The 72,089-nt window shown below is 39.3% G+C and overlaps 3 protein-coding genes across 3 annotated transcripts; all 3 read left to right on the top strand.

The window, feature by feature from the left end:
* The first annotated feature begins 32,000 nt into the window (after positions 1-32,000).
* Positions 32,001-37,034, top strand: LOC143419050 (kelch-like protein 10). The gene is made up of 5 exons (XM_076885167.1): positions 32,001-32,256; positions 33,335-33,818; positions 34,387-35,001; positions 35,724-35,873; positions 36,599-37,034. Exons 1-5 carry the CDS (start codon positions 32,108-32,110, stop codon positions 36,950-36,952), a joined length of 1,752 nt encoding a protein of 583 aa, XP_076741282.1. The 5' UTR covers positions 32,001-32,107; the 3' UTR covers positions 36,953-37,034.
* Positions 37,035-39,456: 2,422 nt separating this feature from the next.
* LOC143419049 (kelch-like protein 10) lies at positions 39,457-44,516 on the top strand. The gene is made up of 5 exons (XM_076885166.1): positions 39,457-39,708; positions 40,715-41,198; positions 41,767-42,381; positions 43,105-43,254; positions 43,980-44,516. The coding sequence occupies exons 1-5, from the start codon at positions 39,560-39,562 to the stop codon at positions 44,331-44,333; spliced, it is 1,752 nt and encodes a 583-aa protein (XP_076741281.1). The 5' UTR covers positions 39,457-39,559; the 3' UTR covers positions 44,334-44,516.
* A 3,155-nt stretch (positions 44,517-47,671) lies between these two features.
* Positions 47,672-52,366, top strand: LOC106675172 (kelch-like protein 10). Its single transcript, XM_024802924.2, has 5 exons — positions 47,672-47,912; positions 48,920-49,403; positions 49,743-50,357; positions 51,079-51,228; positions 51,931-52,366. Exons 1-5 carry the CDS (start codon positions 47,764-47,766, stop codon positions 52,282-52,284), a joined length of 1,752 nt encoding a protein of 583 aa, XP_024658692.2. The 5' UTR covers positions 47,672-47,763; the 3' UTR covers positions 52,285-52,366.
* Positions 52,367-72,089: the final 19,723 nt, after the last annotated feature.

The following is a 72,089-nucleotide window of genomic DNA, read 5'->3' as shown; positions in this document are numbered from 1 at the left end:
TATCATTAAATGTTGATGTTTGCACTTGCCTTAAAATGCACTCTCAGTACTCCATATTCCAGCACATTTTACAACAACAAAATGCCTGGGAACTGATCACTAATAGCAAATTCATGCCAAATAGTATATAGCTAACAAAGTGAAAAAAACAAGAAGCTAATGAATGAATTTTGTTTTTCATTTTTTTTCATGTGCCCCTAAATGAAACTGTGCATAAATTAAAAAAGCACTTAAAGGGTATTTTCAGTGCCGTAGCTCCGCAAACGCACATAACGCACACTGCGTAGGGCACCAAATGGCCGGTAGGGCACCAAAAAAATCAGGGTCGTAAAAAAAAAAAGTAAACCATATTAATACTATAAATATCATATGCATTAATATGGTTAAACAATACAAAAGCAACATAAAACAATTTTCCCGAGAAAAGGGGTGAATCTGCTTTGTGCCCTGTCTCCAGTCTCCTCCTGGTGCCCCCCCACTCCCAGTGGTCTGTTCTATAATTGGTAAACACCTGTTTGAACATGGCCTCGAAACGGCAACAGGAGTCGGGAGCGGAGAAAAGAAAGAAGAGGAAGCGTGATGAAACTCAGGCGTCGCTTGCCGGTAAGGCAATGTTTAAATAATAATAATAAAAAAAGTTCATTATTGTAGCCCTTGCTTGCACGCTCATGTCCGTCAACTCTGTGATAGCTCCTGTTAGCAGTGTTCATACTGTGTTAACAAATGTTGCAAATGATTGATGTTGGGTAGTTTGTTTACGTTGTGGATATGAATATAGAATGGACTACTAAAAGCAACTCATCATGGTCACTCAATTGACGGTTTTCAGATAACGTTAGCAATCGTGAGTCACGATTGCTAGCGTTATCGTGATTCGTGAGACTAGCATTTCCCTCCTCAGGTTGCTAGCTGGCTAACGTCATGCATGCTACTGATTAACCTTAACTTTGGGATAGGTCAGTGATGCAGTCAAGTATTATTATCAGATTAGACAAGATTACTTTGTATGTTGCTGCATTTCAGGATATCTATAAAGACGCATATCTTATTTATGCCATTGATGTCTGAACACATAAATAGTTCTCGTTTTTCTTTAGGTTCATAGATCAAGGGCGACATCTGTTGGTGAAACTGTAATATGAAACCTATATCTTCCAGTAATATAGATTTCCTACTTGCGCATTTATATCAAATTATGTACAGCATGTTTATATTGCCATTTGCCATTATGAAAATCTATACATGTAAAATATAGTTAGTAATTTTTAAATGTACCAGTGACTTACTTAATTTATTAGTCTTATAATGCAATCTTTCGTAGGCCTACTGTAGATTCAAAATTGTATTTCTGTAAAATCCCTGAATATTTTCTCTTGTATGCAGGGTCAATGCTTAAATATGTTCAAGGAGGATCTCAAGGACAGGATGAACCATCCAGTAGTAGTGCCATCCCTGGACATCAACCACCAGCCATTGTAGACCCTGCAACAATCCCTAGCCAAGAAGAACAAGAACCATCAACCACCAGTTCAGGTACAGTTCCATACACAAGTACCACTGAGAGTCCTGTCACTGAGAGACTATCAGAAAGTGACACTGTGGAGACATGTGTGCCCCCTTCAACCGATCCTGCTCTTTGGCCAGCTCACATTGTAGATGCTGATCGTGTCACACCACGCCTGCATTTTCTGGTTGTCAGAGTATGCCCTAGAGTCTAGGGCATACTCTGACAACGAATTGTAAAAATGTTTAACATAGTTACTTAAGGAATGTGGCTTTTGTGTTCAAATTCTTATTTTTCTTATTTAAGTTTCTTATTTAAATTCTATTGTGAAACTATTTGTAAATATATTAATAATAATACTATTATATTATATATATTATTTTTTTATAAAAAAAATTACACATTATTGCCAGGCTCTTTGTTCTTGTTCCAATGTTCAATTTTTGTTTCAGTATTTATTTGTAACAGTATTTTTAACCTCCTTTAACCTTATTTATTTGTTTAACTGTCATGTTTGTTGTTATTTAATTAAACAAATTCCACTGAGAAATTCAAAAGTATTAATGTTTTTTTTGTTTTTTTTTCAGTGGCGGGGGGGGGCACCATAAAGCATTTGTGCTTAGGGCACCCAAATGGCTAGCAACGGCCCTGGGTATTTTTAAACCAAACTACTTTACATACAGTATAGTTTTAATTTTGAGTGCTTTATTTCATGTTCTTATTTTACTCTTATTTGTTCCAGCACAAGAACATGCACTCCGCACATATGAGCACTCCCACACCTGCAGAGAGCACCCAGAGGGTGTCCATATTGTTGCTGGGGACTTTAATAAATTATGTTTTAAATCTGCATTCCCCAAATTCCATCAACATGTTAAGTGTCCTACCAGTGGGGACAGGACACTGGACTATTTGTACAGTAACATCAAGCAGGCCTACAGAGTAAAACCCCTGCCCCACCTAGGACAATCTGTCCACCTCTCTCTGCTCCTCATCCCTGCCTACACCCTCTCAAGAAACAAGCCCTGTACGACTGCAAACCAACCAACCCACTCAACCAACATCATCATCAAGTATGTTGATGACACCACCATGATTGGGCTAATTTCTGATGGAGATGAGACAGAATACAGTTTGGAGGTAGAGAACTTATCCTGCTGGTGCTGAGAAAATAAACTGAAACTGAACATCCTTAAAACAAAGGAACTCCTAATGGACTTCAGGAGGCACAGACAGGTTCACTTCCTTCTCATTATAACTGAAACATGCGTGGACTCTGTCTTCACCTTCAGGTTTCTGGGCACCAACATCGTCCCTGGACCCACAGGCCGAAGAGCGGCTGCACTTCCTCCGTGTCCGGAGGAAGAATAACCTGTACTAGAAGCTGGAGAACGTGCTTGCCTCCTGCCTGGGTGTTTTGTACGCAGGGGCTAGAACTGAGTAGGCTGCCCTCTGCCACCCCTGGAGGCCATCGCCAGATCGTCCTATCTCAGGAAAAGCAGGGCCTCTGGTCAGTGCCTCAGGTCAATCAGGTCCCACACCTCCAGACTCACAAACATCTTCTTCCTCTAGGCCATTTGGACTGTCAATAAACATTATCCCCACACACCCCACCCTTGCCAACCCACCTCACTAGTCTGAGCCATGGTCTGAGTAACCCCCATCACCGAGGCCACTCACACATGGACTCTATTCAGAATAAGTCTTTTCTTTGCATTACTTGCAAGCACTTCACTTAACACTACTTAACATTAACTGCACTGGCAGCACCTATAAAACCCAGAAAGGGTGGCGGATGTAGAACATCGTGAGTGCAAGTAGGGATGTGCCATATCATATGGTCCATGATAATGACAGTATAAATTTTTATCTGATATAAAAGTGTCATATCATGATATCAATGACATAGCAACACCATTAATTTTTGTTCTCGAGTGCACAGAACAAAGACACATGTCAAGACATGTCTGACAGCGAGAGCTACGTGACAGCCTCCAACATTGATTTAGTAACAATTCATCAACCTTCAACAAAGCAACAGACTTTGTAAAATATGCAAGAAAACTGTTCCTGCTAAAAGTGGATGCAACAAACTTATTTCACTACTTGAGACAAAAGCACACCAATGGGTGCATTTAGACTAAGAAGGTACATGAGAAGAAGAAGGTAAGTGGGTAATCAAACAATTCCACCCAGCATCTCTGGAACAATTGCTACTTGCGTTCACCTGCTTTAAGCAGGTTGTTAAATTCAACATCCCAGGTGGAAAATATTTTTCAATTCCAATTTTATTTTGTCTCAGTATTGTATTTAGGTATTGTTTAGGTATATGTTAATCAGTTATTCGTTTACTTAACCTCCTAAGACCCGAACTCTTCCACAGCATGCATTTTTAATTTCTCTTTGATATTTGGGCATATTGGGACCCGATGAATGTAAATACAAAGAATTACCAGATTTTTGTTTCTAAGAAAAATAAGAGCCACAATTGAGAATAACCGAACATGTGATGTCCACATATGTGGACGCCGGGTCCTAGGAGGTTAAATTTCCAGTGAAAAAACTGCCAATGCTACTTTCATGGTAAAATCTGACTTCTGCTGCATCAATACTATCGCACTATAATGCTGCTGCTGCTGGCACCTTGTGGCAATGGATTCACACTTTGAATTAGGTAGTCTGTCATCAATGACAGCAGCTCATTGGAAAAGAAGGATGGAAAATGCCATTCATTTTGTTTGCACAAATGAATGCTGCTTATGGGCTGCATTCAAAACAGTGTTCAGTCTTTTTTTTAATATATTGTCAGAAATATCATTATCTCAGATATAATTTTGAGGTTACGGTGCCCACCCTTGGGTGCTGATGCACCTCTGGTAGGAGATACAGGATTAAGAAAACATGCACGAGCAGATTGAGGAACAGGTTTTTTGTTTTTGTTTTTTCATTTTTCCCTGTGATCAATAAGACTATTGAAAAAATAACACACAGCAGACACACAAGTTTACAACATACTATCTCACAAACAGGTGATTTCCTTACAGTTGTGACTCAGGACTTTATTTCCTTTTTGCAACGTCATATTTTCTAGGTTGTTTAAACTGAACACAGGAAACCATCATCCTGCCAAGTCTGTAAATTGTAAGCTGCTCAATTCAAACAGCCACAGTTTAGTGCAAACTTTACACCTTCACTCAGCAATAACATCAGCTCTCAGGTAGTTAGTCACTATCTCAGTCACTATTCAGGATGAGAAATCAATGGCAAGCTGCAGTCTGGGTTCACTTGGCTGAGGTGGGCAGGAGAACATTTAGGTTTGCTTCGACAAATGCTATTGTTTACCGCTGAGACACTGACACAGCTCACAGCTTGTTAATGTGTTTCTGCTTAAAATAGAAGGTTGTTTGTCTAAACTTTTGGACTTATCCCTACTGCATTTTAAAACAGCGTTTTACATGGAGTTACAGAAAAATATTTTTTGTTCGTGTTGTTTAGCATTTCTTAATTTCTTTCCTTTACGTCACGGTGACTCCTCCGTCTGACTTGAGTCACCACTGTGCCTTCATATAACTTTTTTCTCTTTACTCACTACCGATTATTCACATCTATTGGACAATATGGATGACCAGCAGGCAGTGACACTCAACAAACACCCACATGTGGGGTGGCTGTAGCTCAGGTGGCAGAGCAGATCAGCCACTAATCAGAAGGTCGGTGGTTCGATCCCAGGCTGCCTCCTGGCTGCATGCCAAATATCCTTGGGCAAGATACTAACCCCATGTTTGCCTACTGGTGGTGGTCAGAGGGCACGGTGGCGCCAGTGTCCGGCAGCCTCGCCTCTGTCAGTGCGCCCCAGGGCAGCTGTGGCTACAACGTAGCTTGCCATCGCCAGTGTGTGAATGTGTGGGTGAATGACTGAATGTAGTGTGAAGTGCTTTGGGGTCCTTAGGGACTAGAAAAGCGCTATACAAATGCAGGCCATTTACCATTTACATGCACAAAAGCACAAACACACACACCATTCTCCAAACACTCAAAAGGTGAACAAATATATTTCTCACCACGGGGAAAACATATTTAGTTTTATGAAAGTGAAATGAAACCACACACACAGGTGATGAGCCAATATTGTCATGACTGGGGGGAGCTGTGTTTAATAACTCACTGAGAGAAAGTGTTTCCGTAGGTGGGCGGAAGCAACTTTCTCAGTAAACTGTGGGTGGAAAGATCAGTGGCCTAATGGTTCAGCACTGAAGGAATCAGAAAGTTAGAAGGACTGTAGCCAGCACAACAGATACAGAGAAATGGAGCATGAGTGGAAGAAGCACCATCATCACAAAATTATCTTATTAAAATAAGCTTCCAACAATTTGTACAGAACATGTTTCCTTCCCACTGTTCAAAGCACAGTAAGTAATTGTGTGGATCCAGTCATCACCTCATGGATCATGTGTCATGACACGTGACCTGCAGTGTCCTTATGTATCAAAGTGAGGAAGCACACTATGACAAGTGACACAGAGGTCCCACTCACCATGACTCATCACTTACTGCCCCTGAGGCCAGCATGGCTGTCACTCAAATGGTTTTCCAATCAATTCTACTTCAGCAGACATACTTGATTATCACTTTAATGAGAAAGCCCTGATTGATTCTCTCATCGAGTATCACGGGCTTTGATACCCAGACCCAGAGGAATCTTTTTGGTATTTATTTGACCCTAAAACTGGGCCATAGCATTCCATTTACTGGTGACGTGATTATCTCTGGTGGATATTTGTGTGGGGAAGCTCTAATATATCATGACGCAATACACAGCATAGGATCAGAAACAGGAAATCTTAAGAGACACTGTGAAAAATCAAATATTTACTCAAATACAAGAAGCCAACGTCATCACGAATAATTTATTAATGTTATCCATCCATCCATTTTGTGTCAGTTATTCAAAGCCCTGTCCCAAAGTTGCCGCTCCATCCTTTGTCTGCTGAGGACAATGACCTCAGACTTGGAATAGCTAATTCTCATACCTGCCACTTCCCACTCAGCTGGAAACTATTCCAGTGCGAGCCAACAGAACCACATCATCTGCAAAAAACAGATACGATTCTGAGCCCACCAAGGTGAAAGCCTTTCCCTACTTGGCTACACATAGAAATTCTGTCCATAAGAAACTATACATTTTGTCACAATCAGCGACAAAATGTATTTAACAAACAGTGACATTAAAAAAATCCTTAACAATCATTAGTTATGTTATAGTGTGTTTATTTACCTGACTCTATTTTATGTATTATCATTAAGTATGTATTGTAATAATAGACAATAACAACTGCATTCTGATGAAATCTGCAAAAGAAGTATTTTTATATTTTATTATGTATTTCAGTAAAGGTGTCATTATTATTACTCAGCGAACCCACTGTTTACCTGTTAGTTGCAGGCATTTAAGAAACATCCTTTAGCCCTGTGACACACTACACACTGCAAAAGTGAGACTTCACTATACTTGCATCTAATTGATTATATTTTAACCCTAACAACAGTTTTTTCTCCCAAACCTCACAAAGTGTTACGTCCCCTGGCTTGCCTAGGTGATAGGAGGGACTAACGTAAAGTTAAAATAGTGAAAGAGGAGTGACGATGGAAATTTTTAAAGGGTTATTTTCTGCTAGTTTGAAGTTCTGGTTCAGACTGACATTTACCTTCAGGAAACACTAAGGCCAACATAACAAAGAAAACATCCCTGATAGAAAATAAAAGGCACTTGCCTAACTGCAGAGAAAACAACATATACAACCTACAAGGATAACCTGCCTAAGTAAAGTCTCTGTGTTAACTAAACAGCCCAGTACGCAAAAAGGTTTTTCCACCTTCCTATTATACAGTGTTCAAAATAATATATAAAATTATAATATATAATATTATTATAATTATAATTACCTATAGTCTAAATGACAATACAATTCCTAAATATTACAAATATTTAATAATAATAATATTAACAATAATAAAATGTATTATCATCATCATTTAAAAAAATAAAAACTGACATTTTTTGTGTTCAGTTGCCAGGTGTGTGCACATGAGTTTTAACATCTTTCCTAGGCACTGTGTTTTTCACAGATTGTGTAGTCAAATGCTACACACAGTCAAGAAAGACTATTTTTTTTACCAACAGTTGTTTCAAAACTTATTCAGCAGTTAATCAGTCTATTTCTGGTGCAGACTATGCCAGTCCAATTAAATACAAAACAAATCAAGCACTGCTGCATTGTAGGATATGCACACACAAAATATAGATGCTACATTATTATTTCTTCTAGGTTTGAATTCAGTGAACTGATTAATATAGATAGTCTGGCAATTACATTTTAAATAATGTTATGGTAGAATACCATTAATTATTAAAGCAATGTGAAAACCTTTTAATATAGACTTTGTAATGAGTACGTGATTACATTTTCAAGATTTTTGTCCAGCTTAGTTTGTACTTAATATATTACTGGCCTCCCCACACCCACACTCATGTCCTGACTGTGGGTGTGGTGAGTGTGAGTAATAGCCATTAGACCATCTCTTCCTATCTTCCAGAGGGATCCAATAAGTTGAAGGAATTCTCCAAAATGATCTGGGGTGCGTGTATGTTAGTTATGCGTTGGTTATTTGTTGAACAGCATTTAGGTATAAAATGTATTCCTTGCCATTCACACACTTATGCACTAAAGGCTGTTGTGTGTGTGTGTGTGTGTGTGTGTGTGTGTGTGTGTGTGTGTGTGTGTGTGTGTGTGTGTGTGTGTGTCACCACACCTACAATAGAGACAGTGAGTTACAGTTCGTGCAGACAGACCTCTGAGTGCTCTCTGCCTCCACCACTGTATCCATCAGAGTTGTGATAGAGGGTTGTGAATTTGTCTCCTTTACTTAGATTTACTGAAATGATATACACTAACTGTCTGCTCTTGGCACAAATTTCAGACTGCATTTTAAAATAAGAGCTCTTTGCAGCCTGAGAGCTGCAGAGAAATGATTGGAGAAATGTTGCATGAGGAGTTTAAACACTGCACAATATACAGTGGGTGACAGGCAGATAATACTGTCTTCAGAATATTATTGCAGAGCTCGATGATTACACTCCTATTAAATTAGTTAGATGGAATTTTAAGGGTTTCGCCTCCTCATTAAAAAGACATGAGACTCATTTCTATCTCGTGACTGATGTTTGACCTTATAATTTTGTCATTTACATATAACCTTAAGCTTTGCTGCAAAGTTATCATGGTGGCTTGTAGGATGACTGAGCGATGAGACCTCTACACCAACTAGGGCTACTCTGGTAGTAGGAGAACAGTTTTGGAAGATTCTAAGTAAGACGTAAGACGATATTTATTTATACTTTATATAATAACACAGCTTAAACAGCAAAGAATTCTGCAGTCATTAAGTTGCAAATCACAAAAAGTTTTTTAGGTCAATGAGAAAAGGCAAAATATTTTACAGAAAGAAATCTATCTCTAGTTTAGAAGACAATAATTACAGCTGCTAAGAGGAAGAAAGAATTAATTGTATTACAGTGTGAGGTCATTATTTAAACCGTGCCTGGAGGTAACAGGCCAAAATGCATTAGTATAAATGAAAAATCCCCTGTACCTTGTGATAAGACCAAAAGGTATTGAAGAAGATGAATAGCCTACAAGCAAAACCTTAATTGCTATTATGACAAAGGACTATTAATAACAATCAGCAGAGACATTTCTTGCTGCCTCTCTCCATTCTTCTTTAATGCCACAGACATAACATTCAGCGACCCTTCCTTTCTGTCCCGTGAAGACCTTTTATCATGTGACTGTCATTTTTTTAATGTACACCTACAATAACAGATTGTTATGGTCGTGTTATAGTTTCTGTTAAATGGAATCAAACTCAAACTTTTGTTTGTATGAGTCAAATTTAACCACCAAGGTGTTTGCCAAAGATCCTTCATAGTCTTTTTTATTATCAGTGCACATGCGATATCTGTATACAGTTTCCAAAATATAACGTTTCTTTTATATCTGTTTTGTTAACAACATTTTGTCTATATTTTGTAACAGTCAAGATTGATTAAAAAAAATAAAATAATCATTTCTATGTCCTTTAACTGTCTTTCTTGATTCGCACATGTGATATGTGGTATGCAATAAATCGATACAATTTAATACCTTAAATACAGATTGATTTTCACAGTAGTAATACTTTTAACAATAGTTCCCCAGTTTTTTTTTAATTAGGCTCTTATTCTAATCTGTCCTCCCAGTTTTCCCTGTACCTGATTATTACTCTCTGCTTCCCTCACTTGGGGTGTTTATAGTCTCTGAGGAGGTTGCTGTCCTCTTGGTGACAACTAGAAGAGGACAACCCCATCTACAATGGCGACCCAGCCATCTTAGCCAATCACAGAACAAGCTAGAATGAGGGGGAACATCTTGATAGCTTGTCTGTTGCAGTCAAGACTCTGACACTACAGTGAGTTAACCTTGATTTCCCCATCCTCCACCACCAGCTCAAGCCAGTTCTGTCACAACCTATAACTTGCTATAACCTACTAAAGAGCAATCAGGTAAGACTTGCATGTCATTGGTCTGTGGGAGGAAGCTACAGTACCCGAAGAGAACCCACGCAGACATAGGGATAACACGCAAATTAGACTGGATTTGAACCCAGGTCCTTCTTGCTATGAGGCAACTGTGCTAACTGCTGCACTGGACACTGAAAACTCCTAATCCACCAATACAAAGTGAAGGCTCAATAAACACAGTTTGAGTATGAGTTTGTAAGAGAAAGATAGAAGAAATTGTATATTTAGGTTTTTGTTGAAACCAGATAAATTAGAACATATGAAATCTAAAAACATTTGACAATAATCAAAGTGATACCAATAAAGTTTTAAGAATTCAATGTGATTTATTGTTTTGTTGTCTATCTATAGCAGTGTGTGTTTGAAATGCATTTGTTTAGATGTTTGTTTTTGAACCTACTGTTCTTATTGCTTAGCTTGACCGATTAGCTGGACTTGATTTTTGCAATCTATGCAAACAGACATACTTTACTGTATATTTTTTAAATATGTATTTAAATAAATTATAAATCATGTAACCTCATCATAAAATGCCAAAACCAAACTGCCAAATTATTTTCACTGTTAGAATAATTAGTTGGACATTAATTTTATTTGTGGTCTGCTAACACACACACACAGCCACACACACACTTTGAGTGTTTTGTTCCTTTGTTTCTAAGACGTGGTGTTCTGATCTTCCTTCTTGTTATCTCCAGCCCACAGTCAGTTCTCATTACAACACAACACAATCACCAATAAACTTCAGTCAGATTTTAGTAATGTGAACATGTTTCAGTGAACATTGTATAGCTAAATTTCAACACGCAATTGGTAGTTTGATGAAAATTATTTTGTATTGTCATTTTTCATCTGCAGCAGCATGCCTCCTGTTTTCAGAACGTTCTGAACGTGTTCTGTACGTTTCTGCAGTTAATACTGATAGACAGAGCATGACTTGACAGGTACACAATGCGAGAACTGTGGATTTCATTTCAATAACTAGATTTCTTTCTTTTCTTGTTATATTTCTGATTTTGTCAGTGGTGCAGATTAGATGGATTTTTACTCCAAGCCAGTAAAACTTTTTGAAAAGACGAATAAAAAGTTGAATTTTCCATTCAGTTTGACTACAGAACTGATTCTTTTTTATAACATCATCATGGTCAGCAAAAAAGAGCCAGAAACAGCCATTTTCTGTCCACCCACTGAGCTCAGCTTGGACTGTATTGATTTTTGCTCCGGTGGACGAGAGTGAACTCTTACAAAATGAATGACCAAAAGAAAAGAATATGGTGTTTCGAGGTAGAAATGTGATTAAGGGCAAGCAAGATTAGTCTGGCCACTGAGGTGATGGCGAGGGTCAAAACATACTGTCTTGCTGAATTAGCAATTAATCAACAACACTTTAAAAAAAGAGAGAGAAAGGAAAGGAAAGAAATTATACATTCCCGCCCTGTTACACAGAAACTGCTTTGTCAGTTTGTTTGCCCCGAGAATTCAACTGTATTGCGCTCGAGTCTTTTACGTCATGTAAATTTTTCATCACAACTGTTAAATATCAACACTTCTCTTCTCACGTGGATGAAAGTCTCCAACATTCTACCACTAAAGGACACGTATTCTAATGCCTTTACTATCAGGGCCGCGTCCATTCAATACTACACTATATAATTATGTGACACTTATTAATATGAAGCATAGCATTGAGGCAATTCAGGGAATCTCATCTTAACACAACAGAAGAAGATGGACTCAAGTGAAACTTCTCTTGTTGCCAAGTGAAAATAGAAACAATCCCTGGTTGTTACAGTTTTTTGAATTATTGTACAGTTTAAAGCGCCTTGAGGTGCTTTCTTTCCCACCTTTCTACTTCCATCTCTGGGATTTGGCACTACATAAGTAAAACTCCATAGAAAAGAACTGAATAGAATAGAAAAGATGTGATTTAATACCTGATTTAATTTTTGTGGATGAAAAGAGAGGACATGACATTCAGAAATGAGAACTTTTGTTGGTGAAAAACATTCTTCTAATTAGCTAATCTCCCTGTTTTGTATTTGCGTCTTTAACTCTCTAAATGCTAACATTTGTCCTGTTTTTTTTTTCAGTAGTTTTTCTCTTTCCCACCTTTCCACTCCTATTATATCTATTCGCTCTCTTCTTCCGGCTAAGCCATCCAGTCCAACCCTTAAATAGAGGAAACATTGTGCATTCTTCAGAGCCACAATGCCCCAATCGGTCCTGACACACACATAAACACAACCTCGCTCTGACAGCGGATAGAAATTGCTGTATCCTCCACTCAACCAGTAAGGAACCCTGCTCAGATGCAAATTCAAATGTCAGCTTCCTTTCTCCTCAAAGGCAAAGTCAGCTCTGCGAATGAGTGGGATCTTAAAATCAGGTAATTGTTTTTGGCAGATCATTGTATTTACTTACAGTATTGAGTCAAGCTAAGCCACTGGAAGGTGCACACCGACGAGGAAGAGATACATCCAGACACATGCATCAGAGATTTAATGAAAAAAAGCTATTTTAAAGCTCTAACTCAAAGATTTTACGTGATATTTGCGAAACTATTAAAATGAGTTGCTTCACTGACTACACTGTCTGGCAGGGTACTCACCAATTCCCCTAACAAAAGAGCTTTTATAAAATAAGATATATCACACTGTGCCTTGGTTTTGTAAGTGCATATTTTCTTATTAGCAGATTATTTGATTTTGTTTTCAGACCTGAGAGAAAAAAGGTCCTGTAGACTACAAGACTAAAAAAAGACAAATACTGGCAAATTTTCTGGCCATGCAGCTAAAGTGATAATTGCTGCAACTTTTCCACCTGAAAAACATATGAAACAGTATTACTTAAAAAGAGGGTTTTTAACTCTTGGAAGTTAGCAATGTGTTTACTAGAGTAAATGATTTTGGTTCTTGCTCAAAGAGCAAATAAGACCTTCCATGGAGCAGATAAAAAAGTTCTGTCCACTAGAACATATCACTGTACATGTGTCATCTACTGTTCCTCTGACAAAAAATGATGTTGTTTTCAAGACAAAATAATTTACACAATACGCAGATTTCCACTCTCTACTTATATCTTTCACAAGTGCGTGTGCGCGCGCGCGCACACACACACACACACACACACTTCTTGTAGCTGAAACAAAATAGCATCGCTATTCACATTTTGCTTTTATCTCACTAACAAACTGGAATAATATAATTTTAATACAACCATGCCCCCAAAGTCATGTCAAACCATATGTCACTTCATCAATTTATCTGCCTTGCCACTGCAGCAGACAGGTGATGAAGTTTGGCCTCATTCATAATCTTATTATTGCTGCTCTTTCCTGGTCTGGACCAAGGCCAAAACACATATTACACAAATAAAACAAGAGGCAGACAGACCAGAGCAAGGTGGCAGCTCTCTCCTCTCACACACCTCTGTCACCGAATGCCACTGAACAGAATGAAAGACAGTCCTTGACATTTATGTCCAAATCTAGAGGGAGCCAGGAGAACGTCGTGTGCTCAAAATATTTGACACGCTCGAATTTCTCAGCTGCACAGGACACAAAAGTTTTAAGTGTAAATACAATATCCTCTTGCAATATTTACACTAATTGAACAGCAAATTTGATGCATCCAATCCTGCCAGTGTCCTTTTAATTTAACAGTGATACTAGTTGTAGTTGCTGGCAAAAGATAAATAACAACATGGGTACTTTTTTATGGAAAATAACTAATTACCTTCAATCAGACAGAAAGTTAGAGTAATCATATCATTACTGTAATCATTTTACATTTTTTGTTTACACGTTGCTATATTAAGCAATCACTTGTAATTATGTTATTACTTGTTATATACATATTAAAAATTTCATACAATATTTAATATTATATAAAAAGACAAAGTAATTCAAACGTGTTTTTACTTCCTGCACACGTGCTGCTACAATCAGATGTCTTCAGTTCCTGTGCAGGTAGAAGAAAAATGATGATTTACAACATCTGAGGAATGGGGATATAAATTGTGCTTATTTTTATTGTGCAAAAGAGGAACAGTGTGATGGTAAAGTACAAACTCCATGCAGAAACAGACAGACAGACAGAAACAACATTATCCTACTAGAGAAACTGTGGCTCTTTGCAAGCATCTGCACGTACAGCATCCTCACACAAAGCCAACAAACGGGGAGGTTTAAGCTGAATGCCTGCCAACCCCAGCCAAGCAGCCAGGGATTGATCTTCAACAGATAACAAAAGTAGCGATGATCAGTCAGGCTTGCACCATTGCAGCCTCCATTTCTATCTGCAGCTGCTTCTATGACAGAACCTCAGTGGTAATCAATCTGAAATCTGTCAGGGATGATTTTCAATTTTGCTTTGTGCTGTCAGTTTTGTGTTCATACTTAAACAATAAAAGAAAGACTGGAGGTATGTAAACACTGCCTATAAGTCTTCATTAGGATGGGGATTTGTTTACGTTTAAGATTTATATTGTTAATTGTTATTAATCAGGTGAGAGGTCATGTTACAGAACACAAAACAGTCTTCAGCTCTCACTGTCCTCGGGCAGATCTGGGCAAGCTGAGAGGCCAGCAGCCTTTTTTGGTGGTTTGCACTGTGGATAGACCTCTAGTCTTTGACATGAAATGATGTGAGAGCAGCGTTTGGGGCAACCTGCCACTGGCTCAGACATCACTGCTCTGAGATCATTTACAGCCTGCACTTCATATGGAAACATGGCTAGCATTTGCAACAAAATTAGCTTCAGTATTTAGCATCGTAACAGATGAGCTTAGGTTTGCGAATCACGTCTGCATGTAATATGTTTATGTTGTTTAATAGGTAAATAATGGAGGAGGAAGATATTTTTGTTGGTGGTAGGAGATGGAGTGAGCGGGTGGAGGGCTGGTAATCATCTTTGCTTGTCTTTCTGCAAAAGTCACCGGATTCCACTGAGGTAATGAATAGTGTAACAAATTACTTTCTTCTCTTGGCTTCTGTTTCTTAAGTAAAAGTAATCTGTAATACCTTAAAGATTACATTACTCAAAAACAATTACTTAGTTCCAAGTAACTATTATTCTATTATTAACTATTAACTATTATAACTATTATTTATTATCTACAATAAATATACTTCATGTATCGTACGTATACAGTGGTACAATAATTTCATTGATGTTAATCTCTATAAGATAAATAACTTTCGCTGTGACTTCATAACACATAGAGAAATTATGAAACAAGTGCATTCCAAAATGCTCACATGTAGCATATTACACTGTTTATGGGCTTATTTAACTTTTGCCAGACAGGTAATGAGTGTAAATATAGGTTACCAGTTGCCATGCAAGCTGATAATTATAGTCATCTTGTCTAAGTGATGTACATGGAGTGGATGATGCTTGACCTTGAGTATTATGTAGAGTCATTAAAGTAAAGAGAAAAATGGTAATCCACAGTTTCAGCACCTTGACAGCAAGAAAAAGTATATAGTTAGTGGAGAGCCACACCTTATATTTTGACAGTGCACACTTAAGTGGAGACAGACACTAATCCTTACAGACCATGTCCAAAACTCTAAAAGTGCACCAAGTGTTGACAAAAAAAGACACAGAAACAGACAGAAACAGACAATCACTAAGGAAGATGAAAAGAAAGGAAAGAAAGAAAGGTGTGACAGGGAAGCACTCACCGTGGGTCTGAATTTACGGGTGCATTTAAGTGTCATCTGCAAAGGTTAGTGTTTCAAAGTTGGCAGCGGCGGGCTGGAGTGATCACAGCTCAGTCAGCCCAAGCTCAAGCTGAGTGTCACTGCCAGGGACCATCCATTTGTTATGGCACTAATGGATATGTGGGCTGCATGGCGACCATAAATAACAATTACTCCTCCTGGCTCTCTCAGCTCATTCACCATCTTTTTTTTTTGCTCTCCTCTTTTCTTTCGCTTCCTTTCTTTTTATATATTCTCCAACATTATTTTTACCATTTATTTCTCTTCTTCACAGATTCGACTTTTATTGTTTTTTCCTTTTATTTATTTATCAAGGCGATAGCCAGAGCTTTCATGAACCTTAGTGTGAGGTGAGCAAAGGAACAACGTCTGAATATCTTTCTTTAAAATGACCAAACACCCTAGTTGGCCTTGGCAGGGAGAGCACAGTGTATATTAATAGATCCATTGTCCATCATTAGGTCTCCCTCTTGTACGTAACTATCTGTGCAGCTCTTCTCTGATAGTGCGGAACAACGAAGGATTCCTAGATCACAAAGGGGAAAAAAGAGGAAATCAATGCAATCAGATGGAAAGCCATTGTCTCTGTGAGTGTCCCAGGAGATTTTACCAGGCAGTCGATATGTTATAACTGCCCTTTAAGGCTGCAGCGATTTTAAAGGCTACTTCTGAAAGCTGGTCTAATGTACAGGGAAATCACATGAGCTCATCACTACAGGGAGAACCATACAGTGTGATCACCAGAAAAGAATGAAGCTACAATATAACATTATAACCTTGCTTTCTGATTCACTGTGGGAATCTCTCTCTCTCTCTCTCTCTCTCTCTCTCTCTCTCTCTCCCTCTCCCCTCTGTGTGTGTGTGTGTGTGTGTTTGTGCATGTTATACATTTACCAGAAAGACCAGTGGAAAGAATCTCATCAAACTGCATTTTAACCAATGTGACACATGCAAATGTTCAATGAAATAAACATGTGAAACAATGAACAAATGCATACAAATACATTAGCAATTTGTGCACTGTGGGTGTCTCTAGCCCTGAGGAGAATTCTGCTCTGTTGCATGTAGGTCCTTAACCCATCAGAGTGTGAATCATAGTCTAACAGTCACAGTGGTTAACCCTCTGTGAGTTTCTCTGCACATCCATTCAGACAGACAGACAGCATGTTTCAGCTTCACTCTATATATAGCTTATTCGTGTCCAGGGGAAGTTAGTGGGAAACGAGAAGTGGCATCCCTTTATTTAGATGAATTTATGTACATTAATGAGTGAACTTGCAGCTATAGCAGGGAAAATCAAATCCTGCTGCCACTTTTTGTCTGTTATATCACTTTAGTTTAAACAGCTTGATTTTTAAATAAAAAAAAAATTAGAAACAGCTCTGTTTAAGAGTTTTACTTTCTGTAGTGTCTTTAAAATCCAGGCCAGTCATTTGCAGTTTGTGCAACCTTGCATGTTCATTTATGAAAAATGTGTGTAAAGTTTTACTTGTACTGTATATTCACTCAAATAAAACAAATGGAAAACCTAGCTATGATTCTTACATGCAGATTTGACTGCATCATCCCACACTCAGTCTAGATATCTTGCTGAATCAGATTGTCAGTGAGGGTGACAGAGGCGTTCACATTTACATGCAAGTGAGGCATCCACACACAGCAGTGAGTCACGATTATATGCCCCTGAAGAGGTATTGTTCACTCTGTCTAGTTGGAAAACATCTCTCCAGAGATGTGACCTTAGCTGCTGACAAAGACTCTGACCTTTGCATCATATTGTGTGTTAACATATCACAGACTGTTTGGTTGTATAATTTTAGAGTATTAAAAAAATAAAAATACCTGAAGGAGTTATCCTTCGAATATACAATCAAGATCTGTAACACTACATCACAACTTAAAAAAATGAATGAAACAAACAATGTTGAAATAACAGATCCAGCAATCGAACTCGAACACCTTGACTGATCCTGAATACTGATCGAATACCAATGCAACTTTATAATCAGATTTCTCCCTGTGAGGAAGGAACTGGGAATTATTCTTTTAAGCGTAAGGAAGCATCAAACACCACTTAAACAGTGTTCCCAATATTGTATAATAAAATGTAACAAATAAATACAGCCAAGAATATAAAGTAAGTCAATTTTTCAGTGAAATAACTAAAGAAAAAAGCCTCAGGATAAATGCATTGAAAAAATAAGTAATTTACTGCTAGTACTACTTATCCAATTTATTTGTGAGTCATTATTCTGCAAATAATTGGCGTAAGTTTGCAGTTTGCACAATAGTCTTGTGACTGTGCTTTTTTTCCTCACACAAACCTGTGTGCAGCTGACAATGGGTTACATAAAGTTTAATAACTTGTCTGATCTTTGCACTTAAATCAGATCACTTTGACCATTGTTTGCAGTTAATGAAAATTTTTTTGTGAACATACAAGTAGAAGCTGTTGAAATAAGAGCATGAAATACATTCAAACTGTTTGTCTTCTGCTGTTAGTTTCTTCTACATTAGCTCTGCTACTACCTACTATTGTCCCATCCCACAGTAAACATTGAAGACCAATTTGAATGGACTGAACCACTGACTGAGTCATACAGTGGATTGACCAGTGTGATTTCCAATCCAAATATCAGAAGTGCGCATGTCTAATTAAAATCATACTTTACACATAAACACCAAAGAAGGATGGGTTTATTAAAAATGTACTCAGTTATGAAGATCTACCTGCTGGATTCATTGTAATATAGGAAAAAACTGTCCTGGCACCAAAGGGAAGGAAAACGAACATATTTCATAGGCTCGGGAGCTTATATAAACATCCAATCACAGTTAATCTTATTAAGGAAAGTCCCTTCTATCAGGGCGCGACCACCAGTGAAGCGCTCAGGAAGGTCAAGCCAAAGGGGCATGACCAGACTGAAGGTGCTCGTTCAAGTGGCTGCGCCATGGATGGAGCAGAAGATGGATTCGCGTACCTCTGCGACATACACGGTTAGCACACATTCAAAGAGAAAAACAGAGACTGGATGATCTAGATTACACTAAGCCAGCAGTGTCAACAGTTAAACATGATGGTGAATAATGTTACAACTATCCACCTAGCTACCAAGCCATTTGGTTGCTAGCTACAGTGGCTACCTAACGTCATGTGACACGCTCTATTAATATTAATTATTGCAAACGTTAGACATCACTTAGTTTTATTTGTTTTGTTTTTATCTTTTGTTTATGTGCATCATCAGACTTAGTATTATATTATTAAACACCCCATTCAGGTAGTACAAATAAGGACTGTTTTTGTCTTGTTTTAGAAATGTCTGAACCACCTTATGTGCATTTATCGGAACTTTATTTCTTAAATATTATTTTATTTGAGTTTCCTAAGTTTAGATTAGAGATTCTTTTAGTATTGTCATTTAATAATTGTTTGTTTTTTAGATTCTTCTTCTGATCTTGCCCCTACTGCAACTGCCCTTCTTAACAAGGAGAGACAGGAACTGACTTTTCTTAAGAAGAAACTGGAGTCACAAAAGATGAAAATTGAAGAACTCGAAGGAGAGAGTGAGATTTTCTCCGTGGTCAGTTCCTCTGAGGTCAGCTATCGTCCCTTAGAAGTATGAAACTAGACTAGTTCCATAAGCATTATTTTTTATTTTACATTCTTCTAATAAACATCAGGTAATTTATAAATCCCAGTTAAGTTCCCTTATTGTCATTGTGTTGATTAAAAGACTGCGTTTTAGTCAGTTAACTTGAAGTGTTGTGTCAGTTCATTCCTAAAGAGATCCAGAGTTCCAAATTCAGTTCAGCCAGGTCTAACTTGATTGATTCATTTTCATTGTTCATAAGATCAAAGCTCCAACTTGAACTAGTTATCATTCATTTATCATAATCTTCCTGAAACAAATTTAACAATATATATTTTATGATGTCATTCACCGATTGGCATGTAGATTATGCCATTACCCTAGTATCTGTTTCTATTCTTCTCTGTTGTCTTTGCTCTCATACACAAGTTTATAATGGCTGAATTCTCTCATTCACATATTTTAATAGTTTAAAAGAAAAATGACGTTGGGAAAACATTCATTTAGACCAGGGGTCCCCAATCCCAGTCCACGAGGGCCGGTGTCCCTGCAGGTTTTAGATGTGTCCTTGATCCATCACAGCTGATTTAAATGGATAAATTACCTTCTCAACATGTCTTGAAGTTCTCCAGAGGCCTGGTAATGAACTAATCATGTGATTCAGGTGTGTTGACCCAGGGTGAGATCTAAAACCTGCAGGGACACCGGCCCACGTGGACTGGGATTGGGGACCCCTGATTTAGACTGTAGTTGTGTCACTTCTATCCTTCTTGTTACCGCCTGCTTAGCACAGATGGGATTTGCCACAATTTTTCCCCCTTTAAAAAATACACAATAATAGGTAATTACTCTCAAGTACTGAAACTTTATGTTGTAGAGGACAAAAACATTTGCTCATTACACTATTTTTTTTGATAATGTTGTAGCCTTTAAAGCAGAATTAATATTGGTTGTTTGTATATAACTTTACATATAAGGGCACATGATGCTTTTCTTTAACATAATCCTCATTCTGTTTAAGCACACAAGCTGACAAAATCATCAACTGTGTAATTTAAATACACGGGGACTTTGACTTTGAAGCGGCGGCTACTCTGCACATCTTTGTCACTCAATGTAACCTGACGGGTGTAAAATATCTTATTTCTAAAGCCAGTCATATTCTTTTTTGCATCCTGCAGAGCAACCTAAAGACGAACCATTCAATGATCCATTTTCCTTGAATGCCTCGGAAAACTCAGATTCATCTTCCACATCTTCATCTGTATCGTCTGTGTTGTCATCCTCATCTTCATCTCCAAAGAAGTGAAAGCACAAATTAAAGAAAAAGCATTCAAGAGCCAAGAAACATGAGAAGGAGCATAAGAAGTTCCGGCAGCGCTGTGAGCAAAAGACTTTGGTAGAAAAGAGCGTACAAAAGAGGATCTTATAAATGTCACATAAAAGATAGTATTATCATTTAAAATTTTTCTACAAACTAGTCTGTATTTGCTACCTCATCTTAATATAAGGTTTGGACTGATTTTGGACTAATCATTAGAAACATATACAATAAAAGTTCCCCTCTCCTCTGGCTGACTGCTCAGTCTACCAGTAGCATGGTGTTTTGCGCCTCTGGTATTCTTGCCTAAGATTGAGCAGTATATCAAGTTTTAAATAAATATCAATATACTTTCATACGAGATATAAGATGTGTCAATATCGTTTATATCGATATAGTCTATGTTGCATTATAATTATACTTGCGGAGCCACTAGTTTGTCTCTCTTTTTTGTCCACTTTTGTCTCTACGCAACGTTACTCTGTCCCGCCTCTCTCCTTCACTGAACACAACTCCCCTTCTCTCAGCGTTTTACCTGCAGGTAGCGACAAGATTCACTCGGCAGCTATCAAAGAGGAGCTAGTCGGTAAAAAGAAAACATTTGGAGATTATTATGATTCGGATTTAAAGTGTCAAATGAACAGGAGAATAATGTATTCTGTAGAGAATGTTGGGAAAGCGGTCTGACTAAAGGTTCGAGCACTGCTAGTATTTTCAACATTTACAACAGCGCCATGAGGTGTAGAATGAAGAGTGTGTGAAACTGCGTGCTGTATTCCAGACCGCGAAGTCTTCCCAGCCTCCTGCCCCTAAAAAAGCTGCCTTACAAAACTCATGTACCGTATTTTTCGAACTGTAGGACACACTTAAAATCCTTTAATTTTCTCAAAAATCGACAGTGGGCCTTATGTCTGAATTCTGGTTGTGTTTATTGACCTTGAACCGATTTTATGTGGTACACGGGGCTCAAAAATCGGTCAAAAAAAATGTTTTAGTACGACTTTCGTAAGCTACGAAGGCGCACTGCTTGATGGCTTGTTGGGGCGTCACAGCTACTGTAGTCAGGAGCCTCGCATAGTAATACGTACTGTGCTTCAATGTGATATTACTGTATTGTGTGTCTACAAGGACCCCAAAATGGCACCTGTTAAGAGATATGCTTATGAAGCGGATTTCAAACTCAAGGCTATCAGTCACATAGTAGAACATGGGAATAAAGCAGCTGCAAAATCTATCTGTCTTTGTTATTATGCTCAGCTTCATTTTAGTTTACATTTTAACTGCTGTTGAAATCTCCCAATTCTTTGAATCTTTGGGCTGAAGGAGGGACAATACTCGGTGTATAAATGCTCAATCAACAATCATTTATTTCCATACAATTCAACAGTCAGAGCATGACAACGTCCAGACGGGAGAGATGCTACCAGAGGGTCAGGCACATGTCTCAAAATGGTGACGGGTTGCTCAGCTTTTTATAGTCTCTAGTGGCCCCCAGCTAGTCGTAAAAGCCAAAACATCACATTTTTTCTCTGTTACGGCGCCTAAGTTATGACCTCGGCAGTTGTTTCTCTGCTTTCTGTAAGGTGGGGGTGTGGAATGTGGTCTGTCTATCTCCCCTGTCTTTAGACACAGAGTCTCCTGCTTACAACCTTCTCTTCATGATTCAACAATTAAGCATGTCAAGAAAACAGTGTAACACATTCCCAGCAGATCAAGGATACAGAGTGATGCACATTTATCTAATGAACTAATATGTGAATATGTTCTGTTAACTCAAAAGTATAATGAGAACTAAACTACATACAGATCACACACTCTATTTTAAAGGGTATAATGTGATCTACAGCAGTATTCTAATTCAACTACTTTGATTACATATATAAGGTAACATATAATAACAGAATAATCTAATAATTCCCCCTTTTGATCTCTGAAAGAGATCACTTACAACATGCACTCCAGGGTCGCAAGGTCCAAGTTTTCTTGATCCTGAGGCCCTCTGTCCCCCTTTAACGGGTGGACCATATGTGGGATGACCTCTGTGTTCATGCAGTTCAGATGCAAGCAAAGTTAGATTTACAACCATAACAGCAGTTACAGATGACTCTCCCATCACTCCCCAATTCTCCCACAGCTTTATTTTGGTGCTCCAGTTTTCCACTCCCATTTTAATGCCCCCTTATACCTTTCAAATGTACTTAGACTAGAACCTCTGTCTAAGGAGCTTTTAACCTTTATTTTTATTGCTGCAGCTACCAGTGTCGTCCAGTTGGGTGATTCTCAGCTTCTTTCTTCGACCTCCGGGGTTAGACCACCCTTTAGTCATTGCACAGTTCTGGGGATTATTCTGCCCCGATTTCAAACAAAGATCTGTGTATTTTGGGGTCACCGGCGTGTCCCCCTTTTTGCCAAGAGCCTCTTGAACCTCGTTGGTCTGGTGTTCCTGGTTTTCGCCAACCCCTTCATGGTTATTGCTGTGTTTGTGGGATCCATCTTCTCCAGGAGCCCAAACGTCATGACACTTGACCCCAGTTGCTGTCTCGGCAGTCCCTACATCTGTCCCTGCTGTGAAGGGTCCTCACATCTCCGGGTCCCCGTCTGGTGTCTCTTCCTTTCTCTGCAAGAGACAGAAAACCAAAACACCTCTCTCCCTAGCCTTGATAATCTAATATTGTTATCCATTGTTGTTCTAATGATTCAAATTTGGTTTAAAATATTATGTTCAGAACCTATTCTAATCATAATCTATGTGTGTGTAAAAGAAATCAAAAATTAGTGAACCCTTTCTAAGTCTAACACATTATAAGCTTAAGTTTTACCATAGCTAAATTATTAAACACAGAAATAACGTCATAAGATGTTCATAAAACCATTGTTTGATGTTCAAACTCAACTCCCCCTTTTTGACACACTCCCATGTGTCAATTCATTGGAGCTAGACAATTAAAAGAGAAGGTTGGTGACATCATATCTCAGAAAGTATCAGAAATTCTTCTCTCAAGTACCGTTGCTCCAGCCTTGTCATCCCTGAGGATCTTCGATCCCGAAAATGTCCCTTCTCCTCATGTAATAAAGTCTGTCATCCTTCCATGCCCTGGTAACTGGTCCATCCAGAGCTGTAACATTTTGAAATGTACATACAACAAGCCAAACCACACCTTGGTCACACCAACCCTCTTCCGCCCCGAAGATGTCCAATGCCATCCTAGTATGGACTGTCAAAAGTGGCTTTAACGCTGACTATCCTGACAATCCATTTTATAACGTTTCCTGGTCAGATTTGCCAATCTCTGCACCAGGGTTTTAAACTTTTCGCCATTTCCATTAGTTGTTATTTTTATTTAGTTTCGACTCCAGATTTTCAATTTTTACCAGTTGTAATTAGTTTTTACCAATTCTTTGCTAGTTTAGTTTAGTTTTTATTTTCTGAAAATCCTTAGTTTCAATTTAGTTTTATTTGTGTTTTGCAAAAATTAAGTGTAACAAAATCCCAGTTCCATCATATCAGTCATGCTCTTCTGGTTATCCTTGGGTGTTGAGACTAATAACTATTAACTCTTGCCGCACCGAGTGGTCCTAATTTTGGTTCAAGTGAATTGATAACCTTTTGAAGGCGATTGTTTCACACCTTTATTTAGATGTCCCAGTCCTGTTGTCTCGGGATACATCACGCTGCCTTATCTGGGGTTAGCTGTTTTCTGGGGATGCGAGTTGAGTGGGTGAGCTCTTCAAGGAGGGGGAGTGTGCTCCCCCTGATGAGGTCTTCTAGGTAAGCTAGGTTAACCTTCTTGTGTGGGCTTTTCAAGTGCACTTTAAGGTTAGTGGGACTTTTAGTTTTATAAATGTCCCTCATGACCCCCTGATGACCCAGTATTTCATTTTTGCACACTGTAGTACACATTTTAGTTTTTGCTTGTAGCTCGCATACTCTACTTGCCACTCCTCTAATTCCTGATGTTTCTTAGAGAGGGCAACAGTACCTTTAAAATTATATCACATGTGTGGGGGTGTGGCCTTGCCAATTGTTTTGCCCACCTTTTCAAAATGGCTGGCGTGCCCACAAGCACATTTCATGGAAAAAGAAAGGTAATCTTGATATTTACATTTAAAATGTTTTGTTAAACTCAGATTTTTATTTTATTCTTTTTGCAAGTACCCCTCCTCGGTGGCGAGAAACTGTTGGTGTGGTCAAGTGGGTGCTCTAGAAACAAACGCTCAGGACAGAACAGTTATCAGTCATGTACTTCCTACAAATTTTGCATATGTTTTATTTCATATTGATCCTCTGAGTGTAATGGTACATTTTAATTTGAATTTATCCAAACTAAACACAATATTTTCTTTATTTACTTTGCTCTTGTTCTTTTTCAGTACCACATCCTATCAAATGTCCCTGTCGATTATATTCTACATTTAATAACTTACTATTTCAAGTGAGAACCTAAATCACGTGGACCAATGTTTATTATTGCATATCTCTATTCTGAATGTGGCAAGCCATTCATAGGTATTGTTAAGGTTTTGGCGATTTTCCTCTATAAAATTTAATTGACTTTTTACAGTGGCCTGCTATGGTTAATAGTAACATATTCCAGTCATGAGTGGTATCAAAAGTCTTCTCCACTGTAGCATTTGGCATTCCCAATAATATAACATGATACCTTACTCAAAACACAGCTAATATAGCACAGTTTTCTTAATGCAAACATCAGTAACTCAAAATCAGCAACCACAGTGTTAAGTCTGCAGTTCATACTTATGTGAAGCTAGAGTCTCCTCCTCCAGTCTCTCTTATCCTCCTGCTCCTGAAAAAACAAAACAAAACAAAGCGAAGCATCCACCCTTCTCTTGTCGGCTGGGTGAATTGTTTATGAATTGTTTATTGGCATTTACTAATCCTAAAGTAGGTGCAGTCATTGTCTCAGTATCAAGTCAGTCAAAACTTTTAGTCGTCAGTCCATCACAGTCCATTCACATGCATACCTCCATACACATTCATACCAGATGTTGCTGATAATGGAGTCTCCCGCGCAACCTATTCGAGCCTCCATCACCAGCAAGATGACGTCATCATTTTAAAGGAAAACAATTCCTTGTTGTTTTTTGGGCCGGATTGACTCGGTGCAATCCTTTTAGATCAGTGTTCCCTATAAGTGAATTTCTCCCAAGCCAATTACAATCATGGAGAAGCACACTTTGCAACTGTTTACAGTAATAATATTTTATAGCGCTTTAAATTTCAATCTTTCAGGCCTTGTTTAAAGAGCTGATTGTTAAATCATGAACTCACAAAATATCAACATATCACCACCGGTGGATCACACCTCTCAGATGTTTTTTCTCCAGTGCACTGTAACAAAAACGAAAACAGACATAACCAACAAAATACTACTAAAATAACACAAACTAGGGCCCGTTGCAGACATGTCCAAGCATAAAACTATCCCTCTCTCGCTTACGAGAAAGAACACAAGCCAAAGCTCACTGATAAAATCAAGCTAGCGCTAAACAAAACCAAACAATCAACCAGAAATTCACAGGAACATTTTGCTTCCTGCCGGGACAATATTGTGTGGGAATGAGAACCTCAGGTGCCGTAACACCTTTTGTTCCTCCTTGAATTAAAACTCAATCACAGAAAATGCCGTACTCCGACCTAAAACTTACACTATTAATTCATCATTTTCACTCTGTGCCACTGTTCCTCATCAGGGCTGTGTGAAGCACAGCAAAGAATTCAGTCAAGGCCTTGAGCCATAAACAGACATCACGCACAGACATTGTTTTCATAACCAAACTTTTTTAGACCTTATTCCTAAAATCTACATAAATGCCCTCTGGGTGACATATAACACATTCTAAGTATTTAATGGTAATCAATGGCTCCTCATAAAAATTATGCATTGGGATGTTTGTGTGCAGCATTTTGCATATCAGCATAAGCAAAGCATTCTTCATTGCATCAGCGTGTATGTGTGTGTGCGTGTGGATCACTCTTCATTGCACAAGCGTGTGCATGTGTATGTGTGTGCATCACTTCTCAGTGAATCAGCATTCCCGTGTGTGTGTGTGTGTGTGTGTGTGTGTGTATGTGTGTGTGTGTGTGTATGTGTGTGTGTGTCATTTCTCACTCACTCAACGAGTGCACGTGTTCATGTGTGTATTTCACTTCATTCTGAATCTGTGTGTTTGGAGACGTGTGTGTGTGTGTGTTCATCACTTTCCTGTTCTGGTGTTCTGGGTAAACCACGGCCTGAAGCGTGCCCTGGGGTCCTGCCCCCCCTCCTTTTCAGTTTGTTTGCGACCATTGCTGCTGCTGCTGCTGCTCAAAATTCAGTCCGTCCTGGTTCTGACCCCAATTGGGGCAGTCCTTTCTCCAATGTCGATGTTCACCGCAGGTGAAACCTGCATCTTCTTCTGTGTTTTTGTCCATTCTGAGGTGCCTTCTGTCCTCAGTTACTCCTCTTGTCTCGGTCACGCCCTTTTTCGCCACCCGATCATCCGTGTTGGTCCATCACTGTCCTGCACAGTGTGAATGCAAAGTTATCAAGGTCAGCATTCTTTCGCTCGGCCTTACTTTTCATTCGGGCTTGGCGGGCGTCTCGTCACAGCTCTGTCAGCTGACGCAGTCTGGGAATTTTCCCCCGTGTAGTGAAACGGGCCTTAGGTTTAGTGCTCTCCGTCTCGGCTGCATGAGATCACATTCCTGCAGGTCTGTTGACATTCTCAGGTCGTTGTTGTGGGTCCAGCTGTTGCAGCATTTGGTCAGTGTCACGTATGGGGGAGAGCAGGAGTCCAGTCAGCCTCGGCTTTCAGGGCCGGCAAAGCAGCCTGTAATTAAATATGTATAGAAAAAACAAAAACAAAACAAAACAAAAACAAACAAAAAACAAAAACAAACGAACAGGAAAATGTTGTTGTGTTGGCTGTGTTATTCAGAGGGGAGACAATGGGGCCAGGCCCTGTGTCAGCCTTCTCTCCCCCTTTTTTTTGTTTTTTGTCTCCCGATATAATCAACTCCTAACCCACCAAGTTGACAGGACAACACCGGTATATGTTAAAATTCTTAAGATCATGTTTAAAAGCCCAAAAAAGGAACTTTCTTTCATTCAGTAATCACTTTTATTAATCAATCAACAGAAAACATGTCACAATTTGAATCTTTTTACCACTAAATTTGTTGCGTCTTGCCTGGTTGGTTAGACCAGTGTTCCTTTTTTTTTTTTTTTGTTAAATTGTTGTCCTGCAACCCAGAGGGTTTCTTTGTCAGTAATGTATAGACTTCATCATTTAAGTATGTTAATTTTTCTTTAACCTTGCTGGAAAATCTTCACGTGTTCATGAGTGTAAGCTGTTTCTTCATTGCGTGTATGTGCATTTGTATAAAAGCAGGTTAATTTTATCTTTTCTCAAACTAGGCGTTACCTTAAAAGGAGCCTTTCTCTCAGATTTCTCTGCTTGTGTGTTCTTGTTTCACCTTTTTGTTGTGATGCTCCGGACGCCTTCCCAACCTCCACAAGTCCGTTGGCCCCAATTTTATGTGTTAAAACTTCTCTTAATTTCTCCCCTAATTCTCTCCTCGCTGCTGTCTTTTTCACAGCTGCTGATTCGTGCTGGGTGTGGTTCCCATTACCTATAATTTTGCTTCGGCCGCTGTGCTTGTGGGGGCAGTTGGTCCAGGTCCGCAGCTTCCTGTATTAACACACTAAGAGATTTATTTAATTTCATTTTCATCACATGTTAAACAGATAAGCAGGCAACCCGCCTACCTTGACAGCATAAACTGTACGCCAGTCTCCCAACACATTCCTCTCTGTACTCCTCCATAATTCTCCACTGCACACCTCTTACTATCTCTCCTTTTTATTTTTATTACACCACAGAGTAATACACCCAATTATGCCCGTCTATCTCTATGTGGCTCCAAATTCCCTCTTTATTCTAATTTCACACTCGTCAGGGGACAGGCACACAACAATTTCAACCACTGAAACGAGGAATTCAACCTTTTTATATTTCTTTACTAATCTAGACTCAACGTTTGTTCGCAAAATGTGTCTTGTTCTAGTCCGGAATAAATGTGAACCCGTGATTACACGGCCGTTCCAGTGTTATTTCCGTAGCTATGCGGGGGCCCTCACCTCCCCAAGTCACCACCTCGGCACCCGGACGACGCCGGTCCTGGCCACGCGTCCACGGACAGGAGGGTCGCCACTCCATAGGCAAAATGTTCCACAGGTACACTAGGCATCAACCTTTGATCCTAAAATGTGTATTTGCTCTAATGTCCTCCTAATCAAACACATCAACCGTCACTGTCACTGTGTTCAGACTTCACACACAGAAACACACTCAGCGCGCGCCTCACACACAGCCAGAGCGCGCCTTACACACACAGCGCGTTACACCATCAGTGAGACACACAGAGAGCGTTCCTCATCAGTGGAAGATTACACAGAAACTTCTGAGCTCAACTGTTAGATCTTCTTAAAGCACACTGCACCATAGACCAAAATACCCCTTTCTCTGCGCTTATGACCGCCACCACGGGGCAAAGTCGCATCATAAAAGTGATGCTTGCGTCCCCGAAGTTATACCTGACATCATAAACCAGGTTTTGCTCTATGTACTTAAAATTTTACTTTGTATTATGACCGCAGCCCTTAAAACTCGACTGACGCCACAAACCACCGTCAAAACCTCTGTTCAATGTACTAAAATTAGCACCAACCACTACTGCACTTCACGGCCGCACCACCGGAACACGCCGTATCATAAACCAAACCTACGGACGTGTTTCGCTCTTGCGTTGCCAGCGTCCAACTGCACCGTGAAGCCAGCATCTGCTTTTCCTTAAATCAACTTCTATTTCATAGCCGGCAAAAGCCAGGACGTCACTGACACCATAAACAAAATAAACAAACCTCGACTTCAATGTACTGGACTAATGGCCGCGTCTTCAGAATAAATTCTAACGTATTATTGCTACAGAAGCCAGTATTAGACAAAATTAAATGTGGAAGGTAAAGTGGCTGCAACTAGTCCAACGTAGTATGTTATTAGTATCTCGGTAGAAGCAGTTTACTGCAACTAGACCAACGTAGTATGTTATTAGTATCTCGGTAGAAGCAGTTTATTTAACATACTGGAATTCAGCCTCAACTTATGTTGTTAGTATCTTGCGCCAAAAACCAGACACCGACAAATTTACTGTGAAAATACGTGTAACTCAGTGAACAGATTAATTTGGAAAGCCCAATATGCACATTTGGTATTTATAATACAACAGGCTGTGCTTACCTTTTTATTTTTGGACCGGTCCTCTGTTCACCTCGCCTCACGATCTCACCAAAGGTCAAATCTGCACCTCCTCAGCACACCAAAGATCCGGGTCCCGGCACCAAGTTGTTGAAATCTCCCAATTCTTTGAATCTTTGGGCTGAAGGAAGGACAATACTCGGTGTATAAATGCTCAATCAACAATCATTTATTTCCATACAATTCAACAGTCAGAGCATTACAACGTCCGGACGGGAGAGATGCTACCAGAGGGTCAGGCACATGTCTCAAAATGGTGACGGGTTGCTCAGCTTTTTATAGTCTCTAGTGGCCCCCAGCTAGTCGTAAAAGCCAAAACATCACATTTTTTCTCTGTTACAGCGCCTAAGTTATGACCTCGGCAGTTGTTTCTCTGCTTTCTGTAAGGTGGGGGTGTGGAATGTGGTCTATCTATCTCCCCTGTCTTTAGACACAGAGTCTCCTGCTTACAACCTTCTCTTCATGATTCAACAATTAAGCATGTCAAGAAAACAGTGTAACACATTCCCAGCAGATCAAGGATACAGAGTGATGCACATTTATCTAATGAACTAATATGTGAATATGTTCTGTTAACTCAAAAGTATAATGAGAACTAAACTACATACAGCTCACACACTCTATATTAAAGGGTATAATATGATCTACAGCAGTATTCTAATTCAACTACTTTGATTACATATATAAGGTAACATATAATAACAGAATAATCTAATACTGCACAATTGTGAGCTTTTTGTTATGCACGAAAACAATATTGTGTTATTTTTATTCACGGGGCGTTAGTATTTAATAAATGCTGATAATTTATTTCTGAGCAATTTTTTATGTACATCTACCCTGTATGTTAATAAAAGTGCCTGTGTGACATCTGCAACACATAACTTTGACCAATATCTCTCCTTTTTTACTTACTTTATGTGTTTAAAAAATATTGTCATATATACAGTATATATCATATATCTGCAAAGCTGTTCATAGGAACAACCTCCCTCCATGGTGGTCTAATCTTTATTCTGATGCTGAATTGACTGATTTATGAATTTACTGTAAAGATTTCATACATTTGTCTTATTGCAAGCAGAAGGCTGTCCTGGGATTCTTCCTGCTACTCCACTTCATTTTCGAAAACTCTAAATCACACGCTTCCCATTATAATTTTCTAATTTTAGGATGATGTTTTCATACACACCTCTACATCTACATCAAACCAGGCTTGTCACATCCAACCTTAGTCTTGTATATTATATCTTTGAGCAATTGTTCAACAGCAGATCTGCTACGCGTGTGCAGTCTGTGCTCAGGAAGGTGACTGCTTGCACCTGTCTGAGGTAACACTGTCAAGCACCGTCATTATAGCAGTCTTGTACGATATATACAGTACATATATTATAGTGTTGGTCTACAAAATTTTTCTAGAACACAAACCTGTTTTTTGTTTGTTTATTTGTTTGTTTTTTACTATTCTAGTACATCAGTAAAGTGCAGGAGCACATTTTTCCTCATGGATAAAAGTCTAATACAATCCGAGAAAACAGCTTAGCCATGAATCATATCTGTGTTTGGCACTGCCATGTATTTTTAGACTCATATTTTTAATAACAAATATTTTAGGTTGTGTAGTAGGGAAAATACCGGGGCAATAATGAAATTTATACGAAAAAAGTGTGGCAATGAGCTTGCATGCATAAAAGCTAAATGTGATATTGTAGTCCATAAGTTGACCTCTGTGAAGCAAACATACAAAATGCTGTGTGCTATCTGTGAGGCTCATTTGCAATACATTAAAACCAAATCAAAACAAAGCTGTTAAGCAATGAAAGGTTCATTTTTAAAAAAACGTAGATTTAGATTTGAAAACAATTCTATGGGGTGACTGTTGCCAAGTCATTTTGATGTCATAAGCTTCCATTCCATAATGTCACAGTTAGGTTTGATTTGGTGCTCAGAACACTTTAAGACAAACTGTATTGGATTGTAAGACAAACTTCAGACAAAAAAATAAGAAAAGCAGTCACAAAACTCAAGATGAGGGAAGAACAGCCTCCATACAAGTCGAGCTCGGTGTATAATGAACTCCGTTTTGAGGGAAAATTTTGTGATGCAATCATCAAAGTGGAGGATGTTGAATTTCCGGTCCACAAGATAATCCTGTGTAACTGCACCCCGTACTTCAGGTGAGTTGCTTACCTGATAATGGGGAGGAATGATTACCGATTTATACCCCAGGAAAATGTATTTCATGGTCTTAGTCTGTGAAACAGTGCCAACAAAAAGGAATCATGGAGCTTTTGTGATAAAAAGACGGTCATAGTCAACTGACAGATATACCCAAAACATAACGCAAACATTTGCACTTGGTGATTGCATGAACTAAATTCAGACTGTGTTGAGCTGAAGTTTCATTTATGTGTTTTATTAAGTTACATTAAAATCTTATCAAGTGTTATCCACACAGTAAAACACACCAGATTTACTAATACTAAAAAGGTTGAATGCTATTATGCAGTTATATGCTGTGCAAAAGTTTTGAGTTGCCTCTCATGTTGTTATGTTTTGCTTTGAATTAGATGATTTTTTAAAGGTACACTTGAACAACAGTTCTCAGAGGCTTTCAAAGGTTTTGATTGGACATTTTTCACCCTTTTCGGTCCAGTCCTTGTACCTGACCATTTTCAGAGGAATGCTTTTGTTTTGTTTTGTTTTTGTTCATTTGTTTATTTGTTTGTTAAGCCATTTAAGCTAGGAATGGTTATGGAAGGGAAACAGGGACTGTAATTGAGCAAAATGCACTGGAACTTCCATAAGGAAAGGAAACTGGCTGAGATATGCCAAATTACACGGTAACTAGACTGAAGATCAGTGGAAACAGGCCTTATGGAGTTGACTTAAACATTTGTCATAGAGGTACAACACTGAGTGTCTAGAATCAGCTGTAAAACAAGGTGGAGGCTCTGTCACTGCATTTTGTTTGGCAATAGCTTCATATACATACTGCCAGTGTAATAAATCCAACACTCAAGCTCACTAAACATGTACAAACTCTGTTTTGGAGTTATATCCTCTACAGCAATATGGACTAGACATGAAAAGACTATCACAATAATCACATAGTAACACATGCAATCAGGCGATCATTTCCATTCCAGTCAATTGATTTTATATATTTATCCTACTTGTGCTTGACATGGTTTATTATCTTGTTGCTTCCACACCTTTTAAAATTCTCTGCTCTGTGTCCATCTCTACCCTCAGAGCTCTCTTCACCTCTTGGAGCGACCCAGACAAACAGGTCTTCAACATACCTGGCTTGTCTCCTGAGATGATGGCACTCATCATTGACTTTGCATACACTGGCAGTGTTTCTGTAACGGAGGAAAACGCAGTGGAACTTCTCATGGCAGCTGATCAACTCAATGTAATGGACATTGTAAAAATCTGCAGTGACTTCGTGGGGGAGCAACTCTGCGCAGAGAACTGTGTTGGCATTTGGCAGTTCACAAAAGTACACTTATCACCCGAACTACGTGCCAAGGCCTTCCACTACATCGTCAGTAACTTTGAGCAGGTGGTTCTTCAGGAGGAGTTCCTGCAGCTAACTGTGGAGGAACTTGGTGATATTCTTGAAAGAGATGACCTCAATGTACAGTGTGAGAGCACTGCGTACGAAGCACTTATAAAGTGGATTAGCCATGTGCCTGCAGAACGGGAACAACACCTCATCGCTCTGTTGTCTAAGGTGTATAAACTTCCATTACTACATTTAGTTTCGACTTAAATCTTCAGCATTTAAGTCATAGATTGAGTCAATCCATCTGGGTATAAGGATGCTTTAATCGCTCGAGATGTTGGTCTTTTCAGCTGTAGCCAAACCACATTTAAGCAATTCTCTTCAAGATCATTAAAACTGTATCAGAAAGCTTCACACATATTATAGAATAAATTGTATTTATTTAGTGTAGTTGCTAGGCCTATGACTAAAAACTGTCCGTAACAAGTACAACCATTCTCCCCTGTTTGTGTTCCTCAGCTTTATTTTAGTTTATGTCATTTGTTTTTTATATAAAGTTAAACTTAACACATTAGATTTAAGATTTATCTTCATCAGAACTGTACAAAGGACTTTTGTCTATGTTGACAAAAAGGCTAATGGTGTCTCACTTTGGTCTCCCTCTTGCTAGCAATAAGAAAATGAAATAACACTACGAGCATTATCCTAAAGAAGCTGGAGTTGACTAAAACTGATATAGTTCAAATTCAATGTTTCCATTGTCTAAGTCCTATTGTCTTCTGTCATGTCTCTGTAGGTCCGACTGGGACTGGTGACTTTAGACTACCTAAGGGACAATGTGCGGCTCAATCAGTTGGTGCGGACCAGTTCTGACCGTCTGTCCATGATAAAGGCTGCCATTATATTACCACAAAATATGACCAACAGACCCTATGTGTTTTGCCTCTGTCCCCATCTTGCTCGTCCCCGTCTGCCTCATTCCGTCCTGCTGGCCATTGGGGGATGGAGTGACCGTAATCCAACTAACGCCATCGAGGCCTATGATTACCGGGCTGAATGCTGGGTAAACGTAACAAACAACCTGGAGCATCCTCGTGCCTATCATGGAGCCGCCTTCCTCAACGGGTACGTCTACTCCATTGGTGGCTTCGACAGGGTGGAGCATTTCAACAGCGTCTGTAGGTTTGACCTGACCACTCGCACCTGGAATGAGGTGGCACCCATGTACTGCCGCCGCTGCTATGTGAGCGTGACTGTGTTGAACGGGTTCATCTATGCCATGGGAGGCTACGACGGGCATGTACGACTCAGCAGTGCAGAGCGCTATCAACCTGAAACCAACCAGTGGAGTCTTATTGCATCCATGCATGAACAGAGGAGCGATGCCAGCTGCACAACACTTCACAGCCGGGTGGGTAAAGTAAAAGAGCAGGAGAGAAATAGAGTAGGGTCTCAGGCACACAGGCCTAGAGACCTGTCAGCAACCTTTTGGTAACAACCAGTTGCTAGTGAAAAATATGTATTCCTCGGCTGGTTAGGGAGTGGCTGTAAGAAAGACACTGACTTCTACAAATAGTTTGTGAGTGTTTGCAGACAAGTCAGAGTATTCCATGCAAACCTCTGGTGTGCTCAACAGTCTGCTAATGACCAAAGCAAACACAAGGAGGTTTGTGGTGCAACACCTTTCTTCAATTTCACACTAGTGACACCATCAACCTCCAGCTACCACTTGCCAACCAGTCAGGGGATACACATTTTTTACAGTGAAGCGAGGTGCAAGGTACCTCACAAACTGGTTTCTAAGCTAGAGTGATGAAGGCCTAAATTGAACAAAACTACACATTTAAAACTACCTGTATGCCCGTAATAGTGATGATAAGGAAAACAAAAGTCATTAAAAGAATTAGCTTTTTTTATTTTTGAAAGGCAGGGACTAAATGTCTAAATGTCAGTCTGTATCAGAAGAATTTATAGTGTTCATTGTTATGTTGATCATGTAAAAGAAAAAGATTTTCAAAAAACTTTTAAGTTCACAGAATGTAATAGCATGCAAGTAGGGAAAAACATCAACTCTTAAAAAGTTGAAATATATACTAATGTCAGGTTTTTTTTGTTTTTTTTCTTTGTCTTCAGATTTACATTTGTGGTGGATTCAATGGGAACGAGTGTCTGCAGACAGCTGAATGTTACAACCCAGAGACCGACCAGTGGACGATGATCAGTCCCATGAACAGCCGCCGCAGTGGGATAGGTGTCATTGCATATGCGGATCATGTCTTTGCAGTAAGACCAGAAAGTAGTGCTGACACTCACGTAACATACAAGTCACATCTGTAATGTGCCTTGATCAGCAAGGCTGACAGATTTGGCAGTTTTGCTAACTTTGTTTTGTATTCATCAATAATCAGATTCCTATCCTGACCACAGGTTCAGAGAAGGCATTCTCACTCATTAATTTAACTGATTAGTGATGTTTCTGCTGCATGTATTTTTTCATTTCATGATTTGAATTTGCTCCATTCCCAAAATGATTTCACTGATGATTTCACATTTCCTCATCATTCCACTAGGGGAAATATGTTAGAGACAATTTCAAAATCATCCTCCAACACCTTTTGAAAAATAAGCCAAGTGATTAGCACTCATTCTCTTGGGACAGTATGTATTTTAGCTGTAAATTTGTCTTGCTAGTTGCCTTAAACCCACTGATTTAGTTGATTTGCTGCTATACCCTTTGGTAAAAAGCAAAGATTGTGTAGTCTCACCTTCGGAGATATACTTCTTTATTTAGCTAGCTACTCTTGAAGATTTATTTTCTATTTACACTGTCTCTATTCAAAAATGAAAAAATTATTATCAGCAGAATGCAGTGACCTTATCCTGGTGCTGACCTGCTGAAGAAAGGACTGAAACTCGAAGCTCCTTTTTGAAATAAAGGCAAAAGAGCTGTGAAGACAACTGAAAACATAAATACTTCACAATCATTTCACCCATGCATTTACTTTTAGGTTGGTGGCTTTGATGGAAACAGACGTCTGCGCACCGCTGAGGCTTACAACCCGCAAACCAATACGTGGAACCTCGTGTCCTCTATGTTGACCCGCCGCAGCAACTTTGGCATTGCGGTAATCAATGATCGCCTCTTTGCTGTCGGGGGCTTCAACGGCTTCACCACCACTTTCAACGTTGAGTACTACGACGCTTCAACCAACCGGTGGTTTAAAGCATGTGACATGGGGATTTTCCGCAGTGCCCTGAGCTGCTGTGTGGTGTCCGGACATCCCAACCTGTCTGATTACACCATTCCTCGTGACAGCCTGACATGTTTAAATGTGCCAGAAGAAGCAGCGGAGTCCACGTAACACCTTTAAAATGCAATACTGCCATGTGTCAACATCTGGGACTCCAACATGAAGGACTGAAATAAATCTTTAGAACATCAAACCGCTGGTGAACTGGACATTTTTTGTAGATATTTCAAAAACTTTAAGTGTGTGCGTGAGGAGACCGTGCACTGCAGATACTGGGTTTCATCAAGAGAACGCCATTGCAACAATAACAAATTTAAAAGAATTTTTCATTCCCTGCAAGGTATGGCTGCTGAGTAGAACGGACATGCACAAAGGGTGACCAGATCACAATAAGTCACATGTGGGACTTTTCCAAGTCCTCCTAGGTAAACACAACAAGAATAAAGGGAAGCTTTTACTCTCCCTTCTTAAGTCAGCTGGGGTTCTGTCTAGTAACAGACTTTACACTTGAGTAGGAATGTATCCACGGGTCATTTTTGAGCAATTTCTGACAATTTTTGAATCTTTAACAAATATGACACACATATACTGTGTTGCTTAACACCATCTTTTCTCTTGTGTGAAACAGAAAAATAACTCTATTTCTCAGTGTGTATTTAATGTGCTTTGTGGTATTTTCCACTATATTACATAGAATTATATATTTGTTTATGATAAAAAAAGCATGACCTTCATATTTACTAAGGAAAATCCGGTCTTTATGTGTTCAGGGAGGTTGCTGTGATTTGCTCTCAGATCCGCTATCCACTGAGCATTGCTGTTATGGGTTGCGTCTTTCTCCCACATGCTCTTCCAGTATTGCTCCGTCTCCAGCCTTGGTGGTGCTGTTCTCATATTGTTCCCCTGACACTGAGAGTACACCTTGGATTGTTCTGTGGAGAACAGCTGGTTTATTCTCCTGCCTTCGATCTCTCTGGTGTACCTCTTCAAGCGACTGGCCAAGGCTTTGAGTTGTTGCTTGGCAGTTTCCAAGACCTCAGGTATGGACGGCTTGCTGTACTTCTTAGGCATCTTCTTTGTCACTGTGATGGCATCAGCCACACATGGGTAAATCAGTCCATTTTTTCACTTTATTAGTTTGCTTTGCAGTTTTCTTCATTAATATAATTCATTAATCATTTGGGTAAACCTAACACTGGTATTATGAGGCGCGCACATAGTAACATTGTGTGGTTTTTCTAAAATATTTTGTTATATTAATTATGTTTCTCTTTCTTTGAGTTACCTGGGTTTGGGTGGTGGCTGTTTTCTGTCTGGGCAAATATCGTGGCTGACAACTCTGGGAACAAAATGCCTGCTCAGCAGGACCAACCATGGGCTTACCAGGAGCAGGGGTGTTTTAGGTTTAGTTAGGTTATTCTGTACTTAGTTAATATTAGTGTGTGTTTTTGTTTCCCCCCTATTGTGTGTAAATGGTTTGGCCAAATCATTATAAAAGCTACCCTCATGTGTCTTTGTAATTCGGTCAGTTTGTGAGTTAAGTTGTGTCTCACTTTGTTGGTTTAAGTTTCTGGAAATTACTTTTCCAGCACCTTATTGCAGTAAACCAACGTGTAGACAGTGATTTGCAAAGCTGTTCATAGGAACAACCTCCCTCCATGGTGGTCTAATCTTTATTCTGATGCTGAATTGACTGATTTATGAATTTACTGTAAACATTTCTTACATTTTTCTTATTGCAAGCAGAAGGCTGTCCTGGGATTGTTCCTGCTGCTCCACTTTATTTTACAAAGACTCTAAATCAAACTCTTTCCATTATAATTTTCTAATTTTGGGATGATGTTTTCATACACACCTCTACATCTACATCAAACCAGGCTTGTCACATCCAACCTGCTTTTAGTCTTATATATATATTTTGTCTTATATCTTTGAGCAATTGTTCAACAGCAGATCTGCTACGCGTGTGCAGTCTGTGCTCAGGCAGGTGACTGCTTGCACCTGTCTGAGGTAACACTGTCAAGCACCGTCATTATAGCAGTCTTGTACGATATATACAGTACATATATTATAGTGTTGGTCTATAAAATTTTTCTAGAACACAAACCTGTTTTTTGTTTGTTTATTTGTTTGTTTTTTACTACTCTAGTACATCAGTAAAGTGCAGGAGCACATTTTTCCTCATGGATAAAAGTCTAATACAATCCGAGAAAACAGCTTAGCCATGAATCATGCTATGTATCACATCTGTGTTTGGCACTGCCATGTATTTTTAGACTCATATTTTTAATAACAAATACTTTAGGTTGTGTAGTAGGGAAAATACCGGGGCAATAATGAAATGTACACAAAAAAGTGTGGCAATGAGCTTGCATGCATAAAAACTAAATGTGAAATTGTAGTCCATAAGTTGACCTCTGTGAAGCAAACATACAAAATGCTGTGTGCTATCTGTGAGGCTCATTTGCAATACATTAAAACCAAATCAAAACAAAGCTGTTAAGCAATGAAAGGTTCATTTTTAAAAAAACGTAGATTTAGATTTGAAAACAATTCTATGGGGTGACTGTTGCCAAGTCATTTTGATGTCATAAGCTTCCATTCCATAATGTCACAGTTAGGTTTGATTTGGTGCTCAGAACACTTTAAGACAAACTGTATTGGATTGTAAGACAAACTTCAGACAAAAAAATAAGAAAAGCAGTCACAAAACTCAAGATGAGGGAAGAACAGCCTCCATACAAGTCGAGCTCAGTGTATAATGAACTCCGTTTTGAGGGAAAATTTTGTGATGCAATCATCAAAGTGGAGGATGTTGAATTTCCGGTCCACAAGATAATCCTGTGTAACTGCACCCCGTACTTCAGGTGAGTTGCTTACCTGATAATGGGGAGGAATGATTACCGATTTATGTAATTCATGGTCTTAGTCTGTGAAACAGTGCCAACAAAAAGGAATCATGGAGCTTTTGTGATAAAAAGACAGTCACAGTCAACTGACAGATATACCCAAAACATAACGCAAACATTTGCACTTGGTGATTGCATGAACTAAATTCAGACTGTGTTGAGCTGAAGTTTCATTTATGTGTTTTATTAAGTTACATTAATATCTTATCAAGTGTTATCCACACAGTAAAACACACCAGATTTACTAATACTAAAAAGGTTGAATGCTATTATGCAGTTATATGCTGTGCAAAAGTTTTGAGTTGCCTCTCGTGTCGTTATGTTTTGCTTTGAAGTAGATGATTTTTTAAAGGTACACTTGAACAATAGTTGTCAGAGGCTTTCAAAGGTTTTGATTGGACATTTTTCACCCTTTTCGGTCCAGTCATTGTACCTGACCATTTTCAGAGGAATGCTTTTGTTTTGTTTTTGTTTGTTTGTTTATTTGTTTGTTAAGCCATTTAATGTTGACCTATGAAAAAGGAAACAGGCTGAGATATGCCAAATTACATGATAACTAGACTGAAGATCAGTGGAAACAGGCCTTATGGAGTTGACTTAAACATTTGTCATAGAGGTACAACACTGAGTGTCTCGAATCAGCTGTAAAACATGGTGGAGGCTCTGTCACTGCATTTTGTTTGGCAATAGCTTCATATACATACTGCCAGTGTAATAAATCCAACACTCAAGCTCACTAAACATGTACAAACTCTGTTTTGGAGTTATATCCTCTACAGCAATATGGACTAGACATGAAAAGACTATCACAATAATCACATAGTAACACATGCAATCAGGCGATCATTTCCATTCCAGTCAATTGATTTTATATATTTATCCTACTTGTGCTTGACATGGTTTATTATCTTGTTGCTTCCACACCTTTTAAAATTCTCTGCTCTGTGTCCATCTCTACCCTCAGAGCTCTCTTCACCTCTTGGAGCGACCCAGACAAACAGGTCTTCAACATACCTGGCTTGTCTCCTGAGATGATGGCACTCATCATTGACTTTGCATACACTGGCAGTGTTTCTGTAACGGAGGAAAACGCAGTGGAACTTCTCATGGCAGCTGATCAACTCAATGTAATGGACATTGTAAAAATCTGCAGTGACTTCGTGGGGGAGCAACTCTGCGCAGAGAACTGTGTTGGCATTTGGCAGTTCACAAAAGTACACTTATCACCCGAACTACGTGCCAAGGCCTTCCACTACATCGTCAGTAACTTTGAGCAGGTGGTTCTTCAGGAGGAGTTCCTGCAGCTAACTGTGGAGGAACTTGGTGATATTCTTGAAAGAGATGACCTCAATGTACAGTGTGAGAGCACTGCGTACGAAGCACTTATAAAGTGGATTAGCCATGTGCCTGCAGAACGGGAACAACACCTCATCGCTCTGTTGTCTAAGGTGTATAAACTTCCATTACTACATTTAGTTTCGACTTAAATCTTCAGCATTTAAGTCATAGATTGAGTCAATCCATCTGGGTATAAGGATGCTTTAATCGCTCGAGATGTTGGTCTTTTCAGCTGTAGCCAAACCACATTTAAGCAATTCTCTTCAAGATCATTAAAACTGTATCAGAAAGCTTCACACATATTATAGAATAAATTGTATTTATTTAGTGTAGTTGCTAGGCCTATGACTAAAAACTGTCCGTAACAAGTACAACCATTCTCCCCTGTTTGTGTTCCTCAGCTTTATTTTAGTTTATGTCATTTGTTTTTTATATAAAGTTAAACTTAACACATTAGATTTAAGATTTATCTTCATCAGAACTGTACAAAGGACTTTTGTCTATGTTGACAAAAAGGCTAATGGTGTCTCACTTTGGTCTCCCTCTTGCTAGCAATAAGAAAATGAAATAACACTACGAGCATTATCCTAAAGAAGCTGGAGTTGACTAAAACTGATATAGTTCAAATTCAATGTTTCCATTGTCTAAGTCCTATTGTCTTCTGTCATGTCTCTGTAGGTCCGACTGGGACTGGTGACTTTAGACTACCTAAGGGACAATGTGCGGCTCAATCAGTTGGTGCGGACCAGTTCTGACCGTCTGTCCATGATAAAGGCTGCCATTATATTACCACAAAATATGACCAACAGACCCTATGTGTTTTGCCTCTGTCCCCATCTTGCTCGTCCCCGCCTGCCTCATTCCGTCCTGCTGGCCATTGGGGGATGGAGTGACCGTAATCCAACTAACGCCATCGAGGCCTATGATTACCGGGCTGAATGCTGGGTAAACGTAACAAACAACCTGGAGCATCCTCGTGCCTATCATGGAGCCGCCTTCCTCAACGGGTACGTCTACTCCATTGGTGGCTTCGACAGGGTGGAGCATTTCAACAGCGTCTGTAGGTTTGACCTGACCACTCGCACCTGGAATGAGGTGGCACCCATGTACTGCCGCCGCTGCTATGTGAGCGTGACTGTGTTGAACGGGTTCATCTATGCCATGGGAGGCTACGACGGGCATGTACGACTCAGCAGTGCAGAGCGCTATCAACCTGAAACCAACCAGTGGAGTCTTATTGCATCCATGCATGAACAGAGGAGCGATGCCAGCTGCACAACACTTCATAGCCGGGTGGGTAAAGTAAAAGAGCAGGAGAGAAATAGAGTAGGGTCTCAGGCACACAGGCCTAGAGACCTGTCAGCAACCTTTTGGTAACAACCAGTTGCTAGTGAAAAATATGTATTCCTCGGCTGGTTAGGGAGTGGTTGTATGAAAGACACTGACTTCTACAAATAGTTTGTGAGTGTTTGCAGACAAGTCAGAGTATTCCATGCAAACCTCTGGTGTGCTCAACAGTCTGCTAATGACCAAAGCAAACACAAGGAGGTTTGTGGTGCAACACCTTTCTTCAATTTCACACTAGTGACACCCATCAACCTCCAGCTACCACTTGCCAACCAGTCAGGGGATACACATTTTTTACAGTGAAGCGAGGTGCAAGATACCTCACAAACTGGTTTCTAAGCTAGAGTGATGAAGGCCTAAATTGAACAAAACTACACATTTAAAACTACCTGTATGCCCGTAATAGTGATGATAAGGAAAACAAAAGTCATTAAAAGAATTAGCTTTTTTTATTTTTGAAAGGCAGGGACTAAATGTCTAAATGTCAGTCTGTATCAGAAGAATTTATAGTGTTCATTGTTATGTTGATCATGTAAAAGAAAAAGATTTTCAAAAAACTTTTAAGTTCACAGAATGTAATAGCATGCAAGTAGGGAAAAACATCAACTCTTAAAAAGTTGAAATATATACTAATGTCAGGTTTTTTTTGTTTTTTTTCTTTGTCTTCAGATTTACATTTGTGGTGGATTCAATGGGAACGAGTGTCTGCAGACAGCTGAATGTTACAACCCAGAGACCGACCAGTGGACGATGATCAGTCCCATGAACAGCCGCCGCAGTGGGATAGGTGTCATTGCATATGCGGATCATGTCTTTGCAGTAAGACCAGAAAGTAGTGCTGACACTCACGTAACATACAAGTCACATCTGTAATGTGCCTTGATCAGCAAGGCTGACAGATTTGGCAGTTTTGCTAACTTTGTTTTGTATTCATCAATAATCAGATTCCTATCCTGACCACAGGTTCAGAGAAGGCATTCTCACTCATTAATTTAACTGATTAGTGATGTTTCTGCTGCATGTATTTTTTCATTTCATGATTTGAATTTGCTCCATTCCCAAAATGATTTCACTGATGATTTCACATTTCCTCATCATTCCACTAGGGGAAATATGTTAGAGACAATTTCAAAATTATCCTCCAACACCTTTTGAAAAATAAGCCAAGTGATTAGCACTCATTCTCTTGGGACAGTATGTATTTTAGCTGTAAATTTGTCTTGCTAGTTGCCTTAAACCCACTGATTTAGTTGATTTGCTGCTATACCCTTTGGTAAAAAGCAAAGATTGTGTAGTCTCACCTTTGGAGACATACTTCTTTATTTAGCTAGCTACTCTTGAAGATTTATTTTCTATTTACACTGTCTCTATTCAAAAATGAAAAAATTATTATCAGCAGAATGCAGTGACCTTATCCTGGTGCTGACCTGCTGAAGAAAGGACTGAAACTCGAAGCTCCTTTTTGAAATAAAGGCAAAAGAGCTGTGAAGACAACTGAAAACATAAATACTTCACAATCATTTCACCCATGCATTTACTTTTAGGTTGGTGGCTTTGATGGAAACAGACGTCTGCGCACCGCTGAGGCTTACAACCCGCAAACCAATACGTGGAACCTCGTGTCCTCTATGTTGACCCGCCGCAGCAACTTTGGCATTGCGGTAATCAATGATCGCCTCTTTGCTGTCGGGGGCTTCAACGGCTTCACCACCACTTTCAACGTTGAGTACTACGACGCTTCAACCAACCGGTGGTTTAAAGCATGTGACATGGGGATTTTCCGCAGTGCCCTGAGCTGCTGTGTGGTGTCCGGACATCCCAACCTGTCTGATTACACCATTCCTCGTGACAGCCTGACATGTTTAAATGTGCCAGAAGAAGCAGCGGAGTCCACATAACACCTTTAAAATGCAATACTGCCATGTGTCAACATCTGGGACTCCAACATGAAGGACTGAAATAAATCTTTAGAACATCAAACCGCTGGTGAACTGGACATTTTTTGTAGATATTTCAAAAACTTTAAGTGTGTGCGTGAGGAGACCGTGCACTGCAGATACTGGGTTTCATCAAGAGAACGCCATTGCAACAATAACAAATTTAAAAGAATTTTTCATTCCCTGCAAGGTATGGCTGCTGAGTAGAACGGACATGCACAAAGGGTGACCAGATCACAATAAGTCACATGTGGGACTTTTCCAAGTCCTCCTAGGTAAACACAACAAGAATAAAGGGAAGCTTTTACTCTCCCTTCTTAATTCAGCTGGGTTCTGTCTAGTAACAGACTTTACACTTGAGTAGGAATGTATCCACGGGTCTTTTTTGAGCAATTTCTGACAATTTTTGAATCTTTAACAAATATTACACACATATACTGTGTTGCTTAACACCATCTTTTCTCTTGTGTGAAACAGAAAAATAACTCTATTTCTCAGTGTGTATTTAATGTGCTTTGTGGTATTTTCCACTATATTACATAGAATTATATATTTGTTTATGATAAAAAAGCATGACCTTCATATTTACTAAGGAAAATCCGGTCTTTATGTGTTCAGGGAGGTTGCTGTGATCTGCTCTCAGATCCGCTATCCACTGAGCATTGCTGTTATGGGTTGCGTCTTTCTCCCACATGCTCTTCCAGTATTGCTCCGTCTCCAGCCTTGGTGGTGCTGTTCTCATATTGTTCCCCTGACACTGAGAGTACACCTTGGATTGTTCTGTGGAGAACAGCTGGTTTATTCTCCTGCCTTCGATCTCTCTGGTGTACCTCTTCAAGCGACTGGCCAAGGCTTTGAGTTGTTGCTTGGCAGTTTCCAAGACCTCAGGTATGGACGGCTTGCTGTACTTCTTAGGCATCTTCTTTGTCACTGTGATGGCATCAGCCACACATGGGTAAATCAGTCCATTTTTTCACTTTATTAGTTTGCTTTGCAGTTTTCTTCATTAATATAATTCATTAATCATTTGGGTAAACCTAACACTGGTATTATGAGGCGCGCACATAGTAACATTGTGTGGTTTTTCTAAAATATTTTGTTATATTAATTATGTTTCTCTTTCTTTGAGTTACCTGGGTTTGGGTGGTGGCTGTTTTCTGTCTGGGCAAATATCGTGGCTGACAACTCTGGGAACAAAATGCCTGCTCAGCAGGACCAACCATGGGCTTACCAGGAGCAGGGGTGTTTTAGGTTTAGTTAGGTTATTCTGTGCTTAGTTAATATTAGTGTGTGTTTTTGTTTCCCCCCTATTGTGTGTAAATGGTTTGGCCAAATCATTATAAAAGCTACCCTCATGTGTCTTTGTAATTCGGTCAGTTTGTGAGTTAAGTTGTGTCTCACTTTGTTGGTTTAAGTTTCTGGAAATTACTTTTCGCAGAGTTATATTTAGTTGACCTCTTTTATGGGCCTGCTAATTATGATTTTGAATTTTGTCATTTTTGAACTTTTTGAGGGTTAAAATAAAGAAAACCCTTTTTGAAGATATTTTTTGCCTGTGTCCTCTATGCTTTGGCTGCTTGGTCCCTCACAGTCATACCATTCTGCAGCTCAGATAGTTGGCTAACCTCTCTCCGTGCTACCTTGAGGGTACTGCTACTTGCGGCTATTCAACTTGTAGCCAAGCATCTCACTGATCACTGCTGCCGTGTTGTAGATCAGCTTGTTAGTCTCGGAAATGGTGGCGGTATCGTCTATAGTGCTGCATTCACATGTTCTAGTAGATCCTCTGAGGGTACTTCATGTACATGTTCATTAGTCGTTAATAAATAGTGACACGTTTTACACTTTACAATAAGGCTCCCATTGATAGTTGCAGATATTTATAATACACTGATAAAATACAATATTATATGTTTAAAATATATCTTTACAAATGCCTATTGTGCTTACAAGGTAGTAACTTAGTCTGAAATGTTTAATATAGCAACTCTAGATGAAATATATAAGTGAATAGATCTCTATTTGGCAATAAACTGGTCAGGTTTTTCTCTTTCTTCTCTTTCTTTAATGCGTAACATTTATTAATGGTTTATAAATTGTTTGAAGCTTAATTAATAACCGAGATATAAACGATTTATTAGCCATTTATAAGGGGAGTCTTATACCCCCCTATCCCACATTTGGGACAGGGGGAAAAAGCATAAAATGCTGTGCAGTCCCCCTACCTGCACAACATGAAGGTTGAAGCAACACCAACACAGCACCTTATTGCAGTAAACCAACGTGTAGACAGTGATTTGCAAAGCTGTTCATAGGAACAACCTCCCTCCATGGTGGTCTAATCTTTATTCTGATGCTGAATTGACTGATTTATGAATTTACTGTAAACATTTCTTACATTTTTCTTATTGCAAGCAGAAGGCTGTCCTGGGATTGTTCCTGCTGCTCCACTTTATTTTACAAAGACTCTAAATCAAACTCTTTCCATTATAATTTTCTAATTTTGGGATGATGTTTTCATACACACCTCTACATCTACATCAAACCAGGCTTGTCACATCCAACCTGCTTTTAGTCTTATATATATATTTTGTCTTATATCTTTGAGCAATTGTTCAACAGCAGATCTGCTACGCGTGTGCAGTCTGTGCTCAGGCAGGTGACTGCTTGCACCTGTCTGAGGTAACACTGTCAAGCACCGTCATTATAGCAGTCTTGTACGATATATACAGTACATATATTATAGTGTTGGTCTATAAAATTTTTCTAGAACACAAACCTGTTTTTTGTTTGTTTATTTGTTTGTTTTTTACTACTCTAGTACATCAGTAAAGTGCAGGAGCACATTTTTCCTGCTGGATAAAAGTCTAATACAATCCGAGAAAACAGCTTAGCCATGAATCATGCTATGTATCATATCTGTGTTTGGCACTGCCATGTGTTTTTAGACTCATATTTTTAATAACAAATACTTTAGGTTGTGTAGTAGGGAAAATACCGGGGCAATAATGAAATGTATACGAAAAAAGTGTGGCAATGAGCTTGCATGCATAAAAACTAAATGTGATATTGTAGTCCATAAGTTGACCTCTGTGAAGCAAACATACAAAATGCTGTGTGCTATCTGTGAGGCTCATTTGCAATACATTAAAACCAAATCAAAACAAAGCTGTTAAGCAATGAAAGGTTCATTTTTTAAAAAACGTAGATTTAGATTTGAAAACAATTCTATGGGGTGACTGTTGCCAAGTCATTTTGATGTCATAAGCTTCCATTCCATAATGTCACAGTTAGGTTTGATTTGGTGCTCAGAACACTTTAAGACAAACTGTATTGGATTGTAAGACAAACTTCAGACAAAAAAATAAGAAAAGCAGTCACAAAACTCAAGATGAGGGAAGAACAGCCTCCATACAAGTCGAGCTCAGTGTATAATGAACTCCGTTTTGAGGGAAAATTTTGTGATGCAATCATCAAAGTGGAGGATGTTGAATTTCCGGTCCACAAGATAATCCTGTGTAACTGCACCCCGTACTTCAGGTGAGTTGCTTACCTGATAATGGGGAGGAATGATTACCGATTTATGTAATTCATGGTCTTAGTCTGTGAAACAGTGCCAACAAAAAGGAATCATGGAGCTTTTGTGATAAAAAGACGGTCACAGTCAACTGACAGATATACCCAAAACATAACGCAAACATTTGCACTTGGTGATTGCATGAACTAAATTCAGACTGTGTTGAGCTGAAGTTTCATTTATGTGTTTTATTAAGTTACATTAATATCTTATCAAGTGTTATCCACACAGTAAAACACACCAGATTTACTAATACTAAAAAGGTTGAATGCTATTATGCAGTTATATGCTGTGCAAAAGTTTTGAGTTGCCTCTCGTGTCGTTATGTTTTTGCTTTGAAGTAGATGATTTTTTAAAGGTACACTTGAACAATAGTTGTCAGAGGCTTTCAAAGGTTTTGATTGGACATTTTTCACCCTTTTCGGTCCAGTCATTGTACCTGACCATTTTCAGAGGAATGCTTTTGTTTTGTTTTTGTTTGTTTGTTTATTTGTTTGTTAAGCCATTTAATGTTGACCTATGAAAAAGGAAACAGGCTGAGATATGCCAAATTACACGATAACTAGACTGAAGATCAGTGGAAACAGGCCTTATGGAGTTGACTTAAACATTTGTCATAGAGGTACAACACTGAGTGTCTCGAATCAGCTGTAAAACATGGTGGAGGCTCTGTCACTGCATTTTGTTTGGCAATAGCTTCATATACATACTGCCAGTGTAATAAATCCAACACTCAAGCTCACTAAACATGTACAAACTCTGTTTTGGAGTTATATCCTCTACAGCAATATGGACTAGACATGAAAAGACTATCACAATAATCACATAGTAACACATGCAATCAGGCGATCATTTCCATTCCAGTCAATTGATTTTATATATTTATCCTACTTGTGCTTGACATGGTTTATTATCTTGTTGCTTCCACACCTTTTAAAATTCTCTGCTCTGTGTCCATCTCTACCCTCAGAGCTCTCTTCACCTCTTGGAGCGACCCAGACAAACAGGTCTTCAACATACCTGGCTTGTCTCCTGAGATGATGGCACTCATCATTGACTTTGCATACACTGGCAGTGTTTCTGTAACGGAGGAAAACGCAGTGGAACTTCTCATGACAGCTGATCAACTCAATGTAATGGACATTGTAAAAATCTGCAGTGACTTCGTGGGGGAGCAACTCTGCGCAGAGAACTGTGTTGGCATTTGGCAGTTCACAAAAGTACACTTATCACCCGAACTACGTGCCAAGGCCTTCCACTACATCATCAGTAACTTTGAGCAGGTGGTTCTTCAGGAGGAGTTCCTGCAGCTAACTGTGGAGGAACTTGGTGATATTCTTGAAAGAGATGACCTCAATGTACAGTGTGAGAGCACTGCGTACGAAGCACTTATAAAGTGGATTAGCCATGTGCCTGCAGAACGGGAACAACACCTCATCGCTCTGTTGTCTAAGGTGTATAAACTTCCATTACTACATTTAGTTTCGACTTAAATCTTCAGCATTTAAGTCATAGATTGAGTCAATCCATCTGGGTATAAGGATGCTTTAATCGCTCGAGATGTTGGTCTTTTCAGCTGTAGCCAAACCACATTTAAGCAATTCTCTTCTTTTGTCTATGTTGACAAAAAGGCTAATGGTGTCTCACTTTGGTCTCCCTCTTGCTAGCAATAAGAAAATGAAATAACACTACGAGCATTATCCTAAAGAAGCTGGAGTTGACTAAAACTGATATAGTTCAAATTCAATGTTTCCATTGTCTAAGTCCTATTGTCTTCTGTCATCTCTCTGTAGGTCCGACTGGGACTGGTGACTTTAGACTACCTAAGGGACAATGTGCGGCTCAATCAGTTGGTGCGGACCAGTTCTGACCGTCTGTCCATGATAAAGGCTGCCATTATATTACCACAAAATATGACCAACAGACCCTATGTGTTTTGCCTCTGTCCCCATCTTGCTCGTCCCCGCCTGCCTCATTCCGTCCTGCTGGCCATTGGGGGATGGAGTGACCGTAATCCAACTAACGCCATCGAGGCCTATGATTACCGGGCTGAATGCTGGGTAAACGTAACAAACAACCTGGAGCATCCTCGTGCCTATCATGGAGCCGCCTTCCTCAACGGGTACGTCTACTCCATTGGTGGCTTCGACAGGGTGGAGCATTTCAACAGCGTCTGTAGGTTTGACCTGACCACTCGCACCTGGAATGAGGTGGCACCCATGTACTGCCGCCGCTGCTATGTGAGCGTGACTGTGTTGAACGGGTTCATCTATGCCATGGGAGGCTACGACGGGCATGTACGACTCAGCAGTGCAGAGCGCTATCAACCTGAAACCAACCAGTGGAGTCTTATTGCATCCATGCATGAACAGAGGAGCGATGCCAGCTGCACAACACTTCACAGCCGGGTGGGTAAAGTAAAAGAGCAGGAGAGAAATAGAGTAGGGTCTCAGGCACACAGGCCTAGAGACCTGTCAGCAACCTTTTGGTAACAACCAGTTGCTAGTGAAAAATATGTATTCCTCGGCTGGTTAGGGAGTGGTTGTAAGAAAGACACTGACTTCTACAAATAGTTTGTGAGTGTTTGCAGACAAGTCAGAGTATTCCATGCAAACCTCTGGTGTGCTCAACAGTCTGCTAATGACCAAAGCAAACACAAGGAGGTTTGTGGTGCAACACCTTTCTTCAATTTCACACTAGTGACACCATCAACCTCCAGCTACCACTTGCCAACCAGTCAGGGGATACACATTTTTTACAGTGAAGCGAGGTGCAAGATACCTCACAAACTGGTTTCTAAGCTAGAGTGATGAAGGCCTAAATTGAACAAAACTACATATTTAAAACTACCTGTATGCCCGTAATAGTGATGATAAGGAAAACAAAAGTCATTAAAAGAATTAGCTTTTTTTATTTTTGAAAGGCAGGGACTAAATGTCTAAATGTCAGTCTGTATCAGAAGAATTTATAGTGTTCATTGTTATGTTGATCATGTAAAAGAAAAAGATTTTCAAAAAACTTTTAAGTTCACAGAATGTAATAGCATGCAAGTAGGGAAAAACATCAACTCTTAAAAAGTTGAAATATATACTAATGTCAGGTTTTTTTGTTTTTTTTCTTTGTCTTCAGATTTACATTTGTGGTGGATTCAATGGGAACGAGTGTCTGCAGACAGCTGAATGTTACAACCCAGAGACCGACCAGTGGACGATGATCAGTCCCATGAACAGCCGCCGCAGTGGGATAGGTGTCATTGCATATGCGGATCATGTCTTTGCAGTAAGACCAGAAAGTAGTGCTGACACTCACGTAACATACAAGTCACATCTGTAATGTGCCTTGATCAGCAAGGCTGACAGATTTGGCAGTTTTGCTAACTTTGTTTTGTATTCATCAATAATCAGATTCCTATCCTGACCACAGGTTCAGAGAAGGCATTCTCACTCATTAATTTAACTGATTAGTGATGTTTCTGCTGCATGTATTTTTTCATTTCATGATTTGAATTTGCTCCATTCCCAAAATGATTTCACTGATGATTTCACATTTCCTCATCATTCCACTAGGGGAAATATGTTAGAGACAATTTCAAAATTATCCTCCAACACCTTTTGAAAAATAAGCCAAGTGATTAGCACTCATTCTCTTGGGACAGTACGTATTTTAGCTGTAAATTTGTCTTGCTAGTTGCCTTAAACCCACTGATTTAGTTGATTTGCTGCTATACCCTTTGGTAAAAAGCAAAGATTGTGTAGTCTCACCTTTGGAGACATACTTCTTTATTTAGCTAGCTACTCTTGAAGATTTATTTTCTATTTACACTGTCTCTATTCAAAAATGAAAAAATTATTATCAGCAGAATGCAGTGACCTTATCCTGATGCTGACCTGCTGAAGAAAGGACTGAAACTCGAAGCTCCTTTTTGAAATAAAGGCAAAAGAGCTGTGAAGACAATCATTTCACCCATGCATTTACTTTTAGGTTGGTGGCTTCGATGGAAACAGACGTCTGCGCACCGCTGAGGCTTACAACCCGCAAACCAATACGTGGAACCTCGTGTCCTCTATGTTGACCCGCCGCAGCAACTTTGGCATTGAGGTAATCAATAATCGCCTCTTTGCTGTCGGGGGCTTCAACGGCTTCACCACCACTTTCAACGTTGAGTACTACGACGCTTCAACCAACCGGTGGTTTAAAGCATGTGACATGGGGATTTTCCGCAGTGCCCTGAGCTGCTGTGTGGTGTCCGGACATCCCAACCTGTCTGATTACACCATTCCTCGTGACAGCCTGACATGTTTAAATGTGCCAGAAGAAGCAGCGGAGTCCACGTAACACCTTTAAAATGCAATACTGCCATGTGTCAACATCTGGGACTCCAACATGAAGGACTGAAATAAATCTTTAGAACATCAAACCGCTGGTGAACTGGACATTTTTTGTAGATATTTCAAAAACTTTAAGTGTGTGCGTGAGGAGACCGTGCACTGCAGATACTGGGTTTCATCAAGAGAACGCCATTGCAACAATAACAAATGTAAAAGATTTTTTCATTCCCTGTAAGGTATGGCTGCTGAGTAGAACAGACATGCACAAAGGGTGACCAGATCACAATAAGTCACATGTGGGACTTTTCCAAGTCTTCCTAGGTAAACACAACAAGAATAAAGGGAAGCTTTTACTCTCCCTTCTTAATTCAGCTGGGTTCTGTCTAGTAACAGACTTTACACTTGAGTAGGAATGTATCCACGGGTCTTTTTTGAGCAATTTCTGACAATTTCTGAATCTTTAACAAATATTACACACATATGTGTTGCTTCACATATACCATCTTTTCTCTTGTGTGAAACAGAAAAATAACTCTATTTCTCAGTGTGTATTTAATGTGCTTTGTGGTATTTTCCACTACATTGCATAGAATTAAATATTTGTTTATGATAAAAAGCATGACCTTTTTATTTACTAAGGAAAATACGGTCTTTATGTGAGCAAGTAAAATTGAATTGAATTGAATTGAATTACGGTTGCAAAATAGCTCAAAAACTCAAAAGTGACCTGTACATGACTTAAATGTGTTTTTCCTGTAGTGTTTCACCTTAAAGCACAAATGTCAGCCTCATGATGTCACTGGAGTAAATACCAATGGGTCACCAAAGTCAGAGTCATCATCTGTGGAAGAATTTCTGTACAAAAGCCTCCGCCAATCCAGTGTCAAGACAGAGTGCATTAATTTTACAATCTATTTGAAAATAAAATCTGATATTATTGCATTTGCAATGTGGCTAGAGCCTTAGATTTACTATTTAGGAACCATAAATGTGTGTACTACTGCCACTGCTGAAGCAAGCCATCAAGCTGTTGTTGAGTCTGCGTCATACTGAGCCAAAGCGTTGGATCAAGCAACAGACAGAACAGTCGACAGTGCCATCTCTTGAGCAATGCTTTGGCATGGGTAATAAATGGTTTTACTTTGTATTCAGCATTCACACTGAAAATGGAGCTGTACTCAGTGAAACATCAATATACCATGTGAACAACAGTGTATGTGTTTTTTAAACGTAGAATTTGTTTTGAAATTACAAGGCAGAGTAAGGAAACCTGCTGCTAATACTGGCCCATTACCATATTCTTCTGTTAGCTGTCACCTGACTGCAAAAATTATTTCAAGCGCTAAGCTAATGTGCTGATATAAATCAAGAGGTCCACACCGCATCAGAAATTATACTCACTGCAGCCTGGAGGAGTGACGTCTCTCCTCACTCAGACATTGCTGTAAAATCGTGGTTTATGGGGTTGATGTGGTGAGCAGGAACTTAGGAGCCTGTCCCGTGTGACCTATGATTGATTGTCAGCTTCGAGTGCTCACCTGTGCAGCATCCAAAGATGGTGGTGGATAAGCATATTCATGGCTGCCCGTCTTGACCTTTATGAAGTAATTAAGGGCCTGAGCTCACTGAAAAGAGCTGAGTGCTCAAGTGCTCCACAAAGCTGCACTGGACCTCAGTGAGTTGCCTGCCTCACCTCCAGAAATTAGGTTTTTGAAATCCATTTCGTGTTGTCAGGGTATGGTTAAACAGCAGCATAGATACGGCATTCATTTGTTAGTAATGTTGTTAAATAATTTTTGCATTAATTCAAACAATTTTTTTTTTATCACAAATGAATGAAAATGTATTTTCCTGAAGAAGAGCATTTTTAAAAGAGATACACGCTACAGAGAGCTTCTTCTCTTTACTTATGCTCTGACAGCTGTGAACGCTCAAGCGCTGCACAAACCTAAACACTGTATTTAATACTCGCTCCCTGACCTTATCTGTGAGGCTTCCAACAAACCGAACCGCTAAATTGGATGAACTTTTAAACGGGTACTTCAGAGAAACCAAGCAAGTAGATTGGGACAGGCCTTTAAATTGGAGTTGATTTTTTTGAGAGACAATTTAAATGACACTAACAAAACTCTATCAAGTTCCATGTCTATTAAGCCACTTTAAAGAAATGTTACTATTACTATCTCTGCCTTAACCACTCCCTAGAAAGATATTCTAGTCTGTTTATGAGGCTTCTGTAAACTGGGCACATAGACGCATGACAAATATCAAGCACCTGTGCCTCAAGAGCAAACAGGATTTTGAAAGTGTTTTTTTCTCCTACTAAGTAAATAAGTAGGAATGGTGTTCTTTTCTGATAAAAGTCTCCAAATACTTATGCGGGAATCTCCTTGGGACTCTCGCCACAATAAATCCTATTATTTTCTACACGCAGACTCCATCCTCTTATTCCCACCTTCAATTTAGGTGATCTGCTTCTCTAGTTTAACCATAACCCAAACTAATTACTCCTGTGGCCTTAACATGACCTTCAATAATTACTGAAATAACTGGTGACAGAAGCTTTCACTCATCATGTTTTAAGAGTCTTCCATAGGTTTCCTCCGAGAGGCTGTTAATTGCTCGAGAAACAATGGGTGAAGCAAAACTGGTGATTAAAGCAGAACATAATATTGTTTAACAACATCATTTCTTTGAGTTTAGATTGTAGCCAATTTGCCTGAATTAAAACCTTCTGTTCCAACATCATAAAACTGATCCATGGATAGTAATTTTAAATGAAACAACAAAGTAAAACGTTAAGTCAGGATTACTGTAATTAAGCCTAAGAGAAATCTGTCACTCTCTCCTGTTGGATTCCTGTCAGTTGTAAAGCTACATGTAGCCCCACTCTGCAACACGTTTTGATCAGCAGGCTAACAGGCAGGAAAAGATTAGGAGTGCATCATTAATAATAGCTCTATTTGGTTTCCAGTGTATGTCAGTACAGTGAGCAATGCGAAGAAATGGTGTAACCAGATGTAACTGAGCTCAGACAGATTTACTAATTAAACTGCGCAACAGCTGAGTAAAGGGGCTACCTTTACTTTGTAAATCCAGCTGAGAAAGGTCAGTTTATTTTATTGTTATTGCAACAGTAAGCAGGGGCTCCACCAGTTTTACTTTTTACTTTTGTGCAGACTCTGATTGTAAATTTCTTATTATAATTTGCATAATATTTAGATTGCAGTTGAGGTGAAAAAAAAAATGCATTCTGAGTCTTTAGCTAAACTGTTTTTCTTGATGCTGATGAAAAATGTCATGAGGTTTAGGTAAGGGTGAATTCATTAGATATTCACAATGCTGAGACGTTCCAAGTCCCCTTACACTACGTATGCAATGGTGGTGTTGTTGACAACTGCATAATATGAAACTTTGAAAGGCTGCAACCTGAGGGAACTGTGGGATAGCATTATCACCTGTCCTTTGACAAAAGATGGTTCTTCCCGTGTTAAAAGAGATAAGGAAGGAAGCACCGGAAACCCTTCTTTAGCATTTAGAAAGTTTGACAACCTCTTGTCAAGACTGCCACTTAGATACTTCTGGGTCATTTCACTCAGTTAGGAGGCTTCCTAAGCAGAGGAGACTATTCAACCAGAACCTAAGGCTTCACTTCTGTGCAGAGGGAGCAGGTGGTGATGTGTTATCCACTTTAATGTACAGTTTATGGTCAACATATCTTCCTTGAAAACGGTCTAACCTAGGTCTGAAACCATTACATGTTTTAATACTGACCTATAAATGAGGCAAAAGGGAAGAATAAATGACATACTACACTGCCAAATTTAATAAGGACACTAAATAAAAAGTTTATTCTGGGTAATGGTTATTTCTTCAGTCAGACTCACTAGCCAGTTTGATCTGACTGGTAAAGAATTAAGCTATGAGTGAATTATGAGTGGACTATTTAGCTGTGGTATCATTACAAGAAAAAGGAACTACGCATCCCAGCAGGTGAACAGAAAATGGATTCAACTTTAAACAACTTCTTTCTAGAAACAAGCTAAATGCTGATCTGACATGGAGTGAATATTGTTGTGGGCATTTTTCTTTCCATGTCTGCTGTTTGTCTACATCTGTGCAACTGGGTGGAAAGCTGAATGTGATAGCCAGCCGGCCGGGGCTGTTGACCTTGGAGGACTACCTTCTGGCAACAGATCTGCTTCCTGCATTGATTTTTATTTTCATGGCTGGGTTATTTGGGTTTCTACCCTCGAGTCTCAGCTCAGCTGCCACCAAGGTCAGTTGGGGAGAGAAGGAATCTGTTTTTGTCTCCATTAGTTTCACACCATAAGTAGATATGGATATGTTGTCAGAATCTTTTTATCTGCCTACTCCACCTGCAGTTACCTCCAAAAGCTCTATACTGCCTTTCTATTTTTCTTTATGTTTCCTTTCTTTTTGACTTAGGGAAGAAATTATGCTAAATTAAGTTTCTTTATTTACCAGAGTAACAAATGAAGACTTACAGGTAAACAGTTTTAAATGTCAAAAAATTGCAAATTTCTTGATGTGGGATTTATATAAGTTACAAAGTAACAAATGCATTTTCCTAGACAGTGAAGTACCTGATGACTTCTAATTTTAGCCTTCATGCTAACTATGTTGACTTATAAAAGAGGACCAATCTCATAAACCTTTGAAGGAGATATGCAGTGCAGGAAAATCAAGAATGTAAACCAGTGGATTTTATTTCAAGGTTAGGCAATGCATGCTCTCTTTGATCATTACAATAGATTTATTCAAAGTTCTCAGATGTTTTCTTGACTATACAGTTCTATGGGAGAGATGATGACACAGGGATGTACATGCCTTGAGTTAAACAGGCACTTATGTTATCATTGCACTAAGCGCCACCTGGAAAATGAAAGACCCTGTTTTCATGATTACAGCATAGACTGAAAAGTTGACAGGGATGAGAGACAGATGTAATTAACACCAACACACACATACACCCACCAGCTAAAATTTGATGTCTTGAGAAATTACGCTAAAGCCTTTTTTTTCTGTAACACAGCTCACCGTGGGCACTGGATAAGCTTGAGCTGTTCAAGATACAAAGCATGCATTTCAAAAAGTGATATATGGTCTGATCCAACATCAGCTACTGAACAATCTGTGCGAGGATGACTGTATACATCATGTGTATCCAATCAAACTTCAAGGATGATGAACAGACCTCACGTCCTCCAGATCTCACCGACAGGGACCATAACTCTTAATAATGCAAACTGCTTCGATTTGTCTTCCAGTGGAAAACATGACCTTCCTTTGACCTTCTTCCAAGTCACAAAAATCAGCCAAAGCACAGAGTATGTCACCTTCCCACCTCTGCTACTCTTCACCTAGAACTGTCCAGTTAGGCCTAACCTCAATTTTCCATCAATACAAAAGCGGCCTGGGGCCAAGTGAGCAGGGCTAAGAAAAGATCAAAGAACATGTTGCACCAGCATGCATACACAGATCTCTCTGTCTCTCTCACACACACACTGTTCCTGGTTGTCAGGCCTTTCACACACCTTAAGGCACTGAAAAATGATACTTCCCCATGCCAACTACTATTTTATTTTCTCTGCAAAGGATTAACAAAGAAATTAGGATGCATAGCATGTCCAGTCTTTTCTTCACTCTCCTTTTTGGCACTCTCCCTTTTTTCTTACAGGTACGTTTGCCTTCTAAAAGTTACTCACAGATTCACATTCCCTTTTGTAACAGAATCAGTTAAAACACAGTAACTAAAGGACATACTTAATTGACTACATACCTATTGCAAACTGAAGTTTCTCACTGACTCGCTATTTACCTTAAACAAAACTATCTCTGTTCAGTTTTATATCCCACTTGGGCATTTCGGGTTGTGTAAAGCTGCAGCATTCCAGCACACACACATTAAACCAGACAGTAAAATTGTGACAAATTACTCCACATCGCTGATGGAATTTAAAGCACCTATACTGAAAATTTGTTTGTGTGGAGGGTGGGATTAAGCAACACAGCGCTGACTAAGGCACGACAACAAATGCTGCTTCCTTAATAATTAACAAAGCCCTAAACCATTTTGCCCCCCTGTGTGCCTCTCTTCAAACTGCCCAACTGCCACACACACGTCACTACTGTGTTCTTCTATTTTTTATACATCTACATTACACTGCATATGAACAGATCCATCAAGCCTCCATCGCCAGATGGGAGTGCATATGCTCCTGCTGTACATGTTTATGTGTATACATGTGGGGTAAGAGTTTTACATACAACAATACCCTCCTAATGTCACACTTTGCATCACTCTTATGTGTGCAGGCATAAACACGTTAATGTTAATTTTCTTTTCAAATAAGTCAAATTGTTTCTATTTTTCTTATTGATAAAAATGACAAAACTCGTGAGGACAGAGGTCATTGCAATGTTATTTTCCATTTAAGGTTTGTCATGAAGTGACATGCACTACCGTTCCTGGGAGACATTAGCTAAGCAGGATCAGCCATATGGGGCCGTTCAGAGGGAGATCAGTTTTTCCCCTGGGTTATACGGGCATAGTAGTGTTGAAATAAACTTGCTGCCATCTAGTGGATGCAGAACGGCAAGCACAGCTGCAGAAATCATGGATTTATATAGTGTCAGATTTGATAGTGTCAGTGTATCACATTTGGGGCATGTTACTTTCCAATCAGAAGCACTATTAAATGGATAATTATGATGTAATAAAAAAAAAATAATACAAGTAATAGTTTTGTGTCTATAAAGAACAACATTTAGGTTAACAAGTTATTAAACAAGACTACTTATTTAGATTACTTTCCAGAATTACTTGCACTTTTTTCTTACATTTATAGATTTTCATTTCTACAGGGAGATCCTTAAGATTGAAAGTCTAACAAAAAGAGATGTTAAAAAAGGGGGAAAAAAGGAAAATGAAACCCATGACATACTTTTTATTGCTTATTGTTTGAAGCAGGCCCAGCTCACCTGGGAGGTGGCGTTTTGTAATGATCCCTGGCGAGTGATTGGCCTACTGTGCCTACGTGCCAATTAACTTTGAATGGGCCAATGGATGGAGGCTTGACACCTGAAAGACAAGAGCAACCAAAAAACAACAACAGAGCCACTTATCGTGACATGTAACACTTATTAACATCTGTATCAGATTTAAGTGATTGGTTAATCTCAAATTAAGTTCTTAAACTGTACTTTAATATGACATGCCATTTTAATCCAATTACCTTTTAGGGCTAGTAAATTGTGCAACATTTGATACAGTGCAGTTGTGCTTGAATAATGTGTACACACGCATCAGTGAATAAGAGGGATACAACTGCTGCAGACATTAATAAATGGCATGACACTATTAAGTCTTATTACCACATGCACATGAGATTCATGAGCCTCAAATAAAAGCAAACCCTCACTGTGGCTGAGACATAGGACTCATAAAAATAAAGAGGTAACAAAAGCACAAGGGGTGGGGAACAAATCCAAAAAGAGACAAAGCTATCAGAAAGGAGAACATACAACTTGATGAAGGACACAAGAAAGATGACTCGGCTATATACACATACACACACAAAGGGCTGATTATAGATTAGACACAGTAGTGTGAACAAGATACTGGCGCATACATTCAGTAGGTGATAACAATCAGGGAACAGACACGATAGAAAATAAAAACTAACAGGGCACAGAATAAAAGCTTTTAAAGTAAAACTGAAAGAAAAACCTGAACGACTGACAGACATGAAATGGGAAACATGGGAACACAAGGGCCAAAGCGTAAACAAGGAAAAGTGTAAAAATAGGAACACTGGGAGCAACAGCTGAAACTAATATGGGGAATGAGGCAAAGGTAGTAAAATTAAACACAAGACACAGGAGACAATGAACTATCTCGGTAAAACAGGAAGTACATAACAACTGAAGAAAGAGAAACTGTATTAGAGAGAACTATGAACTAAAGATCCAAAATATTTAAAATGCAAAAAGTAATAAACGTGACAAAGAACTGATTAGATAAAAACTATGAAACAAGAATTTAAAGTCATTCAAAAGACTCAGATTATGTTATATTTTGTATAGTAATTCACTGAGAAAAACAAAATGATGTAAGAACAGTAAGTAAATCATCATATCACCATCCCATTGATAGCTAAATTGTAAATCATTCCAAAAATTAAAGATAAAAATTAGGCTAAAAACGTGCTCCCATCGATTGTTCCAAGTTCTCCCTTAATTTTCCTAACAGAGAACTAAGAATCCCAGACAGAAAAAAAAAAAATCAGAGCTTGGGACCAAATCTTGGGTTACATTTCATTTCTAAATATCTGAGTTCCTACAGTTAATTTACAGAAAAAACCCATTAAGTCTCATTTGAATAGCAGAGGTAATGTGAGTGAGAAAATTGTTGTAACATCATGTACTTTACTGGAAAATGTGTGATACAGAAAAATCAAATCTATTCAGTGTTTTGGTGTAAGCCACACTGGCTGGTGAGCTATCCAAAGTGTATGCAACTTTAATGGATGGGTGGATCTTTTAAAAAGCCGCTACTCACCTGTAAGTGGCTCCTGGACAGCCATGCTGAAGGATGAGTCTGATAGTTAATGCCTTGTCAGGAGCATCATGAGTTGTAGTTTTTGGACTTTATGCGTTTGTTTTACTGTCATAGTTTATTGTTTTGTTCAAAAGTACACGGTGTGGAAGCGATTACTCAAAAATATCTTCATGCATACATGTAGAAACAAGTTTTACCATATCATGCAGCCAAGCTTAATGACCTTATTCATTCAGATTCGTCCAGAATATCAAAATATATATAAAACCCCACAAATATTAATGGCCCATTTATTGTGTTCAATTCCTTATTGCAATTATTGTGCAAGCCTGTTTACAAAAGTCTAAACAAAATGTAAATTCGACAAAACACAATGATTTTCAAATTATTTAAACTCTGTATTTAACTGAAACGAGTATGAAGACAACATACCAAATATAAAAAAAAACACATGCTCCAGTTGCCCGTTCTGTTTTTCACCATACATTTATTGCTGAGGTTTCGGGGATGACGGATGAATTAGAAGGACCCTCTTACTATGGTGTGAGCAGCGTGAGTGCAAAGCTTTCAAAAACTTGTTAAATTTAGGTAAAAATTAAGATAAATTGTTAATAAAAATGTCCCAAGACACTGAGCACCAATGCACTGCACTTTTTACAATCGTACAGCAGAGGGTGACACAGGTCTATTTAGAGAAAACATGTACTGATGTCTGTCATGCATTCATATGATTGATTTGTAATCTCATAAAAATACAAAGATTGAGTAGAATATTCTTTGCTTGCGTGTATCAGAGCTTTCTTAAAATTTGCATTAATAATATCACCAAAAATAGCTGTTTATATAATCATGTAGTCACTGTAGTGGTATGTTATTTTTGTCTGGATGTCCAATATCTTAATTTACAATAAGCTAATTTTTTATTTATGTCAAAATAAAGGGACTACAAGATAATCCTAAAATTCCATGAATATACAGGGTATTTATAAACATTTATAACTACTATACTGTAACTACTAATGTACGCCGACCCCCATCTCATCAGATTTCCACAATATAAGCTCATCATCAGGTGTGTATTATTCACACCCATTTACACATGCCTTCGGAGTTAAAGCAAAATCCACACATACAAGAAAACACGCACACAAGTAAAAATGTAAATTTGCATGCAACAGTGCTATGCATGCTGATTCTGGCAAAAATCTTGGCCTGGCAAATGGAGTAAAGGAACCAGAAGTCCCAGTGATGTCAACAGGCCAACACACAGAGTCTATCTACTTACTTCTTCTTTCATAATTATTTTAAAAACTTTTCAGACGTTGCAGCCAAAAGAACCTGAGCACAGAATTAGCTGAGAAGAAGCCAGCTTATCCACAACCTGCTCATCTTGTCTTGAACCTGTGCTGTAGACATAACTGCTGAAAAAGTGAATGCATATGTAGAAATACGCATTAAATAGAAATAGGAAAGTATATCATCAGTGGCTATTCTCAGCGATGCTCCCTGTTGTTAAGATAATGCTGCAGAGGCAGTGTGTGTTTGAGTGTGCGTGAGTGTTTATATGTGTAGGGTTGAGGAGGGCAGTACGGTCACAGGTGACTGTCATGTTTAATAATGATTATCACCACACACCTGCGCCCCCCACGCTAATTAACTGGACGCATATGCAAATGAGTCCAGGGAGTTTAAAAAAATAAAAAATAAAAACTCATGGAGTGGCAGTGAGCGGTTTTTCAGCTGCTAGATTTGATCAGGGTGATGAACGGCCAGCGATGGAAGCACCAGTGGTGGCAAAAATGAGGGGAGATAAGAAAAAAGAAGGTTATTAAGGGTATAGGAGAGGAAGGAATGAGCATGAAAAATAGAGAGACTAGGAAGTGGAGGTGAAAGAGAGAGATTTTACTGAGGTACCATATTGGGAACAGGTGGACGACTGGCCTGTTGACTGAGCATATAGGAAGAGATATGGAGGAGGAGGTGTGCTGTTGTTTTGTGTGTTATAGTGCAACCAGTCCAGGGTCACAAAAGTCCTGCAGCATGTTGTCAAAAATGGTAACTCTCGTTTCCACAATTTCCAGCAAACACCTTAATACTTTTTTAGTATTTGATTATGGACGCCATCTATTCAAAATACTGAATTCACCACTTGTATCTGAACATACTGAGTTGCTTTTCCTTTGGTGTTGCATTGTAACCCAGTATCTGCTTCAGATTCACTTCACAGAGGAGTGCAAAGAAAGAGAGACAGAAAAAGAAGAGGGGGAGCCTTTGAACCTTTTTCATTTATTGCAATGCATTCCAAACACGCTTTCTATAGCTCCATACTGTGATTTGGGCCGTGCATGCATATACACCTACCTCTAACAAAGCAAATTGCAGTTCATCCAACTCAATGGCCCCAATCTCAGTCGGGGGAGGCAGGCTCGTCACTCACACAGATAAGGGTGAATTAGGGTCTCGCTCTGGGTTTTACATTTCAATTTAGCCTCCGGCTTCAGAGCCATTAGGGGCCTAATCTAAAGCTTGGTCCACAGAGCTCTCTTTCCCTACCAATTGCAATATTGTTTTATTAACTTTCCAGTATGGTGGAATGAAGCTCCAACAGATTCATTACTCTGCATTAAGTTCATATTAGGGTTATTTGTGATAGGAAGACCTCTTATTTAAGAATATGCAAGTAGTCAGTGTGTTTGTAAAGCAGTGTTGCTGTATCACCAGCTGGTTCATTTGGGCGAGTTGAACAGAGTGTTTGAGTGTAATTGCAAGTTGATAATGTGCCTGGGCATGCAGAATGACCAAGGCGGCGCCTGCCACAAAGTGCGGAGGAGGGAGGGATCATTTTGCAGGTGCAAAGTCAAAAGGGGACCACAACTCTTTAACGATAACTCTATGAATATCAGGCAGTGTTGTAGTTTCTGTACAAGATGAACTCTTCAATGCTTTCACTCGTACCTTTGGACTGTTAGTTGCTTTTTTTTCAAGTAGTTACAGCATAAAGATAAGAGTCATGTTCAATTATTTTGTTAAAATGTTTAAGAGAAAAATAAATATAACAGACCTAAAAATGGGAATAAATATGTTATATGCAGTGGGTGGAACTTGCAGAATTGCACATGGAGATTATCATTACATATTATTCCATAAAAAAGTAATTAGTTCGTTTTTTTTACTTTGTACCTTAGCTCAAAGTGCACTTTGAAATCTCCACAATAACATGCCACGACTTCTTAATTTAATACTTCTAGAGTTTGGGTTTAGTGCAAGAGTAGGACGTATATGTGAACCAATGTAATTCCACGTAACTCTAAAGAATACCAGTCAAGTCATTCATTCATACACAACTCAATATTACAACGCTTTCCTATCTTCCAGCTCTTCCATTTGTAAGGTTTATATAAACTAACCTTACAACTCTGACCACCAAGTGCGCAGCCCAGGCCGGTCTGTCATCTCAGTGCAGAAAAATCACGCTAATTTCTTCTCTATGTAACAAACCCCAGAGACAGCCAACAATGCCTCCCCAAACGGTTGAGTAAAGTAACATTTAAACTAAAATCAGCCATGTGATAAAACAATGCAGTGGTTGTTTTGGTGGGATTGTACTGACTAGGATACCAGTGATAAAATGCTGCCAAGTTCGAGTAGCAGATGCTTTCATTTAAAGGCTTATCAGTACAACTGCTATACTTACAGACTCTGGATTTTACAACTCTGGACCTGTATCGCAGCATTAATAAAATATTAGATGGAGACAAATATGATGTAAACACAACAGAAATGCAACATTCATTTTATGACATAATAACAAGAAATGAACCTTACATGCTCTTCCCAAAGAGAATTCTTGTGGTACCAATAAGAGGATTTTCAGTAGTGATCTCAATGCATCTCCTACTAATGTGAGCAGCTCTGGAAACTGTCCCAATTTAATTTTCCCAATGTTTTTCAAAGTCTTTGTGGGAAAACAGTTTAATTATCAAATTATTCCTTACTATGACATTTGTGTGGCCTTGAGATTGGTTCTATGCAGAGTGTTGTGTGTACTCGTGTAAAGCACACTGCCAATGGAGTCATGATGAACGAATATGGGTTTGGAGGTTGCCAAGAGAACGGCACTTGTCTGGACTACATTGTGCCAAGGGTAAAGGTTGTTGGTGGTGGTTAGTGTGTGGCCCCTTTGTTCCGGTGAAAGCTCTTAATGCTTCAGCATACCAAGACATTTTGAATAGTTTCATGTTGGAACAGTTTGGGGATGGCCCCTTCCCATTCCAACATGTCTGCTCACCAATGCACAAAGCTAGGTTCATGAAAGACATGAAAGAGTGAGTTTGGTGTGGAAGGACTTGACTGGCCTGCACAGAATCCTATCCTCAACCTGACTGAAAATCTTTGGGATGAGTTAGAGCAGAGACTGTGAGCAAGGCCTTTTTGTCCAACATCAGTGTCTGATCTCACAAATGTGCTTCTGGAAAAATGGTCAAAGATTCCCATGAACACACTCCTAAACCTACAGAAGTTTCAGCTGTTAAAGTTGCAAAGGGTGGGCTGACATCTGAAAACTCTATGAATTAAGAATGGGATCTAAGGCAGATGAGCACACAAACAAAATGCTCCCACATTGAACACAAACTCTAATCTTCTGGATTGTGATTTGATTGAGCACTTCCTTGTTGTTTTGTAAATTGCACCAACCAGCAACTTTGGACATGTTGGACACTTTTTAGAAGATGCAGGGGGTTGATTTTTCAAAAAAGAAAAGAATAGTTTGTGTCCTGTGAATAAAAATGGGCTGTCTTTTAAATCTTAATTTTTTTTCTCACTCTGCCCTCTCCAACACACACACACACACACACATACACACACACCCTGCCAGTCTGAAACAATTATCTATACTATCATAACTAGTCTGTCTGAACACCGTCCACACACACAAACCTCCACCCCCCAGCAAATTTTCCCACACAGATTGGGTCACTATAACTCGCTGTGGGGTTTTTGGTGTGACCAGTGCTACTGAGTCTGCTAGCAACGATGGTGGTGTGGCTTTCCAGCATTCATCTGTGTATGAAAGAAGGAGAGAAGGCAATGTAAAAAAAAAATGTTCGTGTCCACATGAAGAATTACAACTCCCAGAAATTTATATGACTGAAGAGTGGCAGCGTTTTGACCATACCGGGTCTTCATCAGGCAAAAAATGAGAGAGAAAAGAAAGAGGGGGAACATGTGGTAGTAATCTGGTTGTTTTACTGTCTGGCTCTGGTGGTGAAAGTGTTGGGCAGGGGCTATGAGCGGTCTGGATCGTGTCAGAAGCCGCCGGAGTCAGGTTACCATGACAGACCAGACTGGAACAGAGTACAGTTGGGGGAGAAAGACAGAAAAAGTGGGAGTGAGAAAGATGAGGGGGTAAACAAGTAAGTGAGGAATAGGACTGGAAAGTAGGAGAGTGAGGTGGTGGATTTGAGAGAGCCAACCTTCTGACTTATTTTCTCCTCCCTCAGGACATTTATATTAATCTCAGTGTGTGTGTGTGTGTGTGTGTGTGTTTATGTGCAGTGCTTTTATGTGTATGTGAGAGAGTCTCTCTCTCTCTCTCTCTGTGTGTGTGTGTGTGTGTGTTGTGTGTTGTGTGTGTGTGTGTGTGTGTGTGTGTGTGTGTGTGTGTGTGTGTGTGTGTGTGTGTGTGTGTGTGTGTGTGTGAACCTGGGCCAGAGGGCTCCAAAAGACAACCACTTGAACTAGCCCCAGCTGAGAAAACAAATGGCCTTGACTCTGTCTCCCTCTTCTCTTCTTTTCCCCTCGTCCAATTTTCATCTTTTTTCCCTGACGATGGGCATTTAATCAAGCGAGGGAGCTAATCAAAGCCAGAGAAAGGCTCCTGAACCCTCAGCTATCTCCTGCCTAATCCTAAAGCTCTGTTTCTCATTTGCCATTGACCTAGAGGACCAGACTTGTCCGCTGAACTCCCGCCACCAGGGCATAGGAGGAGCTGGATTGCTGGAGAGCTTAGCAGTTACCAAAAAGGTTATTCTGTGTGTGTTCATGTGTGTGCATGTGTATAAATCCATATTCTAAGGCACAGTAAAATGAAATGTCAACAAACCTCTTCAACTGCAGTGTATAAAACATGCAGAAGATGAGATGAATAGGGTCCAGGAATGAGGGAGTACAGAGGTAAAAGAAGAAGTGAGTAAAGGAGAAAAGCAGGGAGGATGTAGGAGGCATAAGGGGTCACTAGGGTTGAGGTGATAAGTCGCCTGCTGGGGAATTAATAGGGAGCAGATGGGGCTACCTTTACTTAATGTAGGGGTGTGGATGCAAGTAGAGAGATTTATCAGTCTGTATGAGAATGGAGTCTGACAATGGCTGATGGGCCAACTCCCCCACCTGAGGAGGATTTAGCACATTCTTCCTTCACTGTGAACTGGGGGGTGTTGGTGGAATGGCAGAAGTTCCTTGTCAGATAGGAGGTTTTAAAATAATAAAACATGATATTTTTTTCCTTTGCATGATGAAATGTGCTGAGGTTCCTCAATGTGAAGAGGTTTGCTATTGTCACTGTGAATGCTCAAGGTTTCTTGATATTTAGGTAGATGAAGGACAGTTTTTCAGTAAAAATATGTGTAAGTGCACAAGGTTATAGGTTTCAAGAGCTTACAGTTTGTGTTATCTTTTCACTTGCATGAAGTCAGGTTATCTCTTTGTCTAAAATACATTATTAAACTCTAATCTTACATCTTTGAATCATCCAAGGGAACCAATTCAAAGTAAATTGTCTCTGAAAAGATTAGCAGGTACAATGCAGTGGTAAAGTAATCTACTTTTTGATAATAGAGAACTCTAACCTCTAAATGCCACAATCAGAAAACTACACAATAACTAAAAAATAATGTCATTCAATGTTCATTAATAGCGGATTGGGGTTGGGGTGTGATGATTTTGCAGTTTTATCCTCTTAGCCTATAACTAAAGAGAATATGGTTCATCCATTAAAAAAATGCATTATACCAAAGCAAAACAGACTTTTTTGGACATAGCAAAAGCCTTAATTTTATGACCTTCATGACTGACTATGTAATGTCTTCCTCAAGTTGACCCAGTCTCAGTTATTTCTATGGATACAGCAAAGGAACCAGGGGGAGCTGAGTGGGCCTATCATTCTTATCACTTTAGTGATAATGGCCGTCACATAAAAGATGACCCCATGAACTCCACAAATGCCAGAGTGGCCCAATTAGCCACTATGCATTTCATACAATTTGCAAAGGGCAAATGTTCCCAAGCTGTAATTATGTACTCGCATTGCCCACCTTGGATGACCTGCCAACTAGTCTTGACGTCCATCCGTTGTAGAGGTCGCCATGACAGCGCTGGCAAAAACACAGAGAAAAATGAGCTGCGGGGTCTACCATTGTTGTTGTAATTGGTCAAGTTGTGCTTGTTACCTAGTAGCGAATACATAATGGATAGTGCTGATTGCACTGCAAGATGGACAGGGAAATGTCACTGTGGAGGATGGATGTGGTTGTGAGTAGGATGCTGTTGGTTATGTCTACAGTTTAGCGGTGCTGCCTGTATCATCAGCAGCTATTAGTTATAAAATAGGGCAAAATGGCATTTTGTGACTTTTGTAAGACCGTGAACACCTTTTATTTGCTCCTGTGTGCAAAGGTTTGCTCTCAAGCTGACTACATCTGTTCATCTAAGAGGTAAAAGATATATATATATAGCGATAGATATAGATAAATATAGATATATATATCAGATCTTTGTGCTGTTTCCAAAATAGAACGTAACTTCTTATTTATTTATTTTATTTTTGTTTTGCTGAGCAATAAGAAAAGCAATAATCAGAATCAGAATCAGAATACTTTATTCATCCCGAGGGAAATTAGGGGTTACAGCAGGCAGCACGCTAATGGCGCATGCGCACTCACAAAGGAACCTTCTGACCAACTTTACACAAACATCACATTGGGCAGAGATGTCAGAAGGTAGGCTGATAGGAAAAAAACAACGAAAATACACTACATGAGGTAAGAGGAGGAGAAAAAAAAACTCCACTCAGACTGAGCTCCTAGTGGGAGAACAGTTTGATACAACTCTGATGTATGTGGTGGCGTATAGTGACAACTATAAAAAAAAAAAGGAAAGCAAAACTATTACTCAGAAACTAAATAGACACAAAACAGAAATAGTGATATTCAGTTTTAAACAAAACAAAACTTACTATCAGTAGTGTGCGATGGTTAGCCACATACATTTTGACTATAGATAAATAGTATTTTAATGATTTTGCTAACAACCTTTTATGTTTAACACATGGCTGCAATTTTTCAAAGGGCTCACAGCATAAAGGTCCTGAGTTCGACTCCACTATCTGGCCAGGGCCTGTCTGTGTGGAGTTTACACGTTACGTCAAGTCATTTGTTAAACTACTTGTTACATTACGTTACTGTTACTCTGTAAAATGATGTGAAACACATTGTCACATTATTACCAGCAAACAATACAAACTTATAGGCAATGGTCCTAAACACCAACACGGATCCCTATCTTACTGAGGACACAATGTGTGAACACAAAACTCACAATATAAAGCAAAGCTGAAAACCAGCCAAAAAGAGACTTCAGATCCACTCATTGATTCTACTTTGTAAATATGAACAGGTAGAAACTGAAGATACTGACTGCTCAGCATTGCTTTTGTTAGCTGTTTAAGATCATGGTCTGTCAAGAAAGATTCTTCCTTTAAATCACTCTGGGTTCTTGGCTAGTTTTGTGTCAGCATGCTGTCTGCGAAGACAGTTGAAAAGAACTGATATTGTGTTAGCAGTATAATACAGCATGCACTTTCCACTTTACCATTGTCCTTTTTTGCAATTAAAACAAAGTCCATATCTCCACTCCACTCAAAAGCTGCTCTGCTATTTTCCTCCTCTGGCTGGAGCTGAAGTTAGCTGATTGTGGCAGGAATGCCTGTTACTTTGTAACGGGTGACACCCAGCACTGGTTAGCATGCTTTCTGTGCAGATGCCTTCTTTCTATTTTGCCAGATAATATAAAACCTCTGTATTTTAAGAAATGCCATATTTACTGTACAATGCAGTTACAGTACAGTAATGAATCACATCACACGCAACACTGTTCAATTGTTACTCTGTTCTTATAGTTTGCTTACAGGCTCTTTAGAGGAATTCATTTTCTTACCTAATACGAAGAATAAAAGAGGTGAGAAAAATGTTAAAAAAGCTTTTTAACTTTTACATTTTTTTAAAGTTCATCTACTTCTTTACAACGATTAAATATGGTGATATCTCTACATCCTCTTTGAACATTTCTTGGAAATTATTTGAGTTATTTCAAGTGAAAATACAGGCAGTTTTACTGACGACAGTCACAGATTATAAACAATTCTTTTTAAGAGTTCAGTGGGATGACCTGCCTTAGCTGGTTCCAGGTACTCCTGCTGCTGCGGTGCAGCAGTTTTCAAGAGATGCTGCTGTGAGGCCGGCCCTCCCTAATGTCTCCATTGCCTGCACCTGACCCTGCTAGCCAGCAGTGGCCAAATTTAGTTTGGATACATGCCACCATGGGAGACCCGACAGGCCCATTAATCAGCTGGAGTCTCCCCCCTACTCATCCTGCAGGTCAGAAAGGGAGCAGCGCATACACACATAACAAAAACACATGTGTCACAATGCACTATAAAGCACACACTGACTAAACAAATGATGAAACTTTAAAAGAAATTTGACAGCAGTGGTCTTCCTCAGCCCTGTACTACCTGTCTTAAATCCTGCATCACCTCCTTTACACTCACACGTGCAAACACCTGGTCATAGCCCTCTATCACTCCCAGTCTGATCCAGTCTCATATCCCAGCTCTCTTCTTCTCATCTGAGCCAGGTTTTTTGGCAGCTGGCCCCTGGTCAAAGGAGATATCCACACACCACTACCCTTTGTTCACAAAAAGGGTATGAGGGATGAGGTATGAGGGGAACACATGTACAATGAACCAACTCACAAACCTAGGCACAAAGAGTTACAGTGACCCTCAAGTGCACAAAAACAAAGATAATAAACCCTTGGACACATAGACAATCAGCAAAATATGATGGACTATAGATGTGAAGTGAGGAAAAGAGACTTGAAATATATGTGGTTCAAGGCCAGACTGAATGTCATGTTTATTATACATGTCAGGGATGAACTTAAAGTGCTCTTGCCTTTGGGATTAGGCATAGAAATCTGTAAATATGTTGAATTTTTTTTTCATGGAATTTCTTACATCACCTGTTTTTAGTATGTGAAACTACAACATTCTGTTTAAAGCAGCAGTTAATTGGCTTGCAATCACTGTTTACCATCTTGCAATTAACACTAAGAGACAATGGGATCTGAAGATGTGCCACCAGCAGAAGGCAGTTATTGGGCAATATCCCTGAGGTGAGGAAAGATGCCAGAAAGTAACCGCAGAGAATGTGTCTGATAACTAGTAAGCTTTAATATGCAGTGTCACTGGTGCACTTATCCTTTCTAATGTGAAACTCTGCAGGGAGATGAATGGTGGGATTGGGCAAGATTAATGAAGGTTACCAAAGTCCCCAGATGTTTCTGTGGTAATTAGAGGCCTTTGTTTATCAGGAAAACAAGTCACATCAAGAGCAAAGCATTCATTATAATTTTTCATAATCTTAATAATTCAAGTGTAGCTGCTTCATTTTGTTCCTAATTTATCATGCTAATGTTATGAATAAATCTACATAATTTCAATACTGCCTGTTGGATCAGCTTGCACCACACTTTGATTAAGTAAAATATTGAATTTGTGCATCTATTCTTGATGTAGCATACATGCAACAAATAAAGAGGTCAAAGTGTACCCAGAGATAACATGCAATTCAAAAAGCACATTGCTTTATCACTATGTCGACTTGCAAAGATATTAATAATTAACCTTTCTCTGCAGTCACTGTTGAGAAGTCAACTATTCAAGGACTGTTTCTTCCTAATATAGCTGCGCGGAGACTCAAAGCCGCATTAAAATGTCCATTTGATGAGGTGAACCGATGGCTGAGTGGTTCGGCGTGTTCAACTCCCAACCCAGACCTTTTCCGAATGATCCCTTGCTTTCTTTTCCAGGTTTTTCCTGATTGTCATCGCTTGGCGATAAAGCATAAATTTGCCCAGTTCCTTGATAAAAAAAAGAAAAAAAAATCACTTTT

Source organism: Maylandia zebra, linkage group LG6 (genome assembly GCF_041146795.1).
Source record: "Maylandia zebra isolate NMK-2024a linkage group LG6, Mzebra_GT3a, whole genome shotgun sequence".
NCBI lineage: Eukaryota > Metazoa > Chordata > Actinopteri > Cichliformes > Cichlidae > Maylandia > Maylandia zebra.
The sequence above is the reverse complement of the archived record's forward strand: the minus strand, read 5'-3'. Positions and strand labels throughout refer to the sequence as shown.

What these genes read in the sequence shown, in the direction of transcription:
- LOC143419049 (XM_076885166.1), top strand. Translation starts at nt 39,560, where the DNA reads ATGAGGGAAGAACAGCCTCCATACAAGTCGAGCTCAGTGTATAATGAA. An exon ending in TCATCGCTCTGTTGTCTAAG is followed by an intron (nt 41,199 to 41,766) that starts GTGTATAAACTT and finishes ATGTCTCTGTAG; the next exon opens with GTCCGACTGGGACTGGTGAC. An exon ending in ATGCGGATCATGTCTTTGCA is followed by an intron (nt 43,255 to 43,979) that starts GTAAGACCAGAA and finishes ATTTACTTTTAG; the next exon opens with GTTGGTGGCTTTGATGGAAA.
- LOC106675172 (XM_024802924.2), top strand. Translation starts at nt 47,764, where the DNA reads ATGAGGGAAGAACAGCCTCCATACAAGTCGAGCTCAGTGTATAATGAA. An exon ending in AACTGCACCCCGTACTTCAG is followed by an intron (nt 47,913 to 48,919) that starts GTGAGTTGCTTA and finishes CTCTACCCTCAG; the next exon opens with AGCTCTCTTCACCTCTTGGA. An exon ending in GCACAACACTTCACAGCCGG is followed by an intron (nt 50,358 to 51,078) that starts GTGGGTAAAGTA and finishes CTTTGTCTTCAG; the next exon opens with ATTTACATTTGTGGTGGATT.
- LOC143419050 (XM_076885167.1), top strand. Translation starts at nt 32,108, where the DNA reads ATGAGGGAAGAACAGCCTCCATACAAGTCGAGCTCGGTGTATAATGAA. An exon ending in TCATCGCTCTGTTGTCTAAG is followed by an intron (nt 33,819 to 34,386) that starts GTGTATAAACTT and finishes ATGTCTCTGTAG; the next exon opens with GTCCGACTGGGACTGGTGAC. An exon ending in ATGCGGATCATGTCTTTGCA is followed by an intron (nt 35,874 to 36,598) that starts GTAAGACCAGAA and finishes ATTTACTTTTAG; the next exon opens with GTTGGTGGCTTTGATGGAAA.